The 71,426-nt window shown below is 38.8% G+C and overlaps 2 protein-coding genes, 2 long non-coding RNA genes and 1 pseudogene across 9 annotated transcripts in view; 2 read left to right on the forward strand and 3 right to left on the reverse strand.

Moving 5' to 3' along the window:
- The first annotated feature begins 4,569 nt into the window (after positions 1-4,569).
- Positions 4,570-7,642, forward strand: LOC144987247 (uncharacterized). 2 transcript variants are annotated; one of them, XR_013651120.1, is made up of 5 exons: positions 4,570-5,064; positions 5,437-6,567; positions 6,688-6,820; positions 6,926-7,130; positions 7,242-7,642. It is a non-coding gene; the product is annotated as an uncharacterized LOC144987247 (long non-coding RNA). The 2 variants fall into 2 exon arrangements; XR_013651119.1 differs by having other exon boundaries at positions 4,570-6,567.
- Positions 7,643-19,612: 11,970 nt separating this feature from the next.
- On the reverse strand, positions 19,613-23,378 carry LOC144986981 (uncharacterized). Its single transcript, XR_013650821.1, has 4 exons — positions 22,854-23,378; positions 22,612-22,730; positions 22,393-22,476; positions 19,613-22,296 (listed from the first exon to the last, which is right to left on the reverse strand). It is a non-coding gene; the product is annotated as an uncharacterized LOC144986981 (long non-coding RNA).
- A 564-nt stretch (positions 23,379-23,942) lies between these two features.
- Positions 23,943-33,293, reverse strand: LOC144986979 (uncharacterized). Of its 4 annotated transcripts, none has more exons than XM_078935728.1 (6): positions 33,170-33,285; positions 32,456-32,484; positions 28,160-31,978; positions 27,886-28,093; positions 27,551-27,605; positions 23,943-27,479 (listed from the first exon to the last, which is right to left on the reverse strand). In XM_078935728.1, the coding sequence occupies exons 3-6, from the start codon at positions 31,469-31,471 to the stop codon at positions 24,062-24,064; spliced, it is 6,993 nt and encodes a 2,330-aa protein (XP_078791854.1). In that variant the 5' UTR covers positions 31,472-31,978; positions 32,456-32,484; positions 33,170-33,285; the 3' UTR covers positions 23,943-24,061. The 4 variants fall into 4 exon arrangements, with proteins under 4 accessions (XP_078791854.1, XP_078791852.1, XP_078791856.1 ...); XM_078935729.1 differs by having other exon boundaries at positions 26,456-26,686; positions 26,757-27,479; positions 27,886-31,978; positions 33,170-33,293; XM_078935726.1 differs by having other exon boundaries at positions 27,886-31,978; positions 33,170-33,284.
- Positions 33,294-33,640: 347 nt separating this feature from the next.
- LOC144986980 (uncharacterized) lies at positions 33,641-34,984 on the reverse strand. Its single transcript, XM_078935731.1, has 4 exons — positions 34,486-34,984; positions 34,335-34,403; positions 34,093-34,236; positions 33,641-33,990 (listed from the first exon to the last, which is right to left on the reverse strand). Exons 1-4 carry the CDS (start codon positions 34,948-34,950, stop codon positions 33,766-33,768), a joined length of 903 nt encoding a protein of 300 aa, XP_078791857.1. The 5' UTR covers positions 34,951-34,984; the 3' UTR covers positions 33,641-33,765.
- Positions 34,985-70,265: 35,281 nt separating this feature from the next.
- Positions 70,266-71,426, forward strand: part of LOC144987332 (tripartite motif-containing protein 16-like) — a 2,270-nt pseudogene continuing 1,109 nt past the window's right edge. Inside the window, exon 1 of the transcript XR_013651198.1 lies at positions 70,266-71,426. This exon is cut by the window's right edge and continues 1,109 nt beyond it. The product of XR_013651198.1 is annotated as a tripartite motif-containing protein 16-like (transcript).

Below are 71,426 nucleotides of genomic sequence, written 5' to 3' on the forward strand. Positions count from 1 at the left end.
TGAGCATCTTCCTTTTTTTTATGGTGGTGTTTCCAAACCAGGCTGTTAGTCCGCTGGTGAGGATGCTTCCCACAAGCCCCCTGTAGGCTTGGGTGAGGGTCCGGCGCTTGAGACCAGCCTTCTTCAGCAGCCTGATGAAGTACAACCTCTTCTGGGCTTTCTTCACTGTGGCAACAGTGTTTCTTTCCCAGCTGAGGCTGTTAGTGATCTGCAGACCCAGGAACCGGTGGCAGTCGGTCCGCTCCACCACAGTCTCGTTGATGATGAGCGGCTGATATGGCGGTGCTTTCCTTCTGTTGTCCCAATTACTTCTTTTGTTTTCTCTACGTTGAGAACAAGGTGGTTGTCCTCTCCGTAGATGGTGATCCTATGCACCAGGTCTCTGTATGCAGACTCGTCCCCTACTCTGATGAGGCAGAGGACGGTTGTGTCGTCTGCATACTTAATGATAATGTTGTTGGAGTCGGGGGAGGTGCAGTCATAGGTGTAAAGTGAGAATAGTTTAAGACTGAGGCGGCACCCCTGTGGTGTACCGGTGCTGACTGTCAGCTCAGCAGAAACCTTCTTTCCCATCTTCACCACCTGTGGTCGGTCAGTGAGGAAGTCAAGAATCCAGTTTCTGGTGGGTGTTGGTATTCCCAGTTCTGCGAGTTTTGAAGAGCCAGTGCCACCGCATCTTCTGTTGATCTGTTGGGGCGGAGGCGAACTGGTGGGGCTCTACTGATTCGTCGACCAGGGAGTTTATGTGGGACAGAACCAGCTTTTCCAGGCATTTCATTGCTGCAGGAGTGAGAACCACGGGTCTCAGGTCGTTCAACGTTGCGACGTGGGTTTTCTTCGGGACCGGCACGACTTGAAGATACGGGGCACCGTTTCCTGCAATAGCGAGAGGTTGAAGATGTCTGTGTGCACCTCTGCTAGCTGCTCCGCGCAGGCTTTCAGAACCCTTGGTGAAACGTGGAATCGGTCCCGTCGCCTTGTGTGGCTTCACCTGCTTCAGGACCCTGAGGACCTGTGTGTGAGACACCTGCAGCCTCTTCTGGGGCCCCGGAGGTCTTTTGGGGGACCTCTTTGTTGTTCTGGTCGAACCTTGCATAGAAGCTGGTAAGGCTGTCTGGCGGGATGTTATTCTGGAACTCTGATCTGATGGTGTTTGTCCTGTAGTTGGTGATCGATTGAATCCCCTGCCACAGGCTTCTTGTGCTGGTTTCCCTGTGGCAGCTCTGTGCTGTGACAGCAGGTTTGTTGGGCACAAACAGTGGTTGTGGATTTGAGGCAGGTGGGGACTGTGAACAGCTGTAAGGAGAGGTTGAAAATGTTAGTGAACACGCCAGCCAGCTTGTCAGTTCTTGTCAATAGGCGGCCTGTCACCGCATCCGGTCCAGCTGCTTTTGCAGTGCTGATCCTTTTCAGGGTGGATCTCACCTGGTGCTGTTCAAGCGTGAGTGTTGGCTCCAATGAGTTATATCGCTGGAGGAGACATCACAGGATTCCTCATGGGAGTAGTGCACCGCCATCTTGGTGAGGTCAAGTCACTGCTGCAGTGCATGCATGTGAACACATTTTTTACAAAATGTCACCTCATTGTGCGGGTTTCAACTGCCAAAATCAGAGAAATTAGTCCACGAAGGAGGACGGCATAACATTTCACAGGTAGGTACTATAATTCTTTTCTTTTAATGCTGCAGGGGCTTCATTAATAGTACACGTTTTTACTTTTTTTTTAAATAGTACACACGTTGACATCCATGATGCTGCAGGGCTATTATCAACATGCTGCATGATCTACGTATAATTTGCTGTTGACATAAATGTAAACTTTATTGTTGTCACTCTGATCAGCGGAGTTGGTTGCCTCGTATGGAGTGATATTTCTGCCACCACGTTGCACACAAAACCTTGTTTATGATTTTGAACTGCATTTCTTTAATTTTGGGGACCTCTGGCCATTTTATGAATTTCCAAAGTTGATGTGACAGGTGTCTCAGTTATTTTATATTTCACTTTTCTATTAAAGTCATGGTATAATTTACCTTTAAAGGATTTGTTTAGGTATTTATTATCACATTTTCTCACTAAGTTTTATTCCTCCTATAACTAAATTTGGTAGTTTAATTTGAACATATTGTATTTTTTATTAAATGTATTAAAGCAATTGGAATTTCTCTGCAGGTTTTCTGAAATTCCTTGGTTGATAATTCAATGTCATATTTACTTTTGAAGTCTCTTAACTGAAGAATTTCTCCATTTGAATCAAGAATATCACTTACAAAAATGATCTTGTGGTCAAACCAATTCTGATGAAACATTGTCTTCCTGTTTGTGGTAATTACTCTGTTGTTCCACAGGGGGGCGCACTGAGGGGTGAAATTGTGACTAGATATCATTTTTCAGTGGAAAAGTCCCTGTTTGTGAAATTCTGAAATCTTTATAGGAAGTTTGGAAATTTTAAAGTTACATCTCAGCAACAAATCTAATCCACCAACTTTATTGAAGATGTTTTTGGGAATATGAAACCATATTGAGTCAGGATTAGCCATAAAGTCCTTTAACCATTTTATTCTCCAACCATTGATTCAAAATCAGTCGTCTTTATACCTCACAAATTATATTCCTTAATTAGTTGAGATTTTCTGATGTAATGGGTCTTATTTTGTTTGATGGCGGCTTTGTCACGTCAAACTGGACTTTAACTCGGTAAAATAAAAGATAGGAAAAAAGTGAGATGAAACAAAACGTATGCGAAAACTTCTTTGGCGGTGGCAATGGTGGCAGTTTTATCACGTTAAGTCGAAATCAAAGAAGTCAGCAAAATCAAAGATAGCAAAAAGGCGAGATTTGACACTACGCAGGCGAAAAAATGTGTTTTGCAAATGCAAAAAAGGTTTTGAAACAAAAAAAAATAAAAGTAAAAGAAAAGATAATTGAAAAGCCAATATTTATCATTTTAATTTGCAACTTAGAAAGTTTTGTGTGCAACATGGTGGCAGAAATATCTCTCCATAGCCTCGCTGTGTCCTGGAGCGTGCAGCGCCTCTCACATGAGCGCGCAGCAGCCTGCGTGCGCTCAGCACGGAGGACGATGCACGCGCGCCGTTACCAGCTGAACTCAATGAAGGCAATCAGCGCGTGAGCTGGGAACACTTCAAACAGCGTTTCACCGCCATGTGTAAGATCTGAGCTGGAGGACGGAAGCTTCTCTATCAACTTGGACGCTGAACTCAAACCACTGAGTGAGTGAGACTTGGACTTTAAAGAGCTGCTGGTAAACTCAATGCTGGACTCCTCTTTTAATATGTCACATTGTTGGATTGTTAAAGGAAAGAGAACAATTCATTGTTTTATAATGTCCTGCAAAGGTTTGTATTGATGATGGTACATACTTGTTAGCCTGAAAAAGGATATAATTATTTGTAAAATAATGTACTTAAGATATACATTGTTTTTAAGTTTCCTACAATTTAACTGAGTTGTTGGTTTAATTTTCTTGGTCACAAATTGTTGGTTTAGTTTTCATCTAAATTTCTTCACCTGGTTTACCTCATGTTTGACTTAAATATACTGAACTGTTTTATTCTGTTTTGATTGTTTAAAGGTTTTTCTCCAACTGCCAATATCTGCTGCTACTGTTGCTAATAAAAACTTGGACAGAGTGAAATCCTGGGTCCAGTCCTGTCCCTTTACAAGTGTGGGAGCACGCAGTTCACAAATACACTTGACAATTGTGTTAAACCTATACAGCATACTAGGACTAGGCTGTTATAGTAATATAGATTTATACATTTCTGACTCAGTGACTGAACATTTCTTGCAGGTTTCCAATGGATTCAGACTTAATGAAAAAGTGGGCCTTAGCTATCAACAGAGCTAACCCAGATGGATCACTGTGGTACCAACTAGAAATACAGTCTGGATGTTCAAAACATTTTGTGGAAACACATTTTGATAAGACTGTTTGCTTGAAACCCGAAACCATACAATCTGTGTTACACAAATTGATCACTGACATGAATCAGTAAATCTATCGTTTTTCTTTGTTTTTTCCTTTTTAGGGTAAATCTATTGTTGACTTTAGAACTTATTGTTGACTAAATGTTTTTATTATTATTGATTAATCATTATTTTTATTTATATATTTTTACCCTTTGTGCCCTCACCAGGATTTATGAGTAAGCCTGGCTGCAGCCTGCAGAAGTGCTCAACATCGTGGAATGCTGGAACGCTGTGGAATGTTAACCCCGCCCACGTTGAGCCTGTTAACCCCGCCCACGTTGAGCCTGTGCATTTGATTCCCCTTTGTCAGTGCAGTTGTGATTGCAGGAAAGGGGAAGAATCAGTGGAGCACATTTTGTCGTTGTGTATTGTATGAGGAAGAAAGAGGACAGCTGGAGAATAGAGTACGGTTGATAAAGGGTGAACAGCTGAGTTCGAAGAAGTTCTTGGGAGGGGAGGAAAATTTGAATGGTGCAATGGTTTATTTTATTTATTTTTTATTAGGTAGTCCCCCACTTTGACCCATACTCCAACACAATAGGTGATGGTAATGCACGTCGTGGTTGTTGCCCCCCCCCCCCCCCCCCTGCCATTTTAACTACAAGAAGTCAGTGCAGTTCTTCTGTTTCCACGCGCAGAGACAATTTCAAAATGGAGGAACGCATCGACAAAAAAACGGTAAGTTAATGAAATGAAAACTCTTGTGATTATTGTTCGCTTTTCCACCACAATTATTCCATTACACTGCAGATGAGGCTATTTGAAGTTTTTTTTTTTCCTGCCGTTCTAATTACGTGGTTCAGGTTTTACACGAAGCTAGTTAGTTTTAGGTTGCTGCTCTCCTCTGGAAGTTTCTGTCAAGCTGTTTGTTTCTTCCAACGTCGGTAGAACTTTATTTCACCTGCATTATTTCTGTATTCAGAGACACGATACGGTTTTAGTCGACGGTGACAAGCCAACGCTGAGAAAACAAAACGTTTTCTATTGTCCTTCCTTTTTGCTGTTACAAGAAGGATGCAGAGCATGCAGTGGCCCTCCACATGGAAACCCATTCTTCCGTGAAACACAAAGGTACATCTAGTGTCAGAATTCCCACCCTAATCCCTAAAAACTTTAGTTCGGGACTATCTGTACTGCCCTGGATTTTGAAAATTAAAATCTAATTCTTGAGCGTTTTGCAGGACGTTGAAGTTAGCTCCCGGTAATTGTTATAAAACCACAAGACCTGGAGTGCTCAAACCTGGATTAAATTATAATGTAGATAGTAAATAATACATTAAACGCAGTTTCTGATTCAACTTCAGCGTCGTCCTTAGGCTTATGAATGTGAAGAGTGTAAGACAGAAGTAAATATTTTCCCGTCATTCCTCATTTAGAATTCAGTCATCAAATGTGGCTTAGGATGCCGACGTACATCGCACTTTCACTGTTGCTATTGTCCAGCAACATTGGTCAAGAGGTCACAGTTTTTAAAGCATTTGGGATCAAGAAGAAACGCCTAGATGGAAACCAGAGGCCAGAACAGTGACTCCATCGCAGCACCTTCTGGCACCACCACAGCCCTCAGAGCCCCCATCGCAGCAAAAACAATTAAAGGAAAGATGTAAGATGCAAACTATTACTTGTCCTCATTGCAAATTGGATTTAAAAAAGAAAAACTTCACAATGCATTGCAGGAGGAAACACACAGCATTTTGAGTCAGTTTCCCAAGAAAGATTTTTATCCAATGTGTGGATGTAAAAAATGGTGTTTGCTGTTGAGAAATCATTCTGTGGTCTATCAAAGCCTGTACATGTGAAGAAACCCTGGGGGGTGAGTCATAAAATTGTGTGTGAGGTTGACCAGTGCCAGCTCAATAGGGACTTTGCCCACAGAATGCTATCCTGTGAGTGCCACCATGTCAGATCTTTACAGTACTGCCCACGAGCTGACAACCAACATGTCCCTCTATCTGAGGAGACATTGGAAAGCATGGTAGAGCAGAAGTGGTTTGGGGAAGAGTGGAAGGCCAGTCTGTTGCACTGTAAAAAAAACAAAAAGGCAGATGCTGAGGGTGTGCCCCTTTCGGTGCAGTTGACTGTGGGTGGTCCACCATCAAAAATTCATATCTCTGTCTTTGACCCAAAAATCCCATATTATGGTAGATTGGGGTGATTGTTGCATATGACAAAACAAAACTGGCATTGTTCATGCTCTAAAGCAAGACAGTCCTGAAACCATAAAGCCATTGCAAAAAGGCACCTCTGTCACAAATGGGGGGTTGTTTCAGAAGGTGAAAGTACTGAGGCAGAGTTACCTGACCAATCTCAGGATTCCAGCAAAGATTCAAGCAGCAGCACATTCAGTTATCCACCAAATGACAAGTCCATTTTAAAAATGCTCAACTACCTTTTGACATACAAAAAGCTTCCAGCAGAACTACCCAAGGCTCTCATTGAACAGTCAAGAGATGGGAGAACACAGGACAGCTTTCCAAACTACCTAATCCCAGCAGAAAGTAAATGCGTCGAGTGTGAATACCCAAATCATAACCTCAAAAGCCAGGATCCTGACAAGCACAGGTGTAGTTGAAGGTAAGTACTGTTACAGGTCCATCCATCACATTGTCATCTTGGGTGTGTTTCAGTACATGAGTCTTAATTAATTTGAAATTGCATATAACCAATAACAATAGTGTATTGTTTCTGTTTTAGGTGTATCAACATACAGAAAGTAATGTCTCATGTGTGGTATGATATATCAATACCAGCAGTGGGAGGATGGCACCCACAACTGACCACGTAATCTTGTCTTTACCTGTGCCTCATGATAAGAAATGCTTTACAGGTGAAAATATATTCTGATTATTTGCATGCTTGGAAAAATGTTAATTGAATAAAACTGTTTAATATGAAATAGAATCACATTAGCCCTGTCATGTTACTTTTTCAGACACACACGGCTGTCGGTAAAGTCATAGAAATCATCGAGACCACAGAGAGGGTGTCCTTTCCCAACAAGGAGAGGGTACTTCATGCCTATCTTCACTTTGAGGCACTCACAAAAGATGAATACACGTTCGCGTGCGTATCATGTGGATACAGTCCAGCTGTCGTTGGAATGGATCTTCACAAAAAAGGTGTCTTCAGTTTGCCAGGTGAGTTAATTAAGCTTTTATATTCCCTTATGCATGGTCATTTAAAACATGCTCATCTCTAAGTTAATGATATAATATACTAATATAATAAATAATAATACTGTTTAACAGTGATGGAAATCCAAAGCCACCCGGATGATTATGATGATGGTAATGTTGACATAGTGGACTTTTGGGATGCTGTGGCCAGAGAGATGGTAAGACATAGTTTGATCCCAGGTAAGAAGTTTAAATACACAACAGTGTAAATACACAACAAGTGTCATGTTTTTTGCATTGTTGGTGCTACAAATGGAGAAATAATCACTAATACTCATCCCATTTGATCCCAAAGTTGGTAGGAAGAACCCCTTTCATTCTGCCCCCAAGCTATCATCACTGGTCACCATGGATTGGCCCACACACCAGTCTAGTTCAGTCCTGAATATGAAAAAATTAAAATAGCCAAGGAATGTAACAAAGAGGAATATGACCTGATTAACAAGGAGAGTCTATCTGATGAACTTCTTAACTTAAAGGTAAACTAGAAGGAGCTGCATTTCCAGAAGAAAATGCAGGGTTGAATGCTATAATGCTGAATGAAAGCTGAATTTGCTGAAGAAATGGCTGAACAGAGCTGAAAGAGCTCAACATTTTAAAAGTAAAATGGTTAAAGTAGGTAAAAAACTGTGAAAGAAGTTAAAAAAAAGATTTCCTATGTATTTTAATGAAGCAAAAATCCTGGGAAATCCCGGAATATCTTTAAAAGTTAAAAGATTTAAAAAAAAAATCATAGCAGGAAAAAGTTGAAAAAGTTGAACATTGTAATAGTAGAATGGCTAAAATAGGTCAAAAAATGTAGAAGGAGTTAAGCATGAAAGCTTAAGTTGATACAAAAATGACTGGACTGTTGAAAATTTGAGGATGTTGCTAAAATGGTTAAAAGTGCTAGCATTGGAATCAGCATCATCAACTGACTCAAAAAAACACTTTGTTTGAGAGTATCATATTGTTAAAAGCTACATGTTCTAAGTTGACAGAAAATCCACTTTTTCCAAAATGGCGGCTTTCCTATTGATTTTATCTCCATAGCAACCATTTTATGTTTCGGTCGCCTGGGGATGACGAACAAATCGACGTCAGTTTCAAACAAATCGGAAAAAGTAAACCTTTGGACGTCCTTAGCAACGAAGTTTTTTTGCTAACCACGCCCACATTCCTTATATGTCCAGATCCAGTGAATTTCAATATGTTCAGTTCCAGCCATGGATGAAGTTTATTGCAACATTTGCTTCAGATTTTGTCAAAAAATGCCCACCAAACAGTAGGTTGTGTTGCCATCCCATAATAATTTCAAAACGTATGTTGAAGTCCAAAGCCTTGTGAGCATTTCAATGTTTGAACGGTGCCTCTAGCTGAAAGCTTGTTAAAGTTATAATGCTTGAAAGCAACAAAGGTTTTCAAGGATTCTCCATGTATTTAAATGAAGCAAAAATCTTGGAAAATCCTGGAAAATCTTGGAATATCTTGAAAAGTTCAAAGATTTGAAAGACTAAAAGTCGTAGCTGAAAGGAATAAGCTGAAAGGGTTGAACATTGTAATAGTAGAAGGAATAAAATACGTGAAAGTTTGAAGAAGTTTAAAATTGCCTCACATTTTGGCACAAAATGGCCGCCAAACTGTAGGTGGTGTTGCCATCCCATAATAATTTTGAACCTTATGTTGAAGTCCAAAACCTTGTGAACATTTCAATATTTGAACGGTGTCTCTAGCCAAAAGAATGTTAAAGTTACAATTGTTTAAAGAAGCAAAGGTGTGGCCAATGGAGCAAAAAGATTGGAAAATCTGGGAATAACCGGGACTATCTGGAAAAGTTCAAGGATTTGAAGGACAAAATGTCATAGCTGGAATAAGATGAAAGAGCTGAACATTGTAATAGTTGAATGGTTAAAATAGGTGAAAAATTGTAGAAGGAGTTTAACTGTGAACTTCTGAACGAAAAATTCTCCATGTATTTCAATGGAGCAAAAATTCCCGGAAAACCTGGAATATCTTAAAAAGTAAAAGGATTTGAAAAACCAAAAGTCATAGCAGAAATAAGATGAAAGAGATGAACATTTTAAAAGTAGAATGGTTAAAATAGGTTAAAAATTGTAGAAGTAGTTAAACGCCAAAAAACGGCGGAAGATACTATAATAATAATAACTAGAAGGAGCTGCATTTCCAGAAGAAAATGCAGGGTTGAATGCTGTAGTGCTGAATGAAAGCTGAATTAGCTGAAGAAATGGCTGAACTGTACTGGAAAAACCTTGAAAAGGTAAAGGTACAAAAGTCCTAGCAGGAATAAGCTGAAAAAGTTGAACATTGTAATAGTAGAATGGCTAAAATAGGTCAAAGTTTGTAGAAGAAGTTAAGCATTAAAGCTGAAATTGTTGAAAAAATGGCTAAACTTTTGAAAATGTGAAGATGTTGCTAATATGGCTAAAAGTGCTAGCACTGAAATCAGCATCATCAACTGACTCAAAAAAACACATTGTTTAAGAGTATCATATTGGTAAAACTACATGTTCTACGTTGACAGAAAATCCACTTTTTTCAAAATGGCGGCTTTTCTATTAATTTTATCTCCATAGCAACCATTTTATGTTTGGGTCGCCTGGGGATGACGAACAAATCGACATTTGTTTCAGACAAATTGGAAAAAGTAAACCTTTGGACGTCCTTAGCAACAAAGTTTGTTTGCTAACCACGCCCACATTCCTTATATGTTCAGATCCAGTGAATTTCAATATGTTCAGTTCTAGCCATGGATGAAGTTTATTGCAATATTTGCTTCAGATTTTGTAATAAAATGGCCACCAAACAGTAGGTTGTGTCGACATCCCATAATGATTTATAAACGTATTTTATTGTCCAAAGCCTTGTGATCAATTTAATGTTTGAACAGTGTCTGTAGCTAAAGGCATGTTGAAGTTATGATGGTTGAAAGAACCAAAGGTTTTCAAGGATTCTCAATGTATTTAAATGGAGGAAAAATCTTGGAAAATCCTGGAATATCTTGAAAGGTTCAAGGGTTTGAAAGACCAAAAGTAATAGCTGAAAGGATTAGGCTGAAAGATCTTAACATAGCAACAGTAAAATGGTTAAAATAGGTTTAAAAAACAGTTTAAAATCGCCTCACATTTAGGCACAAAATGGCCGCAAAACCGTAGTTGGTATTGCCATCCCATAATAATTTCAAAATGTATGTTGAAGTCCAAAGCCTTGTGGGCAGTTTAATGTTTGAACGGTGTTTCTAGCTAAATGCATGTCTAAGGTAGGAAAGTTAAAAGCAACAAAGGTTTCAAAATTGAAAACACAAAATGGCTGCCAAACCCTCCTTATCTCTTAATGATTTCAAACCTTGATGTTACAGTCTAATACATTGATCATTTAAAACTAAAGTAGAAACACAGTAATCTCATCCAGTAGGGACCACCATGTAAAATACTGTGCCACATGATTAAATATCCGGACTGTCCATGTGTCATCAATCATAGCACACCCATCCATGATTAATGGAAAGATACATTGATCATCAGCTAGCTAGCTGAATGACATAGCATTATATTGTCATTTGACCACTAATGTATGTGGTGTAACAACATGATAGTCACTTCTCGTAACAGCCACCTAACTCATGGTGTGGGAATCAACACTTCCCATGAGCCTTAGCGGCCGTTGGCGGGGCAAGGATTTTCAATGTATTTCAGTGAAGCAAAAAATCCTGAAATATCCTAAAATATCTAAAAAAGTACAAGGACTTGAAAAGCAAAAAGTCATAGCAGTAATAAGATGAAAGAGCTGAACATTTTAAAAGTTGAACGGTTAAAATAGGTTAAAAATTGTAGAAGGAGTTAAGTGCCGAAAAACGGCGGAAGATAACATAAGAAGAAAACAAATGTAACACTAGAAGGAGCTGCATTTCCAGAAGAAAATGCAGGGTTGAATGCTGTATTGCTGAAAGAAAGCTTAATTTGTAAAAGAAATGGATGAACTGAGCTGAAAGAGCTCAACATTTTCAAAGTAAAATGGTTAAAAAAGTCAAAGGTGAACATTGTAATAGTAGAATGGCTAAAATAGGTCAAAATTTGTAGAAGGAGTTAAGCATTAAAGCTGAAATTGTTAAAAAAAATGGCTGAACTGTCCTGGAAAATTCTTAAAATATTTTGAAAAGTTAAAAGACCACAAGTCAAAGGTGAACATTGTAAAAGTAGAATGACCAAAACAGGTCAAAATTTGTAGACGGAGTTAAGCATGAAAGCTGGAATTGTGGAAAAAATGGATGTACTGTTGAAAATTTGAAGATGATGCTAAAATGGCTAAAAGTGCTAGAATTGGAATCAGCATCACCAACTGACTCAAAAAACACATTATTTGAGAGTATAATATTGGTAAAAGCTACACGTTATAGGTTGACAGAAAATCCACTTTTGTCAAAATGGCGGCTTTTCTATTGATTTTATCTCCATAGCAACCATTTTATGTTTGGGTCGCCTGGAGATGAGGAACAAATCAACCTCGGTTTCAGATGAATCGGAAAAAGTAAACTTTTGGACGTCCTTAGCAACGAACATTGTTTGCTAACCACGCCCACATTCCTTATATGTCCAGATCCAGTGAATTTCAATATGTTCAGTTCCCGCCATGGATGAAGTTTATTGCAACATTTGCTTCAGATTTTGTCAAAAAATGCCCACCAAACAGTAGGTTGTGTTGCCATCCCATAATATTTTCAAAACGTATGTTGAAGTCCAAAGCCTTGTGAGCATTTCAATGTTTGAACGGTGCCTCTAGCTGAAAGCTTGTTAAAGTTATAATGCTTGAAAGCAACAAAGGTTTTCAAGGATTCTCCATGTATTTAAATGAAGCAAAAATCTTGGAAAATCCTGGAAAATCTTGGAATATCTTGAAAAGTTCAAAGATTTGAAAGACTAAAAGTCGTAGCTGAAAGGAATAAGCTGAAAGGGTTGAACATTGTAATAGTAGAAGGATTAAAATACGTGAAAGTTTGAAGAAGTTTAAAATTGCCTCACATTTAGGCACAAAATGGCCGCCAAACTGTAGGTGGTGTTGCCATCCCATAATAATTTTGAACTTTATGTTGAAGTCCAAAACCTTGTGAACATTTCAATATTTGAACGGTGTCTCTAGCCAAAAGAATGTTAAAGTTACAATTGTTTAAAGAAGCAAAGGTGTGGCCAATGGAGCAAAAACATTGGAAAATCTGGGAATATCCGGGAATATCTGGAAGAGTTCAAAGATTTGAAGGACCAAAGGTCATAGCTGAAAGCAATAAGATGAAAGGGTTGAACATTGTAATAGTAGAATGGTAAAAATAGGTGAAAGTTTGAAGTAGTTTAAAATTGCCTCACATTTTGGCACAAAATGGCCGCCAAACTGTAGGTGGTGTTGCCATCCCATAATAATTTTTAAACCTTATGTTGAAGTCCAAAACCTTGTGAACATTTCAATATTTGAACGGTGTCTCTAGCCAAAAGAATGTTAAAGTTACAATTGTTTAAAGAAGCAAAGGTGTGGCCAATGGAGCAAAAAGATTGGAAAATCTGGGAATATCCGGGAATATCTGGAAAAGTTCAAGGATTTGAAGGACCAAAAGTCATAGCTGAAAGGAATAAGCTGAAAAGGTTGAACATTGTAATAGTAGAATGGTAAAAATAGGTGAAAGTTTGAAGTAGTTTAAAATTGCCTCACATTTTGGCACAAAATGGCCGCCAAACTGTAGGTGGTGTTGCCATCCCATAATAATTTTGAACCTTATGTTGAAGTCCAAAACCTTGTGAACATTTCAATATTTGAACGGTGTCTCTAGCCAAAAGAATGTTAAAGTTACAATTGCTTAAAGAAGCAAAGGTGTGGCCAATGGAGAAAAAACATTGGAAAATCTGGGAATATCCGGGAATATCTGGAAAAGTTCAGGGATTTGAAGGACCAAAATGTCATAGCTAGAATAAGATGAAAGAGCTGAACATTTTCATAGTCGAACGGTTAAAATAGGTGAAAAATTGTAGAAGGAGTTTAACTGTGAACTTCTGAACGAAAAATTCTCCATGTATTTCAATGGAGCAAAAATTCCCGGAAAACCTGGAATATCTTAAAAAGTAAAAGGATTTGAAAAACCAAAAGTCATAGCAGAAATAAGATGAAAGAGATGAACATTTTAATAGTAGAATGGTTAAAATAGGTTAAAAATTGTAGAAGTAGTTAAACGCCAAAAAACGGCGGAAGATACTATAAGATACGATAATAACTAGAAGGAGCTGCATTTCCAGAAGAAAATGCAGGGTTGAATGCTGTACTGCTGAATGAAAGCTGAATTAGCTGAAGAAATGGCTTAACTGTACTGGGAAAACCTTGAAAAGTTAAATGTGCAAAAGTCCTAGCAGGAATAAGATGAAAAAGTTGAACATTGTAATAGTAGAATGGCTGAAATAGGTCAAAGTTTGTAGAAGGAGTTAAGCATTAAAGCTGAAATTGTTGAAAAAATGGCTGAAGTGTTGAAAATTTGAAGAAGTTGCTAAAATGGCTAAAAGTACTAGCATTGGAATCAGCATCATCAACTGAATCCAAAAAACACATTGTTTGAGAGTATCATATTGGTAAAACCTACATGTTCTAAGTTGATAGAAAATCCATTTTTTTCAAAATGGCGGCTTTCTATTAATTTTATCTCCATAGCAACCATTTTACGTTTGGGTCGCCTGGAGATGAGGAACAAATCAACGTCGGTTTCAGATGAATCGGAAAAAGTAAACTTTTGGACGTCCTTAGCAACGAGCTTTGTTTGCTAACCACGCCCACATTCCTTATATGTCCAGATCCAGTGAATTTCAATATGTTCAGTTCCAGCCATGGATGAAGTTTATTGCAACATTTGCTTCAGATTTTGTCAAAAAATGCCCACCAAACAGTAGGTTGTGTTGCCATCCCATAATAATTTCAAAACGTATGTTGAAGTCCAAAGCCTTGTGAGCATTTCAATGTTTGAACGGTGCCTCTAGCTGAAAGCTTGTTAAAGTTATAATGCTTGAAAGCAACAAAGGTTTTCAAGGATTCTACATGTATTTAAATGAAGCAAAAATCTTGGAAAATCCTGGAAAATCTTGGAATATTTTGAAAAGTTCAAAGATTTGAAAGACTAAAAGTCGTAGCTGAAAGGAATAAGCTGAAAGGGTTGAACATTGTAATAGTAGAAGGATTAAGATACGTGAAAGTTTGAAGAAGTTTAAAATTGCCTCACATTTTGGCACAAAATGGCCGCCAAACTGTAGGTGGTGTTGCCATCCCATAATAATTTTGAACTTTATGTTGAAGTCCAAAACCTTGTGAACATTTCAATATTTGAACGGTGTCTCTAGCCAAAAGAATGTTAAAGTTACAATTGTTTAAAGAAGCAAAGGTGTGGCCAATGGAGCAAAAACATTGGAAAATCTGGGAATATCCGGGAATATCTGGAAAAGTTCAAGGATTTTAAGGACCAAAAGTCATAGCTGAAAGGAATAAGCTGAAAGGGTTGAACATTGTAATAGTAGAATGGTAAAAATAGGTGAAAGTTTGAAGAAGTTTAAAATTGCCTCACATTTTGGCACAAAATGGCCGCCAAACTGTAGGTGGTGTTGCCATCCCATAATAATTTTGAACCTTATGTTGAAGTCCAAAACCTTGTGAACATTTCAATATTTGAACGGTGTCTCTAGCCAAAAGAATGTTAAAGTTACAATTGTTTAAAGAAGCAAAGGTGTGGCCAATGGAGCAAAAAGATTGGAAAATTCAGGAATATCCGGGAATATCTGGAAAAGTTCAGGGATTTGAAGGACCAAAATGTAATAGCTTGAATAAGATGAAAGAGCTGAACATTTTCATAGTCGAACGGTTAAAATAGGTAAAAAAATTGTAGAAGGAGTTTAACTGTGAACTTCTGAACGAAAAATTCTCCATGTATTTCAATGGAGCAAAAATTCCCGGAAAACCTGGAATATCTTAAAAAGTAAAAGGATTTGAAAAACCAAAAGTCATAGCAGAAATAAGATGAAAGAGATGAACATTTTAAAAGTAGAATGGTTAAAATAGGTTAAAAATTGTAGAAGTAGTTAAGTGTCAAAAAACGGCGGAAGATAGTGTAAATAATAATAAAGAAATAAAGAGAAACAGGAAAACAAAGGGTTGAATGCTTTACAGCATTCAACCAATAAACTAGAAGGAGCTGCATTTCCAGAAGAAAATGCAGGGTTGAATGCTGTACTGCTGAATGAAAGCTGAATTAGCTGAAGAAATGGCTGAACTGTACTGGAAGAACCATGAAAAGTTAAAGGTGCAAAAGTCCTAGCAGGAATAAGCTGAAAAAGTTGAACATTGTAATAGTAGAATGGCTGAAATAGGTCAAAATTTGTAGGACTTAAGCATGAAAGCTGAAATTGTAGAAAAAATGGCTGAATTGTTGAAAATTTGAAGATGTTGCTAAAATGGCTAAAAGTACTAGCATTGGAATCAGCATCATCAACTGACTCCAAAAAACACGTTGTTTGAGAGTATTATATTAATAAAAGCTACATGTTCTAAGTTGATAGAAAATCCACTCATTTCAAAATGGCGGCTTTTCTATTGATTTTATCTCCATAGCAACCATTTAAAGTTTGGGTCGCCTGGAGATGAGGAACAAATCAGCGTCAGTTTCAGATGAATCGGAAAAAGTAAACTTTTGGACGTCCTTAGCAACGAGCTTTGTTTGCTAACCACGCCCACATTCCTTATATGTCCAGATCCAGTGAATTTCAATATGTTCAGTTCCAGCCATGGATGAAGTTTATTGCAACATTTGCTTCAGATTTTGTCAAAAAACGCCCACAGAACAGTAGATTGTGTTGCCATCCCATAATAATTTCAAAACGTATGTTGAAGTCCAAAGCCTTGTGAGCATTTCAATATTTGAATGGTGTCTCTAGCCAAAAGAATGTTAAAGTTACAATTGTTTAAAGAAGCAAAGGTGTGGCCAATGGAGCAAAAACATTGGAAAATCTGTGAATATCCGGGAATATCTGGAAAAGTTCAAAGATTTGAAGGACCAAAAGTCATAGCTGAAATAAGATGAAAGGGTTGAACATTGTAATAGTAGAATGGTAAAAATAGGTGAAAGTTTGAAGAAGTTTAAAATTGCCTCACATTTTGGCACAAAATGGCCGCCAAACTGTAGGTGGTGTTGCCATCCCATAATAATTTTTAAACCTTATGTTGAAGTCCAAAACCTTGTGAACATTTCAATATTTGAACGGTGTCTCTAGCCAAAAGAATGTTAAAGTTACAATTGTTTAAAGAAGCAAAGGTGTGGCCAATGGAGCAAAAAGATTGGAAAATCTGGGAATATCCGGGAATATCTGGAAAAGTTCAAGGATTTGAAGGACCAAAAGTCATAGCTGAAAGGAATAAGCTGAAAGGGTTGAACATTGTAAAAGTTGAATGGTAAAAATAGGTGAAAGTTTGAAGAAGTTTAAAATTGCCTCACATTTTGGCACAAAATGGCCGCCAAACTGTAGGTGGTGTTGCCATCCCATAATAATTTTGAGCCTTATGTTGAAGTCCAAAACCTTGTGAACATTTCAATATTTGAACGGTGTCTCTAGCCAAAAGAATGTTAAAGTTACAATTGTTTAAAGAAGCAAAGGTGTGGCCAATGGAGAAAAAAGATTGGAAAATCCAGGAATATCCGGGAATAAATGGAAAAGTTCAGGGATTTGAAGGACCAAAATGTCATAGCTAGAATAAGATGAAAGAGCTGAACATTTTCATAGTCAAACGGTTAAAATAGGTGAAAAATTGTAGAAGGAGCTTAACTGTGAACTTCTGAACGAAAAATTCTCCATGTATTTCAATGGAGCAAAAATTCCCGGAAAACCTGGAATATCTTAAAAAGTAAAAGGATTTGAAAAACCAAAAGTCATAGCAGGAATGAGCTGAAAGAGCTGAACATTTTAAAAGTTGAATGGTCACAATCGGTTAAAAATTGTAGAAGGAGTTAAGTGCCGAAAAACGGCGGAAGATAGCAGAAGAGGAAAACAAAGGGTTGAATGCTTTACAGCATTCAACCAATAAAGAGAAACAGGAAAACAAAGGGTTGAATGCTTTACAGCATTCAACCAATAACTAGAAGGAGCTGCATTTCCAGAAGAAAATGCAGGGTTGAATGCTGTACTGCTGAATGAAAGCTGAATTAGCTGAAGAAATGGCTGAACTGTACTGGAAGAACCAAGAAAAGTTAAAGGTGCAAAAGTCCTAGCAGGAATAAGCTGAAAAAGTTGAACATTGTAATAGTAGAATGGCTGAAATAGGTCAAAATTTGTAGGACTTAAGCATGTAAGCTGAAATTGTTGAAAAAATGGCTGAATTGTTGAAAATTTGAAGATGTTGCTAAAATGGCTAAAAGTACTAGCATTGGAATCAGCATCATCAACTGACTCCAAAAAAACACGTTGTTTGAGAGTATTATATTGGTAAAAGCTACATGTTCTAAGTTGATAGAAAATCCACTCTTTTCAAAATGGCGGCTTTTCTATTGATTTTATCTCCATAGCAACCATTTTATGTTTGGGTCGCCTGGAGATGAAGAACAAATCAACGTCGGTTTCAGATGAATCGGAAAAAGTAAACTTTTGGACGTCCTTAGCAACGAGCTTTGTTTGCTAACCACGCCCACATTCCTTATATGTCCAGATCCAGTGAATTTCAATATGTTCAGTTCCAGCCATGGATGAAGTTTATTGCAACATTTGCTTCAGATTTTGTCAAAAAATGCCCACAGAACAGTAGATTGTGTTGCCATCCCATAATAATTTCAAAACGTATGTTGAAGTCCAAAGCCTTGTGAGCATTTCAATGTTTGAACAGTGCCTCTAGCTGAAAGCTTGTTAAAGTTATAATGCTTGAAAGCAACAAAGGTTTTCAAGGATTCTCCATGTATTTAAATGAAGCAAAAGTCTTGGAAAATCCTGGAAAATCTTGGAATATCTTGAAAAGTTCAAAGATTTGAAAGACTAAAAGTCGTAGCTGAAAGGAATAAGCTGAAAGGGTTGAACATTGTAATAGTAGAAGGATTAAAATACGTGAAAGTTTGAAGAAGTTTAAAATTGCCTCACATTTTGGCACAAAATGGCCGCCAAACTGTAGGTGGTGTTGCCATCCCATAATAATTTTTAAACCTTATGTTGAAGTCCAAAACCTTGTGAACATTTCAATATTTGAACGGTGTCTCTAGCCAAAAGAATGTTAAAGTTACAATTGTTTAAAGAAGCAAAGGTGTGGCCAATGGAGCAAAAAGATTGGAAAATCCAGGAATATCCGGGAATAAATGGAAAAGTTCAGGGATTTGAAGGACAAAATGTCATAGCTAGAATAAGATGAAAGAGCTGAACATTTTCATAGTCGAACGGTTAAAATAGGTGAAAAATTGTAGAAGGAGTTTAACTGTGAACTTCTGAACGAAAAATTCTCCATGTATTTCAATGGAGCAAAAATTCCCGGAAAACCTGGAATATCTTAAAAAGTAAAAGGATTTGAAAAACCAAAAGTCATAGCAGGAATGAGCTGAAAGAGCTGAACATTTTAAAAGTTGAATGGTTACAATCGGTTAAAAATTGTAGAAGGAGTTAAGTGCCGAAAAACGGCGGAAGATAGCAGAAGAGGAAAACAAAGGGTTGAATGCTTTACAGCATTCAACCAATAATGCTTTACAGCATTCAACCAATAATAAATAAAGAGAAACAGGAAAACAAAGGGTTGAATGCTTTACAGCATTCAACCAATAAACTAGAAAGAGCTGCATTTCCAGAAGAAAATGCAGGGTTGAATGCTGTATTGCTGAATGAAAGCTGAATTTGCTGAAGAAATGGCTGAACAGAGCTGAAAGAGCTCAACATTTTAAAAGTAAAACGGTTAAAATAGGTTAAAAATTGTAAAAGGAGTTAAACATGAAAGCTGAAATTGTTGAAGAAATGGCTGAACTGTTGAAAATTTGAAGATGTTGCAAAGTTAAATAATGTAACATGCGGAAATAGTTCACATTTTTTAAAAAGGTATAAAAGTAGCTAAGTTTCTTAGTTTTTTTCTTTAGAAAACTGATCTTAATGTGCCTTGAACACAAAAAGTACAATGTTTAAAAATGTGTTTTCAATGTATTTCAATGAAGCAAAAATCTTGAAATATCCTGGAATATCTTGAAAGCTTCAAGGATTTGAAGGACCAAAAGTTATAGCTGAAAGGATTAAGTTTATAGAGTTGAACATTTTAATAGTGGAATGGTTATTGGAAGTGTTGGAAATGTAATACTATATTTAAAATAGTTTCACGACTGCAAAGTTCAGAATTTTATGAAAAGTAAATATACTTTAAATGTTTCACTTGCAGAAATAGAATCTTAACAGTTAATAGTGAAAGGGTTAATGAAGCATCAGACAGAAAGTTTAAAAGAAACTTTATTTTTAAACACACTTAAATGCATGTTTCAGACACATTATTTCATTATTTACAAAACAAATTGACAGTAGAAATTATGAATGAGTTAGAACAATGCAAACAATAATAAACAGTAGCACTTTTTACAAATAATAATGTTAAAATAAAAAATTGAATAATTAAATGTGTTATGGTATATATGCAAAACAACTTCCAAATGAAGAAACAAAAGAAAAATAAGCATTTTTTTATTGTGTGTGTGTGTGTAATGAGCAATTATACACAGAAATAGAATCATGTTTTACTGAAAATTATTCAGACTTCATTTTCTAATGCCAAGAATAAAACATCAATCAGGTTGTTTTGTCTCTTGTTTCAGCAGAACTTTAACAATTTACTGAAAAACAAAACATAAACCTAAGTAGAAAAATAGAAAAAGGTTATAGACAAAGTTATAGATATTTAACTCCATGACCGCAAGTTTATCATTCTTAATGCATTCATTTCAAAGACCTTACAACATCCCAATAAAAAAGACTTTAGTAAAAAGTGAAATGAGTGAATGAAATATGAAATTGTTAACACAAACATTACAAGTACCTTTGACCTTAGTAAAGTAAAAAAAACCTAAATAACAATTCTAAATACATGTATCTAAATAAATAAATAAATAAACAAGCAAACCAACCAAAAATATCAAAGAGCTTTTTCAGCGACCTGAACATAAATGACATGACAATAAAGTGAAAGATATCAAAAATAAAAGTGTAAACAACAATTTCTAAGACCTTACAACATCCCAATAAAAATTTTTTTTGTAAAAAGTGAAGAACATGAATGAAACTTGAAATTGTTAACACAAACATTACAAGTACCTTTGACCTTATTCTAATACATACTGACAATCTAAAGATAAAAAAAATCATAAATAACAATTCTAAACACAAACCAACCCAAAAAACATTAAAGTGCTTTTTCAGTGACCTGAACATAAATGACATGACAATGAAATTGAAAGATACCCAAAAAAAGTCCATTTCTAGCCCTTTGTAATGATTTGAGGATAACTCCATTCAATTTAGGTTCATTTATATATTAATATTTAAAAACCTCAGTTATCTAAAGTGCTGTTCAGACAAAACAAAGACAATAGAATAGCATCATAAAAGCACTAAAGAAACATATATATATAAAATAAATAATCCATGACTTACTGGTTCTTTGGTTATCAGACGTGATGTGTTGAAATATTATTCTACAATGTAAATATATATCTGTCTATATAATTATCACTTTCAGTGAATACTTTGATAGTTTTATCGCGTGAAAAACACGACTGTTTAAAATCCTGTCCAAAGAACAGATTTGTGGAACACAAATACTGAGGACAGAAAACGTCTGATAGAATATTCACAAGAATGGAGAATGGCAGACTTTTGATCTAATGTTCATACATACTAAACACTTTAAAGTAAAAAAATGACTTTATCCTAAAACACAATTTTAAATACTTTTGTATCTAAATAAATAAACAAGTGAACCAAGCAAAAAAATATTAAAGTGCTTTTTCAGTGACCTAAACATAAATGACACGGAAAATAAGAAAAAATGTACCAAAAAATAACAATTTCTAACCCTTTGCAATGAATTAAGGATGAATCAATTCAGTTCAGGTTCATTTCTATAATAATATTTAAAAACCTCAGTTATCTAAAGTGCTGTGCAGCATAAAACAAGAGAAATTCACATCTGACTAAAAGAAACAAGAAAATCTATCTCAGTTAGAATGAAAATAAACATTTAAACTACAGCAAAGAGTCATAACTAAAAGAACAAACAAAACAAAGACAGTAGAATAGCATCTAATAAGAACTAAAGAAACAAATATATATAAAATAAAATAAATAATCCATGACTTACTGGTTCTTTGGTTATCAGACGTGATATGTTGAAATATTATTCTACAATGTAAATATGTATCTGTCTATATGATTAGTACTTTCAGTGATTACTTTGATAGTTGTATCGCGTGAAAAACACGACTGTTTCCTGTCCAAAGAACAGATTTGTGGAACACAAATACTGAGGACAGAAAACGTCTGATAGAATATTCACACGAATGGAGAATGGCAGATATATACACATAATGACTGAAAGTAACTGAGTTGTGTTTCCCATAGTACCCAGACTAACTAACTCTGCAGTTGAATCTGTGACTAACGTCTCTACTGGCTTTAGACGGTCCAGCATTAGAGCACAAATGTAAACCTGTGATCTCTAGGTACCAGCTGACAGCCACAGTCAGGCAGGATTCCTGTGCTTCACTCTAGAGTCTGAGACACATTCAGACTTTGTCTTTCCAATTCCCTTTTGGATGTCTGACTTTGCAGACTTTTGAATGGTGCACAGTTGTTTAAAACTTTTCTAAAAGTAGGAGAGTGATATTGAGAAGTTCCCAAACATCCACAATGTGATCAAGTATGATCACAAACATGTGATTCCAGCTTCTACAATTTCCAACAGTCTTCAGTGCAAAAACCTCTGAAATATCCATAATTGTTCAGTTTTCTGTTCATGATTTTGTCTGTAGAGGCTCCAATCAAAGATCCAAAGTATGTTCACCATGTGACCATTTCCACTTTCAGATGATGAGCTGATGCCTCCTTGAGCTTGTTTGAATGAAGATCTACAAATAAAAGATCAAGAGTGTTGAGAAACTGCTTCAGTGTGTTGGTCATTGAAGGTAGATGTTTATGAAGGAATTGAAATAGTCAAAGTTTACCTTTCAGCCTTGTTTGGAGGTTCTGATCCAGAACAGAGACGACTAGAACAGTGTGAAGACGATGGTTTCCCTGCAGCACCATGTCTGAAATCAGAGCAGACCACTTAGTCTCTACCAGGGTGGACAGATGGGATGTCCAGGAACAAATGTGGAGCTGCTCCTCACAAAACTACACAAACTCCGGAAGGAGGAAGGTCATGTGATGAAGACCATGAATACCTTCAACAGTGCTGCAGGACACATCTGCTGTCCAGAGAATCTTCACTCCCATTTGGTTAGGAAGACTTGAGAAGAGGTTCCAGGTCAGGACTGAAGGTCTCAGCGGTGCTGTGAAGAACCTGAAGAAAGATCACATGGATGATGCTTTAGTCCTCCAACATGTGATCTAGGAGATGCTCCAGCTGAAATGAAAGCAGACTAGAGGAGAACGACATTCTCTGAAAGTGAAACTAGTTCAGAACCTTCTGACTCTGTTGGAGGAGCTCATGTGGTCCAGCAGTGATGTTCTTCTCTGTTCTTGTTAGGCTGTGTTGTGTCTCTGCTCCCAGGTGAAGGCTGGAGGGTTCCAGCTCATCTTCTGCTTTGAAGGAGGACTGAGAGGGCAGGACCTAGAGCGTTTCTCTGTGGTCCAACAACTGTGGTCTAGTTTGGATCTGATCTTGATCAAGATGGTGGAAAGTGTGCAGTCGCTGCTGCAGCTGCACTTAGTGAAGCTAGACGTTCTCACAGGAGAACATGTCAACAACCCAGATATTTCAGATAGTTGAAAAAAAAAGAAAGAAAAAAAACATCCAAAGAAATACATCTATATAGTATGCCCCCCACCCCCCTCCTGGATAACCCCCTCCTGCTCTTCCCTAGTGGGTGCTGCTGTCAGCTGGTCTGTGTTGGTGGGACATCAGAAGTCTGGAGAGCACATGGACCCCAGACTTCTGATGTTGTCCTGCTGCAGTAAATGTCATCTAGCTTGTCTTCAACCGTTGGTTCTGTGCATTTATCCTCCCTGACCCACCCGGATAAATGCACAGAACCAACGAGCCCACAGTTCTGTATCAACATGATTATCTGGAAAAGATGTTCACCTGATTGTTTTGATTCTCTATTAAAACATTATTAGAATTAAAGAGATTTGATTGAAGTCTAATATTAAAATCAAGTAAGTTGAATGTAATCTGTTTAATGAAACATAATGTTTGATTATCTAATAAAACATAATTATCAGTAAAAAATATTAATCTGAGTATGTGAGTCTATTAAAAATACATATTGAGTTGGCTTCAATTCATAATTATCCTTATATTATTACTTCTTATGTTTTGTCATTACGAATAACATAAATATAATTTAAAAAATTATACAGAATGTTGGATTATCTAATAAAACAATGATCTGCAATAAATATTAATCAGAATAAATTTGATACTATAAAAAACATAATCTGTAAAATGTGTCCTATTAAATTGACTTGTAAAAATATATTTATGACTGAGCAGAATAAATCTTTTGTTCCCTTTCAGTCTTTTGTTAAAGTATTTTACAAACATGATACCAGAAGTTCAAACAAGTTCAGCGTTTAGATCCCAAATACTCACATTTACGGTCTTCCTTCCTGCAGCACAAACACAGTTTGGTCTCACATTTCAGCACATTTAAAGCTCACCTGACTTGTTCACGTCTGGTTGAAGGACAGGACACAGAAGACAGGGTTGTGGTAGCTGTGGTAGGTCCTCAGGACACCAGAACTGAGACATGGCTGCGGCTGAGAAATGAAAATGAGGTCGAGCAGCGTGTTCTTCTCTGTGGTGGCAGAAGTGATCAGTTGTTTGTACCCTCTAGACTGAAACATCTCCACAATGGGCTTTCGTACCGTGAGCAGCTGATTCTCATTGAAGTCACCTGACACAATGATTGGATGACAGTCCATCACCTCCAGAGAGTTCAGAAGACTTACCAGGTTCTGCAGGAATACTGAGACACTGTGGTCTGGAGGTCTGTAGACAGCTGCTATCAGAGCCTGGAACGGAGCCTGAAGCTTCAAAACCACAAACTCTAGATCAGTCACGTTGTGTAAATACTGCTTGTGTTGGACCTGGATGTGGTTTCTGACATAAACAGCAACTCCACCTCCACCTCTGCTAGCCATGTGAGGAAGGTTAGTGTAGGACACGTGTCTGTTACGTCTGAACATGGCGTAGCCGTCCAGCTGGAGACTTTCTGCAACAAAGGAGCCCTGCAGGTGGGTTTCAGTGAGACACAAAACATCTGCTAGACACATTTCATGATGACTCCTGATGTCGCTGATGTGAGATGGAAGTCCCTCTGTGTTGTGGTGGACAATAGTCAGAGTGTGGGGTCTGCTCACTGCTTCTCTCACCTGCAGAAGAGGCATTGTGTGGTCTACCTGTGCTGGTCTCATGGTGTGCAGAGCTGCAGTGATCTCTGGGTTGGCATAGATCTTCCTCTCGTCCATGTCCAGTAGATACAGTCCACTGAGAGCCGTCACCCTGCTGAGAGCTACATAAGCCATACCTGGTTCAAAGATGTTCTTCAGTGACACCACAGCAGCACTGGTCGTGAGGCCCTGAGTCTTGTGCACGGTGCAGGCAAAGGCTAGTCTCACAGGAAACTGTCTTCGGACCACCCTCCTCTGTTTCAGGTTCTCCTCTGCTCTCTCGATGTAGACCAGGTCATCTGCAGCTCCAGTCTGGTTGTTTCTCACCTGGTTGTCCATTCTCAGACCAAGTTTGATGATGTGTTGGTCGTTTCCAGAACTTACCACTCTCAGCAGCTTACCAAATGCACCATTGACCAGGCCGTTCTGGATGTCGATATTTCTGGTGAGCATGACTCGAACTCCCTCAGCGACCTTCAGAGTGTCTGCCAACTCGTTTCTGCCTCCTTTACCTGGTTTGTCCTGTCGGGTCATTCTGCCTGTTTGTGGGTCTTTCCGGAAGTCGTCTGCGTCAATGCTGATCACGTCTGGGTGGAGCAGAGAGAGTGTTGCAGAGTTGTGTTCATCGACCTGCTTGTTGGTGGCAAAAATGTGCAGAACATCAGTGGGACAACGAGAAGCATCAGTGATGGTCTGAGACAACAAATCTCTGTCTTCCTGAGACAACTCCTCCGTCTTTTCCTTCACCCGCAGTCTGTTCAGCAGCTCTGCAAAGGCAACGTCGTCTTTCTGCCGCATGATGTCCGTCAGAGTGACCACCTGGAAATGTTGCCACCACAGGTCAATGTCTGACGGCTGAAACACACACAGGGGTTTAGACTGTCTCACTGGTGGCAGCTGATAAAAATCTCCAACGGCTAAAACTGACATTCCTCCAAAGGGTTTCTGACTGCCTTTGATCTGTTTCAGCCTTGCATCTACATAAGCAAACAGAGGCCTGGACACCATTGAAATCTCATCAATAATCATGATTTCAGCGTTGAAAAGCTCAGCTCTGACCTCATCCAGCTGGTTACCAAGTCCACAGATCGGAGGTTTGAGGCTTCTAGGCAGCTTCAGGAGAGAGTGGAGGGTTGTTCCACAGATGTTGAAGGCAGCGGTACCAGTAAAAGCAGTGAGCAAGACAGTTGGGTTTGAGATGTCGGCCTCCTCTGCACGTGCTGGTAGTTTCCTCAGGATCTTAGAGGCTTCTGAGTAAATGCATTTGATCAGATGAGATTTACCTGTTCCTGCACCACCGTTAACAAAAAGGAAGAACGGCTCTGGATCCAGTTGACACACACGTTTGATGCACCAGTCTCTGACTGCATAGAACACACAGGCCTGCTTCTGGTTCAGGGTCTGATACATACCACGTAGAACTGCTGGGTCCATGGATGGAGGCTCTCTGAAGGCTCTGACTTCTGTTCCAGCGTTAGACTGAGGGTTGTAGTCTGGGACGTTTTCCTGTTCGTTGTCGGCCTCATCTGCCTGCAAGTCATCATCACACTGCACCCTCACAACATCAGATTCAGGAGCAAGATTACACCACTCATCAACCGCCTGGTCTCCGTTGTCTTCAAACTCCTGCAGAGCGCTCTCGATCTCCTCACTGTTCTTCTCATACCTCTTTCTGTTTCGTTTGACGATGTCAATCACAAACTCATAGTCTTCGGATCCCGGCAGATACGACACGCCAGACTGGTAGAAGGACTGGTAGGTTGGGAAGTGCTCTGACTTCAGCTCTGAGTCTGAGCGATGAGGAATGTACAGTTTCAGAAGTCTACCGTAAAACTGCTCTGGGTGCTTCTCCTGTGAACAGTGGTAATATCTGATGACAGCTGCTTTGTCCTTTCGCCGTCTCTGCACAAACCCTAAGTCATTGAGGAGCGGTAAAACATTCTTACTCTTTGACTTGCTGGCACTGACAAACCTGCATGTTGAAGCAAAATCAGCCAAACACATGCCCTCGTACTCCGCTGTCTCCGGTCTGGCCTTGTATTTGTCACTCAGACTGGTCATCCAGATGTTGCAGCAGTCGTCTGTGGTGTTCTCCAGGAACGAGAGAGGTCGACTCATGCGGACTGGGTTGTCATCTGTAGGTACAAACACAACTGCACGAGAACCTTTTTTCATGTGTAAACCACAAGCACGCGTGACACACTCCTGAGAACTGATCTCTCTCTTTTTGGAATAAGCCTGCATGACTGCTCTCATCTCATCACACTCGTTCACCCGGTCCATGTGAGCATTATCCATCACCGTTTTCAGATAGTCAGACAGGCCGCTCTCCTTCTTAGTGATGTACTTGGTCAGATACTCGATGCAGGAGTAAGCGTTGAGGATGTAGGACACGTCGATGTTGCTGTCCCAGGCTTCAAGCAGATGTGGATTGTAATTGTTTATCCACGAGTCTTTGGGCTGGCGTTTCAGAACCAGGGCCGTTTTTCTGGTCATGCTGTGGAGGTAGCCTTCATACTCTGCCATCGTCAGGTTGCATTGAGCCAGGAGCTGGTCCAAGGTCAAAGAAGCAGTTTGAGGGTCGATCAGGAGCTGGTACAGAGGTCTGAGTTTCTCCTTGGCAGCACTGGTGTGGTCATCTTCATCAGGTCTTGTTATCATGGTTCGTCTACACGGTGGTTTAGGAAAACCAAACCTGCACCCAGAGTTCACGCTCTTGAAACAAGTTCTAGTGTGGTTCCTGCTGTGTTTCTGCACCTCTGTCACCTTCTTGTACAGTTCTGGTTGTGTGTTTGGGTCAGGAAGTTGGGCTGAGATGTACCTGTCAACAAAATCACACACAGTCAGATCACTGTTTACTTCCACCTGTGGGGCCTGATCAATCCAGAGCATCATGTGTATATGGGGACTCCCTCTGTGCTGGAACTCTACTCTGTAAAAGAAGTCAATGACCTTTCCTAAAGGCTGAGCATCTGAACACAACAAGTCCCTGAAAAGACATTCAACCCGTTTGTCAAAAAGCCTCATCACACACACTGGATTAGATCTGAGGATCTCACACTTTTCTGACCAGTCTAGAGCTTCAAAGTCGACCTGCTCACCCTGTTGTCTCTTAACAGCTGTAATGACTTCAGGCCACCTCATCTCTGCCGCTGAAAATGTACAGAAGAACGTTGGCGTTCCTAACTGGCGAATCATGGCATACAGGTCTCTGGTGGTTTTGTGCCAGTAGGCTGGAGTTCCTCTCAGGGGCTGCATGAACCTGATGGCATCTTTATTCCTCACAAGTCTCTCCACCTCTTGTTTGTCCTGCAACATAGCTGAGGTTATCCTACGTCCATCTCTAGTCAGAGTTTTACCTTTTCTCAGCTGTACCATCATGCTGGAGTTGGCTAGGTGGATCTCAGTCACAAACTGGGCAAAAAACAGATATGTTGGGTCTCTAGCAAAGCGATCATCTGTGTTAAACAGTCTAGCCTTGAAATAACCACTGGGTGTGACTTTGATACGTCTGTGTTCGTCCAGCGTGTTCTGACCAGTAGGAAACTGCACCGGGAACGCCATGGCCTCCAGTTTAGGGGTTCTGAAGAAGCTGACAGGACTGTTTCTTTCTGCAGGAGCAACACAGTAGGTGTTATCAGAGAAACACATTATCTCTTCTGAAATGTCTGGCACCTGCAAACAGGATTCTAAAGCAAAGCCTCCGTTTGGCAGCTCATTCTCTTCTTCATCATCATTTCTCTGCTGCTGTGCTGGTTCATCATCATCATCACTTAACCTCTCAACTTCACGTTCAGACTCACACAGTGCACTTTTCTCACACATGTCTATCTCCATTAAATCTGCTTCATCATAATCACCATCATCCATCCTATCATTCTCCTCCTCATCATCATCATCATCATCATCATCAGGAAGTGTGGGGTCACAGAGTTCAGCTTCATCTCTGATAGTTATGTCCTGGTATTGTGGGTGAATACGTTTTAGTTTGAGCAGCGCTTGAACAAGTTTATACCAGGTTACCGTCTGGAACAGCTGATGACCTTTGTAACACAAGCGTCTCTTCAGTTTCACTCTCATCACCTGAGACTCGTTTCTTAGTCTGGGTAAAGCTTCCACTGTTTCCTGGACCTGTGAGGGAACACACACTACATTGCCACGAATCAGTCTTTGTCTGCCTTTAGGAAGAGGAATTATTTTAGCAAAAGGAATACACTTAGAGATCAGATGTCTCTCCAGGATGTTCAGGTCTTTCAGTTCATCAGGAATCTCTGTCAGTTCTAGGTTGTTGACAGCAGCTAGAGCTGGTACAGCACCTTTTTTGACATAACTGTGACACGTGTGACAAATCCACTCCTTACGTCTCTCACGAGGAACTAAACATGGTTGGTCTCTGCAGGAACCTTCACACACGTGGACATATTTACCTGTCAGGCACGGTTCAATGACTGCTGGGTTGGTTACATAACTGGACCTTCTGCAGACTAGGACCTGGTTTGGAAAGGAGGCTTTATGACACACAGTGCAAACATAAGAGGGTCCGGCTTGAATGTTGGACCTGAAGACAGATATGGCATTTTTAATCAAACTGTTGTCCGTCTCTGTTTCTACAGTCTGTGTAGGTCTCTTCATCTGTCTGTACTTTCTTCTTATTATCATGGCACATCTGAGGTTGTGCATCCGTCTAAATGCACAGTTACTTCTATATCTGTCTCTCATCATCTGTTTCATAAACTGTCTGTGTCTCAAACGGAAAACTCTGTCATTTTCATAACGTTGATGACATCTCTGCTTCATGTAAAGTCTCCGTCTTTGTCTGAAGTCTTCATTTAGCCTGTATTGTTGTTGAGATTTCAACTTCATGTAAGATCTTTGTTTCTGTCTGAACTCCTCATTTAGCCTGTAACGGTTTCTTAAATACATTTTCTGTCTCTGTCTGAACTCTTCATTTAGCCTGTAACTGTTTCTTAAATACATTTTCTGTCTCTGTCTGAACCCTTCATTTAGCCTGTAACGGTTTGTAAGATACGCTTTGCGTTTCTGTCTGAATTGTTCGTTTTGCCTGTAACGATCTCTGATGTACTGTCTTCTTTTTTGTTGAAAGTCTATGTTTTTAATAGTACAGTTCTTAATATATGTCTTCATATTCAGTTTCTTTCTTTCTCGACGTTGTTCATTCTCAGAATAATTCTTTTGACTCTGTAGAGTTTTCTTTTCTCTGAAAGTAGGATTATTTTTATATTTTTGTTTTTCTTTACTATTTTTATTCCCCTGTTTCTGGCCTTTTTTCTGTGAGTTTATTAATCTTCTCCTCATTTTTCGTCTTTCTGACTTATTAAGCCTTGAAAAATTAATGGAGGTTTCTGTAAGTCCAGGATCAGGAAGATCTCCAGCAGTGGTTTGGATGACATCAGTGTGAAGATTTTTGTCAGTGACGGAAACATCATGTGATGAAGTAGATTCACCTGTAGGTTCATGTTCAGTTCTGGTCTCAGACATCACGAGTCCTACCTGCTGCACAGTTGAGGTGACATTACCAGCAGATGCTTCTTCCATGAGGACATCAGATGTGGACATGTGTGGAGAGATGTTCAGAGGCTGGTCAGCAGCTGGATGTGAGGTTGACCCATCAACAGCTCCGTGTGACTCAGCAACAGTTGGTCTGCAGTCCGACACGTTTCTCCTGCCATCTGTGTTCACACTGGAAAACTCCACAGGCTTCAGCTCATACAGGGTGGAAGGTTGGGTGTCAAACTTGGTGTGGCAGAGTTTGATTCTGTCAATCATGTCAGTCAGGTCTGTAAATTTCAACATTACAGCAGTACCAAGAGCAGATGGTAAACCTTCAGTAGTGCGGGAATGAGGATCAAAGAAGCCGTAGTCGTAGCCATCCTGTGATTTACATCGGAAAACAGCAACAGTCAAACCTGACATGATCAGCAGAGCGTACTGGACATTAGAAGACAGGTGGCTGAGTCCTTCTTCAAGGCTGGGAAGGTTGTTTCCTCCTAGAAATGATCCATAAATGGCAGGTAGAGTCATGTTCACATAGTATGTGGAAGTACGTGCAGGTACTACCTCTGGTAACTCATCAGTGGCCAGATAAACACTGGTTGGAAACCTTAGTCTGACCTGTCTGTACACCGCATCACCTTTATCTAAAACATGGTCAAGATCCGCTCTGGTAATGTTCTCATTCTCATACAGAAATGCCAAAAACACCTGACTGTTAGCTGTACACTGTGTATTCCTAAATGTACCATATTTAAGAGAACTTTGACTGTGAGATGCAGAAACATGTTTGACAGATGGTTGCAGTTTCAGCTTCATCTTGTCCACATGAGATGGTCCAGCACTCGGTTCTTCTGGTTCAGTCTGGTGTACCTGCTGTCTCTGAGCAAATGGAGGTTTATCAGTAGCATCATGGTGAACTACAGCTGAGAAAGTATCTCCATCAGAAATGTGTTCTACTTCACTCAAACTATCAGGGTGACGTCCTCTCTTCACAGCATCAGCATACGAACCTTTCTGTGTTTGTTGACCACCATGTAGGACCTCTGGACTCTCAGCAGACACATTTACCAGGTTCACGATCTGAGGAGCTTCTTTTTCACCAGCAGCTGCACCTTCTCTCACGTTCTGCCATCGGGCCTTCTGGGACTGGGAACGCTGGTTCTTCCTAGGCATTCTTCAGACTTTAGATTTATACACAATACAAAATCTGGTATCTTTGGAATCAATCAAGATTGTTGGCACTTATTTGCCTCAGGCACTTGTAACCTGACAGAAGTTTGATCAAACAATCACTTGGGTCTTATATATTTGAAGTCTGGTATTTTTCACAGGTCTTATAGTTGGGTTTCGTATATCGTTTTCCGAACAAAAGACCAGGCACTTTTCACCTGCAGCACTTATTCGCTGAGAAATAGGCACTTTTCACCCGAAAGGAGGTATAGGAGAAAATCAGAGTGGAGACGAAGCAGAAAGAAAAAAAAAAAAACAAAAAAAAAAACAAAGACAAAAAAAAAAAAAAAGATGTGACAAAAAAATTAGAGGATTACAGATTGAGGATATGCAGAATAGTTACAGAATAGTGATAGTGTATTTAAAAGACTTTATATAGATAAAAGGCAAAGTCTAGAAAAAGCCAAGATAACAAGTAGCAGAGAGCAGAGAGCGTGGACACAGGATCTCCTGGAAGACACACACAAAATGATGTCAGAAATGTGTAAAACTGTCCAGCCAGCAGGATGTCATACTCAAAACAGATGCCACTAGTTTCTTTAGTAATGCAGTTTATAAGCAGTTAGACAGATCCACATAAAAATAAAACATTCTGAATAATACTACAAAGTTTGATATATACATTAAATTTTTTAGTTGTTAGAAGGATAAAGTTTAGTCTCCTACTGCATTTTTTGTTACAAGCAGACCAACATAACACTACAGAGCTCTTCATGTAACAAAGTGTAGTCATTTGACGTCAGAACAAATCAGACTTCAAGGGTGGTGTGGATCAGAAAGTGTAAGAAATGAGGGACTTTAGTGAGCAAGAACACAGTACCACATTAAAAAATACAATATCTGAGCTCAGGGTAGACCACATTTATTTAAAATAAAAAAGCAGTCCATTATAAAGTAGAGAAAAAGATGGTAAAGATGTGCACTTACCAGCCGAAACACAGTGAAGTTCACTCAGTCTAGGAGAAAAAAAAAACATGTTATTTATCCAGTTAATTTCTGACACTTTAAGATCGCCAAAAATCTGGATTTATTCTTATTTTATTACATTACATAAAGGTAGTGATTTAAACTTTGATACTTTATTTATGCAAGTGCTTTAAAACAGAACAATTATAGTAGTTAAACATGTACTTTAGTAATAATATATCTATACTTATCATACTGAAATAATACATTAGGTTACAACTGTGAAAAATGTTGTATTTGGACTTTTATATATTTTTACTTTGTAATTAATACCACTAACGGTTTGACGTATGGAGACAAGTTTGAAGTTACAACTGTGAACATGTATTTATACTTTAATTGTATTTTTTGTTTTATAAAGTACTGAAACTCTCTGACGTTGTGGTGACCTTTAACAATTCAGTTAGTCTGAAAAACCTTGAACTGCCAGACTTAAGTTAAATTTATTTAACCGTTTAGTAACTCCGTTAACTAGCATGTCGCGTTAGCACTAACATGAACAAGCTAACGTCCAAACGATTCTTTCCTCAACAAACACCCCTGCATTTTCCCGCGGCTGGGTAATTATAAAAAAGTTACACTTATAAATGTATAATAATTTTTTGGTACAAAGCAGAGCACAATTAGTTCGAAATTAGACTATTCTGAACCTGACTGGACCTGCAACGAACTTACCTCAACAGAGTCGGGAGCGAACTACAGAGACGGAGATTGTGACGCAGCTGCAATAAGATGAGGCGTTCAATGTAACTCGGAATATGCGAACTAACCAATCGCATGTCAGATGTCCTCTGTTGCCAGGCAAAGTGGTGGTATTGAGCAAAATCAATGTCTGTCGTTCATTTCCTTCAACCAATCAAATTTTGAGTTGGTGTCACCGGGAGTTTCAACGTTCAGACCTTCTGATTGGACAGAAGTTTTTGCAAGCAGCCTCGTCCAGATTGACAGAGTCACAGAGCAGTTTTTGATCCCCTTCAGTAAAAACACAGCTGACTATAATCTAATCCATGGATGATTTTGAAGGAATATCTCCCACTGATCTCCTAGACTTTCCTCATAAGACAATTTTAAATAACCTTAATTTGGGACTGAAAGTTCATGGCTGCTTCTCAATGTATGAATGCAAAATAAAGACACGATTAAATAAACCCTTAAATAATCAAAAGTTTAATCTGAAACAGACTTTAACATTGAATAAAAAACATTAATTTCATGAAAATACTTAGAAAACATAACATAACTTAATGCAACAGCATATTTCATTTATTTCATCACATTTCATTCAGGACAGTAATTTTAGACACCCTCTTGCCCGTTCTCTCAGCCCGAATCCTCAGAGGGCCGTCTTCAAATGAATGCCCCAGAGAGTCCCAGAGCTCTGCTTCCACCTCCAGGGTTTCAAAGTTCTCCAGGAGCAGCTCCAGGTCCCCCTTCTCCCTCCCCTCCCTGACAGCTATGATATTTAGCTCCACCTCCTCAGCAGCTTGGATGATCACCTACCAAAACAATTTTTTATTAATTACTCCCCAACTTTACTCTTAAGTATATATCATTTTACAGTGTTATTTCATTACCATTTTTACTGTTGTAGTCCATACCTCTATTTTGGTGTAATTTGTTGACTGGAAGTGGCCCCCCACCGAAGATCCCCGCTTCATGTGGGTGAGCCTCACATGGCCACCCGCCTCTAATGGGAAAATGGCCGCCTCCCGCCACAGACATATGCTCACCTCTGCCCTGTCCTGTACAGAGAGAGAAGGTATTGTTATGCACACGCACACACACACACACACACACACACACACACACACACAGTATTCAAACGTTCATAAGTACATACTTGCTGTAAACGAATCTGTTTCATTGGTACGTCGTACCTCCCAGTCTTCACCCTCCTAATAGCGAACACCTAATAAAGACAATTAACGTGAAAAAATGACATGATCTGTTAAGGTGGACTGTATGCATTTACATGACTTGTACATCCTTACCTCCAAAACCTTTCCTTCGAAAGTGAGGAGGGATTGACCTGTCACCTGGTCCACGCTCATCAGGGGTGTTAAAGTGGATGGTGGATCCAGGAGTCGCTCTGCCTCCTGTTCCAGTGACTCTGTCACTGAAACAGGTGAAGTCCAGTAGAAGGCCGTGTGGGGGGTGGGGAGGATTGCATAGGGGGGATATGTTCCCTGCAGTTTGTACCCCTTCATAATGTAATTCCTCCCCACGCAGACTTTAGAGGATAGTTCCTCAAATAATGTCACTTTGGCAACCGACTGACCATCGGTGATGATAACCACCTTGTTTTTTTTTAATATTTTTGGAACAACTGAACTTTTGGAAAAGTCCCAAAAAATTACTTGAGACTTTTCTTTTTCTCTCAAAATATGAATATGCAGCGGTGGGGGGGCTGCGTATGGGCCACTCTTTCTACTGTTTAAAACTTGGCTGAGTGCCATTCTGAGATGAGAGAAAAAAAAGAGAAAAAGTTACCTAACATTGTCCTTCAGTTATTACTCCATGATTTAATATAAGTTGTTACTACTTAATTTAAAATAAGCTGCTTCACATACCCATACACATTAAAATACATCTATTAATATTAGCTATATAAAAAAAGACATTAGTTTTGTGAAAATCCCAGAAACAGTCAAGCCTTATATTATAAAAAAAATCCCTTCAGACACACGGAAAAACTGCTGGAAAACTAAATTTAACTTTCAGAAATAATATTAATAGACATTAAGTGTGAAATATATGAAATTAAGAAGTTTTAAACAAATTCCTCCTTTTTTTTCTTTCTTTGAAGTGACTTACCTCCAGCTTCTTGTCAGCTCAGCTTCGAAGTGCCAATTTTCCCGCCCCTGCACTTAAACACTTCTTACGCATCCCTCACGTGCCGGACACACTGTTGCTGGGCAAGGTTTTCACATTGGAGAATTTAACCAATTGCATTTCAGCTGTCCTCTGTTGCCAGGCAGGGTGATGGTATTGACCGAAATCAGAGTCTGTCATTCATTTCTATCAACCAATCAAATTTTGAGTTGGTGTCACCGGGGTTTTCTAGCAGGTTTAGGCAACGACGAGCATTCAGACCTTCTGATTGGACAGAAGTTTACACACGCAGCCTTGTCCAGTTTGACAGAGATAAACGGAGAAAAGTGGTTAAATATACTGTATGGGGGGAGCATTTGCAAAAAATAATGAAGAAAAGAAATAAAGAAATGATTAAAGCTTAATATAAATAAAGTTAAAACAGCAGTACAACAAAAAGATGTTTGTAAAAAAATAAAAATAAAATCATCTCTCTCTCTCTCTCCCTCTATATATACATATATATATATATATATATATATATATATATATATATATATATATATATATATATATATATATATATATATATATATATACATATAGCAGAAATAAGCTGAACATTGTAATAGTAGAATGGCTAAAATAGGTCAAAAACAATATCTGTATTGTGTACATGTTGACATGTGGACATTTCTGCAGCTAACAGGTGTGTTTATAACATCTGAATGTGTGTGTGGACGGGCCCCGCCCCTTTGAGATTTGTATTACACTTGAACCTCACCGTAATGATAAACATCCAGTAAAATTGTTGCTTTAGGCTGCTTCATGGTTTTATCCCCCCCCCCCCCTATTATCACCCTCCTATCCCCCCTCCTCTCTAACATCCCTCTCTCTTCTTCCCTCCTTTCCTTTTTTCGTCCAGTCCAACACCAAAGATTTTCAAATATGATGGAATTTAATAAAGTTTGGCCTTAATTACCAAAGGGGTCTATTCAGACATTCCTCCTCTCACCGTGGGTGCTGTTGCCATCCCATAATAACTTTAAACACTATGTTGAAGTCCAAAGCCTTGTGAGCATTTCAATGTTTGAACGGTGCCTCTAGCTGAAAGCTTGTTAAAGTTATAATGCTTGAAAGCAACAAAGGTTTTCAAGGATTCTCCATGTATTTAAATGAAGCAAAAATCTTGGAAAATCCTGGAAAATCTTGGAATATCTTGAAAAGTTCAAAGATTTGAAAGACTAAAAGTCGTAGCTGAAAGGAATAAGCTGAAAGGGTTGAACATTGTAATAGTAGAAGGATTAAGATACGTGAAAGTTTGAAGAAGTTTAAAATTGCCTCACATTTTGGCACAAAATGGCCGCCAAACTGTAGGTGGTGTTGCCATCCCATAATAATTTTGAACTTTATGTTGAAGTCCAAAACCTTGTGAACATTTCAATATTTGAACGGTGTCTCTAGCCAAAAGAATGTTAAAGTTACAATTGTTTAAAGAAGCAAAGGTGTGGCCAATGGAGCAAAAACATTGGAAAATCTGGGAATATCCGGGAATATCTGGAAAAGTTCAAGGATTTGAAGGACCAAAAGTCATAGCTGAAAGGAATAAGCTGAAAGGGTTGAACATTGTAATAGTAGAATGGTAAAAATAGGTGAAAGTTTGAAGAAGTTTAAAATTGCCTCACATTTTGGCACAAAATGGCCGCCAAACTGTAGGTGGTGTTGCCATCCCATAATAATTTTGAACCTTATGTTGAAGTCCAAAACCTTGTGAACATTTCAATATTTGAACGGTGTCTCTAGCCAAAAGAATGTTAAAGTTACAATTGTTTAAAGAAGCAAAGGTGTGGCCAATGGAGCAAAAAGATTGGAAAATTCAGGAATATCCGGGAATATCTGGAAAAGTTCAGGGATTTGAAGGACCAAAATGTCATAGCTTGAATAAGATGAAAGAGCTGAACATTTTCATAGTCGAACGGTTAAAATAGGTAAAAAAATTGTAGAAGGAGTTTAACTGTGAACTTCTGAACGAAAAATTCTCCATGTATTTCAATGGAGCAAAAATTCCCGGAAAACCTGGAATATCTTAAAAAGTAAAAGGATTTGAAAAACCAAAAGTCATAGCAGAAATAAGATGAAAGAGATGAACATTTTAAAAGTAGAATGGTTAAAATAGGTTAAAAATTGTAGAAGTAGTTAAGTGTCAAAAAACGGCGGAAGATAGTGTAAATAATAATAAAGAAATAAAGAGAAACAGGAAAACAAAGGGTTGAATGCTTTACAGCATTCAACCAACTAGAAGGAGCTGCATTTCCAGAAGAAAATGCAGGGTTGAATGCTGTATTGCTGAATGAAAGCAGAAATATGATGAAAAAGCTGAACATTGTAAAAGTAGAATGTCTAAAATAGGTCAAACATTGTAGGAGTTAAGCATGAAAGCTAAAAAATTGTTGAAAAAAAGGCTGAAATGTCCTGGAAAATCCTGGAATATTTTGAAAAATTAAAGGACCAAAAGTCAAAGGTGAACATTGTAAAAGTAGAATGACCAAAACAGGTCAAAATTTGTAGACGGAGTTAAGCATGAAAGCTGAAATTGTTGAAAAAATGGATGTACTGTTGAAAATTTGAAGATGATGCTAAAATGGCTAAAAGTGCTAGCATCAGCATCATCAACTGACTCAAAAAACCACATTGTTTAAGAGTATCATATTGGTAAAAGCTACATGTTCTAAGTTGACAGAAAATCCACTTTTTTTCAAAATGGCGGCTTTTCTATTAATTTTATCTCCATAGCAACCATTTTACGTTTGGGTCGGCATGGGATGACGAACAAATCGACGTCAGTTTCAGACAAATCGGTAAAAGTAAACCTTTGGACGTCCTTAGCAACGAAGTTTGTTGGCTAACCACGCCCACATTCCTTATATGTCCAGATCCAGTGAATTTCAATCTGTTCAGTTCCAGCCATGGATTAAGTTTATTGCAATATTTGCTTCAGATTTTGTCATAAAAAGGCCACCAACAGTAGGTTGTGTCGACATCCCATAATGATTTCTAAACGTATTTAATAGTCCAAAGCCTTGTGATCATTTTAATGTTTGAATGGTGTCTCTAGCTACAAGTATGTTGAAGTTATATTTGTTTAAAGAAACAAAGGCTTCAGATTTGAAAAACACAAAATGGCTACCAAACAGTCTCCATCCCATAATGACTTCAAACCTTGATGTTTTAATCCAAAGCACCAATCATTTGACAATAAAAATGGAGTCACATCATGCAGCAAGAGATATTCTGGCAAATGCAGAGCCTCAATATCAATTCTCTCAACTATGCACGTGCCATTAGTCTTTGCACACTCATCCATGTATAATGGAGAGTTATAATGATCATCAGCTAGCTAGCTAGTTGAATGATACAGCAATATATTTTCATTGAACCACTAACTTGTGTGGTGCAAAAACATGATAGTCACTTCTCGTAACAGCCACCTAACTCATGGTTTGGGAATAAACACTTTCCCATGAGCCTTCACTTTTGAAAAGTCGAAAGATTTGAAGGACCAAAAGTGGTGGTAAAAAAAATTTTGGAGGTAAAAAAATTGTAAAATGAGTTAAACAAGGCCTGAAATTATTGAAAAAATGGCTGAATTAATGAAAATTTGAAGATTTGAAGGAAAGGAATGAGCTGAACTGTTTCATACAATGGTTAAAGTAAGTAAAAACCTGTAAAAGAAGTTAAGCACAAGGATTCTCTATGTATTTTAATGGAGCAAAAAATCCTGGAAAATCCTAGAATATCTTAAAAAGTTTAATGATTTGAATGACCAAAAGTAATAACTGTAATAAGTTGAAAGAGCTCAACATTTTAAAAGTGAAATGGTAAAAAAAATGTAAGTGTCCGAACCTGGTGTCGAACCCGGAACCTCATGTACCATAACTTCCCAATGCATTTTAATAGGGCAAAAATTCCCGGAAAAACTGGAATATCTTAAAAAGTAAAAGGATTTGAAAAACCAAAAGTCATAGCAATAATAAGCTGAAAGAGCTGAACATTTTAAAAGTTGAATGGTTAAAATCGGTTAAAAATTGTAGAAGTAGTTAAGTGTCAAAAAACGGCGGAAGATAGTATAAATAATAATAAATAAAGAGAAACAGGAAAACAAAGGGTTGAATGCTTTATAGCATTCAACCAATAATAAACTAGAAGGAGCTGCATTTCCAGAAGAAAATGCAGGGTTGAATGCTGTACTGCTGAATGAAAGCTGAATTAGCTGAAGAAATGGCTCAACTGTACTGGAAGAACCATGAAAAGTTAAAGGTGCAAAAGTCCTAGCAGGAATAAGCTGAAAAAGTTGAACATTGTAATAGTAGAATGGCTGAAATAGGTCAAAATTTGTAGGACTTAAGCATGAAAGCTGAAATTGTTGAAAAAATGGCTGAATTGTTGAAAATTTGAAGATGTTGCTAAAATGGCTAAAAGTACTAGCACTGGAATCAGCATCATCAACTGACTCCAAAAAACACATTGTTTGAGAGTATCATATTAGTAAAAGCTACATGTTCTAAGTTGATAGAAAATCCACTCTTTTCAAAATGGCGGCTTTTCTATTGATTTTATCTCCATAGCAACCATTTTATGTTTGGGTCGCCTGGAGATGAGGAACAAATCAATGTCGGTTTCAGATGAATCGGAAAAAGTAAATTTTTGGACGTCCTTAGCAACGAGCTTTGTTTGCTAACCACGCCCACATTCCTTATATGTCCAGTTCCAGTGAATTTCAATATGTTCAGTTCCAGCCATGGATGAAGTTTATTGCAACATTTGCTTCAGATTTTGTCAAAAAATGCCCACCAAACAGTAGGTTGTGTTGCCATCCCATAATAATTTCAAAACGTATGTTGAAGTCCAAAGCCTTGTGAGCATTTCAATGTTTGAACGGTGCCTCTAGCTGAAAGCATGTTAAAGTTATAATGCTTGAAAGCAACAAAGGTTTTCAAGGATTCATCATGTATTTAAATGAAGCAAAAATCTTGGAAAATCCTGGAAAATCTTGGAATATCTTGAAAAGTTCAAAGATTTGAAAGACTAAAAGTCGTAGCTGAAAGGAATAAGATGAAAGGGTTGAACATTGTAATAGTAGAAGGATTAAAATACGTGAAAGTTTGAAGAAGTTTAAAATTGCCTCACATTTTGGCACAAAATGGCCGCCAAACTGTAGGTGGTGTTGCCATCCCATAATACTTTTGAACCTTATGTTGAAGTCCAAAACCTTGTGAACATTTCAATATTTGAACGGTGTCTCTAGCCAAAAGAATGTTAAAGTTACAATTGTTTAAAGAAGCAAAGGTGTGGCCAATGGAGCAAAAAGATTGGAAAATCTGGGAATATCCGGGAATATCTGGAAAAGTTCAAAGATTTGAAGGACCAAAAGTCATAGCTGAAAGGAATAAGCTGAAAGGGTTGAACATTGTAATAGTAGAATGGTAAAAATAGGTGAAAGTTTGAAGAAGTTTAAAATTGCCTCACATTTTGGCACAAAATGGCCGCCAAACTGTAGGTGGTGTTGCCATCCCATAATAATTTTGAGCCTTATGTTGAAGTCCAAAACCTTGTGAACATTTCAATATTTGAACGGTGTCTCTAGCCAAAAGAATGTTAAAGTTACAATTGTTTAAAGAAGCAAAGGTGTGGCCAATGGAGCAAAAAGATTGGAAAATCTGGGAATATCCGGGAATATCTGGAAAAGTTCAAAGATTTGAAGGACCAAAAGTCATAGCTGAAAGGAATAAGATGAAAGGGTTGAACATTGTAATAGTAGAATGGTAAAAATAGGTGAAAGTTTGAAGAAGTTTAAAATTGCCTCACATTTTGGCACAAAATGGCCGCCAAACTGTAGGTGGTGTTGCCATCCCATAATAATTTTGAACCTTATGTTGAAGTCCAAAACCTTGTGAACATTTCAATATTTGAACGGTGTCTCTAGCCAAAAGAATGTTAAAGTTACAATTGTTTAAAAAAGCAAAGGTGTGGCCAATGGAGCAAAAACATTGGAAAATCTGGGAATATCCGGGAATATCTGGAAAAGTTCTAAGATTTGAAGGACCAAAAGTCATAGCTGAAAGGAATAAGATGAAAGGGTTGAACATTGTAATAGTAGAATGGTAAAAATAGGTGAAAGTTTGAAGAAGTTTAAAATTGCCTCACATTTTGGCACAAAATGGCCGCCAAACTGTAGGTGGTGTTGCCATCCCATAATAATTTTTAAACCTCATGTTGAAGTCCAAAACCTTGTGAACATTTCAATATTTGAACGGTGTCTCTAGCCAAAAGAATGTTAAAGTTACAATTGTTTAAAGAAGCAAAGGTGTGGCCAATGGAGCAAAAACATTGGAAAATCTGGGAATATCCGGGAATATCTGGAAGAGTTCAAAGATTTGAAGGACCAAAGGTCATAGCTGAAAGCAATAAGATGAAAGGGTTGAACATTGTAATAGTAGAATGGTAAAAATAGGTGAAAGTTTGAAGTAGTTTAAAATTGCCTCACATTTTGGCACAAAATGGCCGCCAAACTGTAGGTGGTGTTGCCATCCCATAATAATTTTTAAACCTTATGTTGAAGTCCAAAACCTTGTGAACATTTCAATATTTGAACGGTGTCTCTAGCCAAAAGAATGTTAAAGTTACAATTGTTTAAAGAAGCAAAGGTGTGGCCAATGGAGCAAAAAGATTGGAAAATCTGGGAATATCCGGGAATATCTGGAAAAGTTCAAGGATTTGAAGGACCAAAAGTCATAGCTGAAAGGAATAAGCTGAAAAGGTTGAACATTGTAATAGTAGAATGGTAAAAATAGGTGAAAGTTTGAAGTAGTTTAAAATTGCCTCACATTTTGGCACAAAATGGCCGCCAAACTGTAGGTGGTGTTGCCATCCCATAATAATTTTGAACCTTATGTTGAAGTCCAAAACCTTGTGAACATTTCAATATTTGAACGGTGTCTCTAGCCAAAAGAATGTTAAAGTTACAATTGCTTAAAGAAGCAAAGGTGTGGCCAATGGAGAAAAAACATTGGAAAATCTGGGAATATCCGGGAATATCTGGAAAAGTTCAGGGATTTGAAGGACCAAAATGTCATAGCTAGAATAAGATGAAAGAGCTGAACATTTTCATAGTCGAACGGTTAAAATAGGTGAAAAATTGTAGAAGGAGTTTAACTGTGAACTTCTGAACGAAAAATTCTCCATGTATTTCAATGGAGCAAAAATTCCCGGAAAACCTGGAATATCTTAAAAAGTAAAAGGATTTGAAAAACCAAAAGTCATAGCAGAAATAAGATGAAAGAGATGAACATTTTAATAGTAGAATGGTTAAAATAGGTTAAAAATTGTAGAAGTAGTTAAACGCCAAAAAACGGCGGAAGATACTATAAGATACGATAATAATAAATAAAGAGAAACAGGAAAACAAAGGGTTGAATGCTTTACAGCATTCAACCAATAAACTAGAAGGAGCTGCATTTCCAGAAGAAAATGCAGGGTTGAATGCTGTACTGCTGAATGAAAGCTGAATTAGCTGAAGAAATGGCTGAACTGTACTGGAAGAACCATGAAAAGTTAAAGGTGCAAAAGTCCTAGCAGGAATAAGCTGAAAAAGTTGAACATTGTAATAGTAGAATGGCTGAAATAGGTCAAAATTTGTAGGACTTAAGCATGAAAGCTGAAATTGTTGAAAAAATGGCTGAATTGTTGAAAATTTGAAGATGTTGCTAAAATGGCTAAAAGTACTAGCATTGGAATCAGCATCATCAACTGACTCCAAAAAACACGTTGTTTGAGAGTATTATATTGGTAAAAGCTACATGTTCTAAGTTGATAGAAAATCCACTCTTTTCAAAATGGCGGCTTTTCTATTGATTTTATCTCCATAGCAACCATTTTATGTTTGGGTCGCCTGGAGATGAGGAACAAATCAACGTCGGTTTCAGATGAATCGGAAAAAGTAAACTTTTGGACGTCCTTAGCAACGAGCTTTGTTTGCTAACCACGCCCACATTCCTTATATGTCCAGATCCAGTGAATTTCAATATGTTCAGTTCCAGCCATGGATGAAGTTTATTGCAACATTTGCTTCAGATTTTGTCAAAAAATGCCCACCAAACAGTAGGTTGTGTTGCCATCCCATAATAATTTCAAAACGTATGTTGAAGTCCAAAGCCTTGTGAGCATTTCAATGTTTGAACGGTGTCTCTAGCTGAAAGCTTGTTAAAGTTATAATGCTTGAAAGCAACAAAGGTTTTCAAGGATTCTCCATGTATTTAAATGAAGCAAAAATCTTGGAAAATCCTGGAAAATCTTGGAATATCTTGAAAAGTTCAAAGATTTGAAAGACTAAAAGTCGTAGCTGAAATGAATAAGCTGAAAGGGTTGAACATTGTAATAGTAGAAGGATTAAAATACGTGAAAGTTTGAAGAAGTTTAAAATTGCCTCACATTTTGGCACAAAATGGCTGCCAAACTGTAGGTGGTGTTGCCATCCCATAATAATTTTGAACTTTATGTTGAAGTCCAAAACCTTGTGAACATTTCAATATTTGAACGGTGTCTCTAGCCAAAAGAATGTTAAAGTTACAATTGTTTAAAGAAGCAAAGGTGTGGCCAATGGAGCAAAAACATTGGAAAATCTGGGAATATCCGGGACTATCTGGAAAAGTTCAAAGATTTGAAGGACCAAAAGTCATAGCTGAAAGGAATAAGATGAAAGGGTTGAACATTGTAATAGTAGAATGGTAAAAATAGGTGAAAGTTTGAAGAAGTTTAAAATTGCCTCACATTTTGGCACAAAATGGCCGCCAAACTGTAGGTGGTGTTGCCATCCCATAATAATTTTGAGCCTTATGTTGAAGTCCAAAACCTTGTGAACATTTCAATATTTGAACGGTGTCTCTAGCCAAAAGAATGTTAAAGTTACAATTGTTTAAAGAAGAAAAGGTGTGGCCAAAGGAGCAAAAACATTGGAAAATCTGGGAATATCCAGGAATATCTGGAAAAGTTCAGAGATTTGAAGGACCAAAATGTCATAGCTAGAATAAGATGAAAGAGCTGAACATTTTCATAGTCGAACGGTTAAAATAGGTGAAAAATTGTAGAAGGAGTTTAACTGTGAACTTCTGAACGAAAAATTCTCCATGTATTTCAATGGAGCAAAAATTCCCGGAAAACCTGGAATATCTTAAAAAGTAAAAGGATTTGAAAAACCAAAAGTCATAGCAGAAATAAGATGAAAGAGATGAACATTTTAATAGTAGAATGGTTAAAATAGGTTAAAAATTGTAGAAGTAGTTAAACGCCAAAAAACGGCGGAAGATACTATAAGATACGATAATAATAAACTAGAAGGAGCTGCATTTCCAGAAGAAAATGCAGGGTTGAATGCTGTACTGCTGAATGAAAGCTGAATTTGCTGAAGAAATGGCTCAACTTTGATTGAAAATCTTGAAAAACTAAAGGATCAAAAGTCATAGAAAGAATAAGCTGAAAAAGTTAAACATTGTAATAGTAGAATGGCTAAAATAGGTCAAAAATGTAGAAGGAGTTAAGCATGAAAGCTTAAGTTTATGAAAAAATGGCTAAACTTTTGAAAATGTGAAGATGTTGCTAATAAGGCTAAAAGTGCTAGCACTGAAATCAGCATCATCAACTGACTCAAAAAAACACATTGTTTGAGAGTATCATATTGGTAAAAGCTACATGTCTAAGTTGACAGAAAATCCACTTTTTTCAAAATGGCGGCTTTTCTATTAATTCTATCTCCATAGCAACCATTTTATGTTTGGGTCGGCATGGGATGACGAACTAATCGACGTCAGTTTCAGACAAATCGGAAAAAGTAAACCTTTGGACGTCCTTAGCAACGAAGTTTGTTTGCTAACCACGCCCACATTCCATATATGTCCAGATCCAGTGAATTTCTATATGTTCAGTTCCAGCCATGGATGAAGTTTATTGCAATATTTGCTTCAGATTTTGTCATAAAATGGCCACCAAACAGTAGTTTGTGTCGACATCCCATAATGATTTCTAAACGTATTTTATAGTCCAAAGCCTTGTGATCATCTTAATGTTTGAACGGTGTCTCTAGCTACAAGTATGTTGAAGTTATAACGGTTGAAAGAAACAAAGGTTTGCAAGGATTTTTTTTCAATGTATTTCAATGAAGCAAAAAATCCTGAAATATCCTAAAATATCTTAAAAAGTACAAGGATTTGAAAAACCAAAAGTCATAGCAGTAATAAGATGAAAGAGCTGAACATTTTAAAAGTTGAATGGTTCAAATAGGTTAAAAATTGTAGGAGGAGTTAAGTGCCGAAAAACGGCGGAAGATAGCATAAGAAGAAAACAAATGTAACACTAGAAGGAGCTGCATTTCCAGAAGAAAATGCAGGGTTGAATGCTGTATTGCTGAAAGAAAGCTTAATTTGTAAAAGAAATGGCTGAATTGAGCTGAAAGAGCTCAACATTTTAAAAGTAAAATGGTTAATATAGGTGAAAACCTGTAAAAGAGGTTAAGCACAAGAATTCCCTATGTAATTTAATGGAGCAAAATTCCTGGTAAATCCTGGAATATCTTAAAAAGTTCAATGATTTGAATGACCAAAAGTAATAACTGTAATAAGTTGAAAGAGTTGAACATTTTAAAAGTTGGTTGGAAGAAAATTTTGAAGCGTCCGAACCGGGTGTCGAACCTGGAACCTCATGCACCGTAACTTCCCAATGTATTTTAATAGGGCAAAAATTCCCGGAAAAACTGGAATATCTTAAAAAGTAAAAGGATTTGAAAAACCAAAAGTCATAGCAGGAATAAGCTGAAAGAGCTGAACATTTTAAAAGTTGAATGGTTAAAATGGGTTAAAAATTGTAGAAGGAGTTAAGCGCCAAAAAACGGCGGAAGATACTATAAGATACGATAATAATAAATAAAGAGAAACAGGAAAACAAAGGGTTGAATGCTTTACAGCATTCAACCAATAAAGAGAAACAGGAAAACAAAGGGTTGAATGCTTTACAGCATTCAACCAATAAAGAGAAACAGGAAAACAAAGGGTTGAATGCTTTACAGCATTCAACCAATAAAGAGAAACAGGAAAACAAAGGGTTGAATGCTTTACAGCATTCAACCAATAAAGAGAAACAGGAAAACAAAGGGTTGAATGCTTTACAGCATTCAACCAATTACTGTCTTTTCAACACAGGTGCAGGAAGTGAGGGCACTTTGCAAACATTTTAGTGTAGACAGCAAAGGCTCCAAAATGGATTTTGTCCTTAAACTGTGGGAGAAGATGTCTAATAGGTCCAACTACAACAAGGTGTTTGAGAAGGTTTGGGGTGCCTCTGGTATGTTGAAAAAAGCTTATTTGATCTTCAAATTTTCCTTTACTACTTTCAGTTATGATGGTAATAAGTTTCTCTACATAGTAGGAATGCCATTTTTTTTTTTTTACCTGTTCCTTTGGACAACTGATGTAAACATTATATATTTGGTCTGTTGTCTTATAGGTGGATGGGCTGTGATCACTTGTCCGTGTGGAGTTGTGTACTCAGTTAAGTTTAACCTTTGAGCGGAGAGTCCACGTGACTTTGTTGATATGTTGCTGTCATGGAAGCACTTCCCTAATGTTTTAGTCTATGACTATGAAGCGCGGGGACTGGCATTGCATGCTAACCGCAGGCAGCCAGGAATTTTTGGACCTTTCCATGGAAGGTTGCTGGATCCAACTCCACAGAACATCCAGCAGGTCTCAGAGGGCAAGGTTTTTGTAAACACGCCGTGGCTGAGATGTTCACAGATGCCAGCTGACAAGGATGGACACCCTCTCACCGGATCCTCACAGCATTTTGCTTTAGATGTTTTCCATCAAGGCAACAGCAAAGACGAAACAGACGCTCTAAGGAAACTTGAGCTTGTGCCTGAGCTTGCTGGACTGCCGGAGTGTCAGTAATTGCTATTTACATATTGAACAGACAAATTGAAATTTAATAACTAATTTCCATTTCATTGATATTTTTAGTAAACACCATAAATGAGCAGAAGGATGTCACCAGTATCCATGGCTTGTTACCTGACATTGCATACTGGGGTAAGAAACTTGTTGAGGAACAGGAACAAATGTTAGTTTACCTGCGGTTAACATCCACACACGCCTCCAACACGTTGGCAAGCTTTCCAACAAATAGCCACGTACTAATGGAGGCTTTTTATTGTAACCCCGTCCTGAGTGTGTTACAGACTTCACTTTAATCATTTGTGATTATTCTTTTTATTTTTATTTTGTCTGTTTATGTGAGAAAATATGGCGAGTTTTGCAGTGCCCTTGAAAATTTTCTTGAAATTCTGTGATGAATTAGAAATTTTTAAATGTGCTTAAAAGTTCTATTCTGGTTATAACTTACACAGGTTATAGCTTTTAAAGAGTTCTTTTTTTCCTCCACTAGTTGAACCAGGTCCTGGAAAAGCGCAAGAGTCCACGAGACCACATTGCAATGGTGGACAACATGATTTTGATTGTTCTAAGTTTTGGAGTTTGGGTTTAGAACGGGATGTTGATGGGATGGTAGGCATAGAGAATACGCTGTGATAATTATTCATAAAAAATATTAGTGTTTTAATGTACAACCCTTGTGTTATGTACTCTATTAGATCCTCAACAGTTGTCTCAAGGTCATTGAGATGGTAATTAAGCTCTTTCAAGGAATTCAAGTTAAGTGACAATCACACTTTGTCCATTACAGAGAGTGGAGCATGTTTTTGCTGCTAACAGTCATGTCACTGCCACTTGTTGGTTCCCACCAATATCAGCAAACCCGATGGAGCACTTTCCGGTAATTTGCCACTTATGTATTTGTAAGACAATACTGAATTGGATATTTTAACAATGTTTTGTTATTGTTGTTTTTATACAGGACAATGCAGCCAGTCTGCAGTGGATAATTATCCCTGTCTCTGTTCCTGGGCACTGGATCCTCTGTGTAAGCACATTTGTAATTTCTTTACATATTGATCAAAACAACATAGAAGAAATTGGTATGCTTTTTAAACATTTAACAGCTACTGAGGCCACAGGCAAGAGATTTTTTTTTATGTAGACCCCCTAAGTGGCAGTGGATGGAGAGATGACAGTAGAACACATCCAATGGTAGGTTGTTGGTGGTGGTGGTGGTGGTGGTGGTGGTGGTGGTGGTCACAGGCTGATGCTTCACTAAAAAGATGCACTCTGAATCCATCTCAGAAGGTACTATTGAAGCTAGAGCTGTTGGACACATACAGTTTTTCTATGCATGCCTTCAGCGTCTAATAGATTATTTGGGTGACCTGAGATGCCCCTTCAAATATAGTATAATATTGTATTTACCATAATTATAAAAGTTTAGGAGATGGGATGTCCAGGATCTCTTATTAGTGTATTTTCTATCTTTTCATTCTATTGTCTTTGTAGGGGAAGGTGACATGACAACTTGCAGTGGGACAGGAAGGAATGTATGGATCCTTCTGAACTCAACATTTGTTGCCATCTCCAGTATCTACTCTAAGAATGACCTTTTTCTTTGCAGGAAGAATATGCTTTACTACACGGCACCATTGAAACAGCCAAATGGTGCAAGTTGCAGTCCTTTAAAGGAAGATGTTCCCTGCCAGATGTTTTAATGGTGAGGGAGCTTTTCACTTTTTCTAGCATTACATTCCTTCATCTTCTATTCAGTTTCATTCTTTTGGGGTCATGGGGGTTCTGGAGCTTATCCCTGCCACTTGTGGGTGAAGGCAGGGAACATCCTGGACAGTTCGCCAGCCTGTTGCAGGACCCAAATCATACACCCATACACTCTCACATCACACTTATGGACACTTTAGAGTGACCAGTTTACCTATTAAGCATGTTTTTGGACGGTGGCAGGAAGGCCCGGAGAAAACTCACATGTCTAGCATGGGGTCAGGGGTTTTACTTTCCATGTTCAACCCACCTGAGACTATACACTCCTTGAGTTGTGTGAGAATGAGCATAAATGCAAAACGGTTATTACACAATGTCTGTGCAACCTAGGTGTGAAATTATATATTTTACATTGTTATATAATTTTCAATAGAACAAACCTTTGATCAATAAATGACAGGTACAGTTAAACTTTATTTCCAAGAGACTGTAGAATAAAACTGTTAGTCAGCAGCTTTGCTCAGTCTGCCCTTTTCTCCTGTAGCCATAAATAAAAGGGAGCTTTTTCCTAAAGAAAATTCTGGTACATATCCTAAAGGCGGTTAATTGCATTTATTTACGTACATTCAAACACACAAACTGGTGGAAATTCACATTGGTCGCTCGTAATGCATGCAGAAACAATGCACATCGCTCCACTGCTCGCACGCATTTTAAGTGCGTCCAAGGATAAGTCGGACACACATACTTTATCCGGGTCTGTGAGGCCATATAAAAGGTATTAACTCCCTAATACATGCACATGGAAACTTGTAAAAGGCACAAGAAGACGGCAATCAGGGTATAAATTCCCTAATTCAATAATTGTTTTTTTTATTTAGCGCAAATTCAAACTACAGACGTCTCAATGGGCTTTGGACCGGTAATTGTAAAGTAAACATACAATCAAAAAGGGATCATGAATACATAGAAGGCATTAGAATAATACTAAACTTGAACAAAACAAACTAAACTGGCATTCCTGCCTCCCATTACAAACATGGCTGAGCAATATCCCGTCATGCATCACACATACCCAAGATGCATTTTGGCCAATTACCGTGTCCCTGTAATTGAGGTGTAACAAGACTAATGACTGGCTGATTGAAATGCATCTTGGGTATGCGTGATGCATCTTGGGATATTGCTCACATCCATCTTGGGCTGCAGCTATCGATTCTTTTTTTAAATCGATTAATCTAGCACTTAATTGATCGATAAATCGGATAAAACGATTTGTGTTTTTGAACAACCAAAACAAATAATGCATAACAAAATGATGTGGCTGTAAAATGAACAAGCATTTGGCTTTTATTTCTCAACAGAGGTATTTATTTCCAAGTCCAAAAGTTTGGCTCCAAAAGTTAAGTGCCAAGTTGGCATTGCCAACAATTATAGAACAATGTACAGTTAAGTGAACTTACTGTAACATGTACTGTAAAACTAATATGAATATAAACTTAGTTTTTGCCTTCTTAATACACATTACAAAAAAGGATTGCACCTTCTGCAAATTTAGTTTAGTTAACTTGAGAACAAAACATGAATATAAAATCAAGCCAAACAGGTACACAATGTATAAAAAATATGTAAAAACAATTATAAACAATTATAAATAAGCTGTAATCTCAAAACAAACATCAAAATGTACGTGTGTGAGAGAGAAAGATTTCAGATTGATTCGACAACAGCTTTTAGTTGCAATGGAGAAACGTCAACATATCCACATGCTCAGCACTCAGGCTTGCCCTGCGTTTTGAGGCAATGTTCCCAGCAGCAGAGAACAGGCGCTCTGAGGGTGTTGATGTTGCTGGGATCCCCAAGAAAGACTTTGCCAGCTGTGCCAAGGTTGGATATCTTGCCTCATTTATTCTCCACCATGGCAGTGGATTCTCCTTCTTGGAAATAGGCTGTTCACCAAAATACTCCAAGACCTGCCTCTGCACCGCTCTGCTCATCTGCTCGTCCTCATCATGATCCTCTCTTTCATCCTCATCCATTGATGATCCCAGGATACTTTTCTGATGTGATCTACCTTTAGTGTGTGTAGCTGATGTGGTGGCAGTGGCTTTCTCTACCGTTACATGTGTTTGTTTTGAGTCCTTTCTGGCAGCTAGTGCCATTGATTGAATACTAGTTTGAACCTTTAACACCTCTTCAGCAGGCAAGAACTTCAGTTTTCTAAACCTGGGGTCCAAAGCAGCAGCCAGAAGGACAGGGTTGGGAGCACCAGATTCAGGTAGAAATTGATACAGCCCTTCCCACCTCTCCATAATCTGCTCTACAGCAGAAGCCTGAAATGCCTTCACTGGTGCAGTTTCAGGTTCTGCAGTCAGTGTGGACTTTTTAAGGTTTTTGACCAGCTGTGGAAGGACAGAGAGGGTGACATACTTTTCTCCACTAAAAAATTCTGGAGCTCCTTCAAATGGCCCAAGGACCTGTGTCAGCTCCTCACTGATGTGCCACTGCTCTGGCTTTAGATCCAGGTAGTGGTGTTTACCTCTTGGATTGACTGCTGGATCGGAGAGAACTGCAGTCACAGGCCATCGCTGTTCCAGGAGTCTTGATAACATGTGATACGTACTGTTCCACCGGGTACTGACATCCTGTATCAACATGTGTGGTGGCTTTCCCATCTGCTGTTTTTCTTTGAGCTTAGTGCAGGCCAGTTCACTCTTTTTGAAGTGTGCCATTAGGCACCTAGCAGAACCCACACAACTAGCAATTGCTCTGCACAACTAAATTTAAAGTATGCCCTGCACATCTCACAGAAGCCCACGCATGCCTCTCTAAGAATTCTTGCTGCTGCCACCACATTGGCCCCATTGTCATGGACAACTGCCTTTACCTTTTCAAGTGGAATCTCAAATTGGGCAGTTGTCTCCTCTAGCCAGTCTGCAATGTTGGCTGCAGTGTGTCTCTCTTATAGGGGCATTGTGGTTAGGGAGAGGGACTTCATCTCCCAATCTTCCCCCAAGAAGTGGCATGTCACCCCCAGGTAGGCCTCTGTTGCCACCCTGGTCCAAATGTCAGTTGTCAGGGAAACACACTCTGTTTGCTTTAGGACAGCTTTCAATTTATCTGTAATGTCTCTATGTTTCTTCTCCATCAGTTGTGTGAAATATGTTCTTGATGGCAGGCTGTATTTAGAATTGAAAGTTGAGATCATGTCTCTAAATCCCTTGTCCTCCACCATGGACAGTGGCCTCATATCGGTCACAAGCATTTTCAAAATGCTCTCTGTAAAAATGGCGGCCTCTTGAACAGTGCATGACTGAGCTGGGCGAGCAAAGCTGTCCATACTCCGTTGTGAAGACCTGAGAGGGAGAAAAAGAGGAAAAGCCATTTAATTTATGAATATGCACAACAGCTTTCATGCTGTATTTTAACCCCGATATCAAAGTAAATATCTGTTTTATGTAGATTTCTACACCTGCAGCATTTACCATTAGGCTGATTATAATGTCCTCCACAAAAGTACGATTCGATTTGGAGAAGCAGGCCGTGTTGGAAAAATACACTTAACAGAATAGTTATATTAAACTTGTGTCTATAAGTTATACATATTACATATACTATAGGTTATAGTATGCAAGTGAGTTATAAAGCCATCTCATACATGAATTTCTCCTTTAATATGTTATAATATAACCACTAGGTGGAGCTCTAAGCATAATCTATTCTGGTAGTTTAACGCTGAAGAAGAGCTGCAACGTGACTTGCTGTTGAACACGCAGTAAATGCTGACGCACTTTTTGTTCCGTGCGTCTTAACTGAAAAATGAGTACTCCGAGTCTTTATTAAAAACCAACAGGCTGGGGAGTTACATTTTTTGTTGTTGTCTGTAACTATTTGGCAGACGTGACATACAAACAAGGTCTCGCAAAGACTGCAATACAATATTTGTTCCTCCATCACGTCCCGGTGTATACAGTGAATGCATGCTGAAATTATTGTTGCGTGGCTACATAAAAGTTTAAGCATATGTGATGCATTGCTGCAATTGGTATGACGTGTGTGTGCGTGCGTGTGTTTGTTTGTGTGTGTGTGAAGGGGTTCTTTTTTTAGGCTACTCTCTTGCAATTGAACGTGAGTAAAGTTTACTACTTTAAAACGTCAAAGTTAAACATCATATCTAGTCAAATCGCATCACAACTAGAGCTGTGACGGTGTCGAATTTTTGAACCACCAGGGGGCGCGGTGTCGCGGTTAACCGCAACGCCCCCCCCCCCCCCAAAAAAAAAAAAAAAACCCACAAAATCCCCCGGCGGCCACATCGGAAATAAATACAAATACAATGTACTATTCTTTTTTAACAAATAACAAAAACAACTAACAACTACATATCTAACTGGTGAACTATCTATAGGTGTTGCAGATTGACTGTGCGTGTGAGCGCAGAGTGTCTTGTGTAGGTATAGGAGGAAGGTGCGCGCACGTGTGTTGGGGGTGTGTGTTGATTCATCTGCAGCGGACCGCTCTGGAGCTGCATGCAAGTTTCACCTGTGCTCTCTGGTACAGACATCTTCTCAAAATATTATGTATTGCCCAGTAATAAGCAGACTGCAGACACCTCGTCACCTTTCCGGTAGCCGTGAAGCCTGACACCCATGAAGAACGCGGAGCAAGAGGCTCCGCCTTTGTTTATACAGACAGGTAACGTTACGCTGCAAAAAATAGTTCCCAAACAAAACATGTAGAGATTTTCATGGAAATCTAACAGCGCGCGTTCATGTTTGGTGTCACTAATGCCAGTAGAGCTTGTTGTGCCCCCAACGCAAAATCCTCCAGCGGGCGGCCCTGTCGCGCACTTAAGAACGCACGCAGCTTTTAATGGAAATGAATACAATTGAAATCAATAATAAGAAAGCAGTAAATTTGTCGTATTTCCTTGTGAGATGGAAACTTCTCTTGTAGAATGTGTGTGTGTGCTTCTGAAAGCGCGTGCCTGTTTGTGTGTAAAGGGAGCCGCGTGTCACATGCAGCGCAGAGGCTGACAGTGAGAGCGAGCGCCTAAGAGTGACAGGCGCGGTCGGAGAAAAGGAGACAACAGTCTGAAAGAAAGAAGGAAAGTCTGAACACAGGACTAGCAGAAAAAGGAAATTATCAGCAAAGATGAATGTGTTTAATGTGTTTATTATAGTTCCAATCACGCACAATATGCAGAACGTAAAAATAGTGCGTTAAAAAAAGTGCAGTGATGCGGTTATCGTCACAGCCCTAATCACAACATTGCTACAAATGCAGTATGGGATTAAAATCAGCCAACATCAATAGGCTTAGACTACGTTAACTTACCTTGTTTCAGCGATGCTTGGTGAAACAGCATAGAGTGGATGTCTTCTGTTCAGATGCTGAAGCATGGAAGATGAGCTGTTGTGGTATGCCAGCTCTATTTTGCCCTAGAGACACTGCACCTTGTTCTCGTCTTTGAGTGTGTAATGATCCCACACTTTAGACAATTTCTGCTGTTTATTTTTAGACCTTTTCTCCGCCATCGCGCCAATTAAATTCAAAAGGTCCGTGTGAATAAACGGTCCGTGTGACCTATAGTGACTTATAGTGCGCGTCATAGGAATTTAACAAGGCTTCGAGGCAGAGTTTTTGCCTCGAGTACTTTTTGTAATCGAGTAACTCGAGGAATCGTTTCAGCCCTACATCCATCCCTGTGTCCGAATTAGTTCATAAAGAATTACATTATTAGCATGAGCTGAGTCATTTAAAGGCATGCAATCATCCTGGTGTTGCGTAATCCAGGCAGTGCTCCGCGTGCCCCGTTCCACCTGACAGACTGAGCCCACACCACCCCTCCCTTTGCAGCCGCGTGTGACACGAGACGGGAGCGCACGGCTGCAGGGACGGCAGTTCACAGGTTTCAGGCTGTAAACTGTGATAGAACAGATAATGGGAAATCAATATTGGCACAGAGTTTTTTCCAAGTGGAGAAATTTGCGCTATGGACAATTGCCCGTATTACCTGTGCTTAAAACCGCCACTACTGCGCGCCCCCCCCTGGCATCGCATCGGCGCGCCCCACTATTTGAGAAGCACTGCTGTTGGGTGTCAGCAGCGTGATGGGATGAGCAATGCAGGGATACCCACCATCACCCACCATGTATCCTTCAGGTGGGTATGTTTTAATTTGTGTAAATTGGGCTGTTGTGCAGAACCGAATCATGGACTGATCCAGGATATCCTACAAAAATGTCTAAAAATTTGGCATTTGAGTCACAAAAAGCCTGCATCTGAATGGAATAAAAAAACTTCCTGTTAAAGTAAGAAGCTGCATTTTCTTTTGGGGCCTTGATTTTTTTTTTTGTGGCAGCCATCAATGCTCCCCATGAGCTTTTGGAAGGCAGCAGACCCAGCGAGCTGCTAAAAACCAGAGGCGACTAACGGCAGTTCATTACTACTGGGAAGCATGATGACCCTGTGCATCAGCTGGAGGATGCGGTCTGCCATCCTGTGGACAACGTGTGAGGAGTGTGAGGAACCCGAAGCTGCTCCACCAGATGCTCGATGGTCCTGCGGGTCAACCGAAAATCCGGTATTGTGTCAGACTGACTGTCAGCATAGAGGGGCCACGACGTGGAAGACCCTGTAAAATAGAACATTATTTCAACTTGGAAATTAAATCTCACTTTTTGAATGTTTCTATTTATTTTGATGTCTTACATTTTAGTTTATAAAGTATTTTTCAATGGTGGAAAATCTCATGTTGTTTTGGCTGGGTTTTTAGGTTTTCATATTAATTTTTAATAATGAAAGTATTTTTGGATAAAACAAGTGTGCTGTAAATCTTTTTTCTAAATAAACTGCTATAGAATACTCTGTGTTGAAGGCTGATATGGTTTGACTCTGAAGAAAAAATACATAACTTTCTCTGAACTCACAAGAGTGTTACATGGATTTAGACTATACAACTCGTACTTCAATGTTAAAAAAGAATGTTAAATTCTTGCCCAGTAGATGGCGTACCCCCCAAATGCTAAAGTTTAACTCAAGTTGTTCATGTCTGGCTAAGGCAGCCAGAGGAAATCTTCTGAATATGAGACGTCTGCTTGTCCTTGCTGCTGTGAGACGCCTGGTTCTCCTCCTTGCGGCCCTGTGCAGCATATCAACTTGTTTTTGGACTGATCTCACAAAAAACAATCGAATTATTGCCAACAGAAGAACGGCCAGATTAATATTCAGATTATATATATATAATATGCGCGAAAATAACTATAAACATTGCCATGATGGACTAGTAACTTGCCACTTTATTTCTGAACAAATACATTAAATCCACACCAATGTGTTTGTAATTTTATTATTTATAAATCAGTCACATTTTCCATCATCAGAACGCAGATTCATAAATGGTCTTCGTAAAATGTTTATATAGGTATTTTTTTTACTTTGGAGAATTGGTTTCGTCCTAATCTGTATTAGAATCCGGTGGCTATTCCCTGTGGACACAGCTACTGCATGAAGTGTCTTCAAGGATTGTGAGATGCAGAGGAGAAAGTACAAGTAGTTCACCTCCAGACGGTGGCGGTAATGCGCCAGTTTGTTTTCTTGTCAAGCGCCAAATGAACAAGACCTGAAAGAGAAAAGTAGTGAGCATGGGTGTCCGAATTGCTTATAAAATCCAGAGAACTTTATAGTGCTGCACTATATAGGGTTTTAGTAGTTAGGGATTAGGGTAGGAATTCGGACACAGCCCATGTTTGTGATGCTATGAGTTAAGGCCGGTAGGCGAAGCAGCCAGCCTAATCTTATGATATTTTTCTCATTTTCATCGATGCAATAATAGATCGATCCTTCTTGCTTTTTATTTGTACCCCTATTGAATGCTCACAGAGACACGGAAGTAGCGGCTTTTGCAGCAAGATGGACGGAGAGCGTACCAGGATGTGAATGTGAATGAACGTGATTACAGATGCTTTGTGCTATTAAAATAAATAAGTCTGATCTCTAAACATCCTCGGTGTCTTCAATGCAATGTAATGAGACACACACACAGAAATGTGAATGTTTCTGCTGTAAATCTATGACGTAAATAACAGGATAAATGATCGGCTAGTTAGTTAGCATGTAGCCTGCTAGCCTTCGAATGTAAAGCGACTGCTAAAGAGTATGTTAATGAAAGACAAGTCCTGAATATTATTATTCCTATATTCGACCCTAACTTCAATATCAGTTGGCTGTCTGTCTACCGACCAGCCAGTTGCCCGAATGCCAGCAGGACAAGCAAAGATCTCTGCAGCTAAGCTAGTAATAGCTCTGTGTCCGATGAATCATATGGCAAAGCAGCAAGCTTAGGAATCATAAATCTTATATTTGTCTTATATTCATTGAGACAATAATAAATTGATCATTCTTGTTGTTCGATTTCCTTTCTTGAACAAATCTGGGTCACAGAGACAATTGGTTAATGTTGTTGGATCCACAGCAGAGTTGTGTAAAGTGAAATAGTTCCTGAAAGAAGTGAAATGTTTGTTTTCAGTGATTTCTCTGCTTTGGATCATTTAGAACTAAACGTTTGAACTGTTCAGATTCTGTGGAGAAATGTTTGTAGTCAGAAATAGAGAGAAATGAAAATCTCTAGAATGTGGATTGGAGACATTTTGGAACATGAATGTCAAACTTTTGGGAGTCAAATCTGTTTTCTTTTGGTTTCTTTGAATTCAAATTTCACACACATGTTTTTGTGTTGTTGTCATGGGAACTGAAGGAAGCTGCAGCACAAATGGAATCAGTGAGGTCACAATCCCAGACTTTCTCTGGTTTGTTCTCCACAGAAACGACAAGAGAAGAAGCTGAAGGAGAAGATTGTGTTTGTGGAAAGAAGAACATTTACAACTCTGTTTTCTTTCTGCTTTATTTGACAACTTTGATTGAAGATTTGTGTTTTCATGTCTGTTCTTCAGAGAAAAGTGGTTTCTGATCATGTGACAATAAAAACCTCCTGATTCTTTTGTCTTCATTCCAGAGTTTGAGTGAAATGTGATGAAGAAAAGTGGGAATAATATGAGGGAAGAACTGAGGCAGTTTTCCTGGAACTCCAGAAATGACAGAGTTCATGTTTAGAGCAGAAACATCTGTCAGTCAGTCTGAGTCCTTTTAGTTTCATTATTGGTAGGATTATTATCTGCTCATGAGTTTCTAAACATGTTGGCCAGAGCTTTATTCCTGGTTGAACAGACCCAGAAGAAGGGTTAGGATTAGGCTAATCCGTGCCAACAACAACATTTAGCTTCTGTCTATGAAGACTCTCATTCATCCAGGTTGATTCCATCATAGTAGTAGGTTTAGGGGCTGTCATCTCAACAAGTAGCTGTCTTTGTGGCGAGTGGTTTTGGTTCGCATTGTCCTAAAGCGCCGTCCTGACGGGAGGAGGCTGAAAAGGCAGTGTCCAGGATGAGAGGGGTCTTTTACGATCCTGCCAGCCCGCTTCCTGGCTCTGGATAGGTACAGATCCTGAATGGGGGGAAGGCTGGAACCAATAATCCTCTCAGCAGATCTGATGATTCTCTGTAGTCTGTTCCTGTCGTGTCTGGTATCTGATCCAAACCAGACCGTGATGGATGTGGTCAGGACAGACTGGATTATTGCCGTGTAGAAGATGGTCAGCAGCTCCTGAGGCAGGTTGAACATCCTGAGTTGTCGCAGGAAGTACAACCTCTGCTGAGCCTTTTTCCGGACCAAGTCAAGCGAGCGGTCCACTTAATGTCCCGTGAGATGGTGGACCCCAGGAACCTGTGTGAGTCTGTTGAGGGGACAGTGCTGTTGAGAATTGTGAGTGGGGGGGGGGGTGGTGGTGGTGTTCCTCCTGAAGTCCACTGTCATCTCCACTGTTTTAAGTGGGTTCAGCTCCAGGTGGTTCTGGCTTCTCCAGAGGACTGATCAACATGATCTTTGACTGACAGTAAAACCAATAAATGTTACTGAGTTGCAGTAAATCTTCTGGGAAATCCCAGACTGACAAATGTGACAAAGTGTGACAAAGCCGCCATCAAACAGCTGCTGATTGGTCCAGATTCTAACCAATCAAATCTCTGTATTTATCTAACATGGTGTCTTCTACCGAAGCTCAGAAACCAAACCAGCACTTTTTACCCTCAATTATGTCTTTTTGGATGAAGACGTTTCATTAATAAAAAAATCATTTTAACTATAATTCATACTTTCTTTTTTTTAGCATTGGTTAATTTTTATTAAGTCAGATTTGTGAATTTATGGCTGAGGATCTCCTGAAACTGTAAAGTTTATCTGCTGATTCTACAGGCCTGTGTGTGATCTGGGAATCTTCTGGAGCAAAATATTCGTAAAAAGTTTGATTTTCTTTAAGATCTGTTTGTTAAAACAAAACAATAAAAGATTTTAAGCACATATTATTTTATGCTGTAAGTGTTTGATATCAGATGAACAGCAGTAATAAGCAAAAGAATGACGGCTCACCAAAGGAGACTCAGTTTATTTAACAGAAGAAACATTTTTAACTTTTATGTTAATTTTCACAGTGTCTTGTGTTTTAGAACTTGTCAGCAATTGTGCAAATTAAAAAAAGTATTCATGAAACTTTTTTTTTTTTTTTTTTTTTAAACTTTATTTTCAGAAATTTTATGATACAAACTTAAACACACAAACCTGCACAGTAACCCTCCCACCCCACCCCAAAACATAATAATAATAATAATGAGTAACTTTAGAACAAAAAAAAAAAGAAAAAAGAAAAAAAATTAAAAAGAAAAAGGAAAGAAAAGTGTACATCCATGACAGAAATTTTCAAATGTTTTTCTCTATTCTCTCTGCAGAAACACAAGTACCCATGCATATTTAAACACTTATAGACCCACCCAGATACACACAAATGTACGCATACCTCTATATCTTCACGTTTAGGTTATTAGGCTAAAACATGCAAAGAGGCTTCAGCTTAGACTCACGTTTTTAACATAATTTGTAAAGGGTGTCCAAATTTCCATAAACTTTTCACAGCTGTTCTCCCTGCTGTATCTCAATTTTTCCAGTTGCAACACAGAGAGCATTTCTCTAATCCAGCCATTAAACGAAGGAGGTTTATCTGATTTCCACTGGAAGAGGAGAGTCCTACGGGCTATTGTTGTTGCAAAGGCAACTGCCCTCCCTTTGAATTTCGAGACTTTGACTTCAGGGGGCAAAACCCCAAAAACAGCAGTGAGTGGGGAGGATGGAACCTTTGTCTCACAAATCAGTGAAAGGACCTCAAAAATATTTGTCCAGAAACTCCTCAGTGAGATACAGTTCCAGAACATATGTCCTAGAGAGGCTGGACTTTGTTTACATCTTAGACATGAAGGACTGACATCAGGGTAGATCCTAGAAAGTCTTTCATTTGAATAATGAAGACGATGTAACACTCTAAATTGAATAAGACGGTGTCTGATACAAATAGAACAGGTGTGAATCCGTTCCAAGCAGAGTTGCCAGGATGTTTCTGAAAATGCAACCTCAAGATCTTTTTCCCATGCCAGCCTGGTCTTGTTCAATGAAAGTGGTTTAATACCCTGGATCTTGTTGTAAATTTTAGATATGTTGCCCTTTGTATGAGGGTTTAAAGCGAGGAAGTCGTCCATGGTGTCAATGTGGCAGGCTTCTGAGGGATCAAAATATTTATTAACAAAACTTCTGAGTTGGAGGAATCTGAAAAAGTGGGATCTGGGAATATTGTATTTTTCATGTAGTAATTCAAAGGGCATTAGATTTCTTTTGGAAAAAAGGTCCTTTAAAAATACCAGCCCATTTTTGTGCCACATCTGGAATGCACCATCGATATGGGACGGTGGGAAAAGGGGATTATTAACTATGGGAGAAAAAGAGGAAAGACGAGTAAAGCTAAAGTGCTTTCTAAACTGAAACCAGATTTTTAGGGAATGTTTTAAAACTGGATTAAGAACCTGGGGATGTGAAATTATAGGGATTGGGGAACTCACAATTGAAACCAGACCAACTGTTGACATGCTATTTACCTCCATTTTAGCCCAGGCTGGACCCTGGCTACTACCCCATGTGGAAATCCAATGTGGTATTTTACTAATGTTTGCCGCCCAGTAGTAAGCTATAAAATTAGGTAAGCCTAGACCTCCAGCAGATGTTGGCATTTCCAGAAACATCTTTTTCATTCTTGGAACTTTTCTGCACCATATGAAAGATGAGATCATATTGTCTATTTCCCTAAACATTGTCTTTGGTATAAAGAAAGGGATCATTTGGAAGAAATATAAAAAACGGGGGAGGACAGACATTTTAATTATATTTACTCTCCCGGCTAAAGACATGGGCAATGAAGACCATCTTTTCAGATCTTCCTTGATTTGTTCTGACAAAATCTTTAAGTTGAAATGGTAGAGGTCTTTGTAATTGTGTGTAATTTTAACACCAAGATAAGTAAAGTCCTCAACTCTTTTAAAAGGAAAGGGGGTATAATCTATTGCTGCTGCCAATTCATTGATTGGAAAGAGGTTACTTTTGGAGAAATTTATTGTGTAACCAGATATTTTACTATACGAGTTTAGTATGTTAAAAAATGCTGGGATTGATTGCTTGGGGTTAGATAAATATACTAAAAGATCATCTGCATACAAGGAGACTTTATGAACTTCATTATGTCTGAGGACTCCACTGATCCTGTCATCCATTCGTAGGGCAATGGCCAGAGGTTCTATGACCAAATTAAAAAGAAATGGTGATAAACAGCAGCCCTGTCTTGTTCCACGATACAGCTGGAAATAGTCAGACAATGTAGAATTAGTAAATACTGATGCCATGGGTGTAGAATAAATTGTTTTTATCCAGGAAATTACATTTTGACCAAATCCAAACTTTTCTAGAGTGGCGAATAAAAATTCCCATTCTACTCGATCAAATGCTTTATCTGCATCTAGCGAGATGACAACTTCTGGCTGGTGCACGGAATGGGAAGCGTGCAGCACATTCAGCAGGCGGCGCATATTATAGAATGACTGTCTACCAGGTATAAAGCCTGATTGATCTGGATTTATTATTTTAGGGATTACCGATTCAAAGCGACGAGCTAATACTTTCGTGAAAATTTTATAATCGCAGCACAGTAGACTGATGGGCCGGTACGAGCTGCACTCACATGGATCCTTTCCTTTTTTGGGAAGAACAGTGATAATTGCCTGGTTCATAGTTTGTGGCAATTTTTTAACCGTGTGGATTTCCTCAAAGAGTTTACATAAAAAAGGGGACAATTTAGAGGAAAATGTTTTGTAAAACTCTGCTGGTAGCCCATCTGGGCCAGGTGTCTTACCGTTTTGCATAGATTGTATCGCCTGGGCAATCTCTTCAACTGAAAATTTAGAGTCCAATCTGGCTCTGTCCTCAGGGCTAATCTGTGGGATTATAAGAGGGTCAAAAAAAGTCTGGATCTCGGACGGGCAAGCAGAAACTTGGGAAGTATAAAGGCTTGAATAGAATTTTTTAAACTGGTTATTTATGATCATGGGCTGATTGGACCTTTGTCCCTGTCCCGTATTGATCTCATTTATAGTGCGGCTTGCAGAGGATTGTCTAAGTTGATGGGATAGTAGTCGGCCAACCTTCTCACTATGCTCATAATAGGTTTGTTTTGTTTTAAGTAGTAACCTCTCAGTTTGTTCAACAGAAATATTATTAAACTCTGCCTGTAGTAGTAGTCTATCTTTATATAAACAGGGACTTGGCGAATTGGCGTACTTCTGGTCTACTACTTTAATTTGTTGGGACAAATCTGCAAGGCGGCGACCATTCTCTTTTTTCTTATGAGCTGCAAAAGAGATAATTTGTCCCCTGAGATAAGCTTTCAGTGCCTCCCAGATAGTAGTAACAGACATTCCAGGTGTGGTATTAATTTGAAGGAAAAAGTCAATTTGGTCTGACATGTATCTTTGGAAGGGTTTATGAGACAATAACATTGGATCCAAACGCCATGTGCGTCGAGGTACTATGTTTTCTGGGAAGGTTAGGTCAAACTGAACAGGGGAGTGATCAGAGATCACTATACTATGATATTGACTATCAGTTATTAAAGAAAGGAACCTTTGGTCAATTAGAAAGAAGTCTATTCTAGAATATGACTGGTGGACAGGCGAAAAGAATGAATATTGTCGGGAAGTTTTATTGTTTTGTCTCCAGGGATCAAATAGTTTGTAGGAATCCATAAAAGATATGATTGAGTTTGCAGATTTGGATAATTTAGGTGGGAACTTTGGACTTGATCTGTCAACCTCTGGCTTCAAAACAAGATTAAAATCTCCACCTAATATTAAATGGTGTGTGGTTGTCACAGGGAGGTTAGTGAAAAAATTTATAAAAAATTGTGGATCATCCCAATTTGGGCCATAAACGTTAGCTAGGATCACCTCCATCCCAAACAATTTCCCCTCAACTATGACATATCTACCTTTGGTGTCAGATACAGTTTTTGTCTGTGTAAACGGCACACCTTTTCTGATTAGTATGGCTGTACCTCTAGAACGATTTTCATATTTAGAATGGTAGGTTTGACCTATCCAGCCTTGTTTTAATTTTGAATGTTCGTTTAAGTGTAAATGGGTTTCCTGCAGAAAAATGATTTCTGGTTTGAAAGTTTTCAGGTGGGAAAAGACTCTTCTGCGTTTAATAGGATGCTGTAAACCCTTTACATTCCAGCTAATAAAACGAGTTGGATCCGAGGAACCTAATTTAGGTTTACTCATAAAGCAATAAACAAGGAGAGAGATGTGTCTGACATGGAGTACAAAGTAAAAAAATAAAAAAATAAGATAAAAAAGAAGCAATAAAAGTGTAAAGTAAAAAACAGTAATGTAAGATCCCCAAATGAGTGCCGATCTCCCCAGAACAAAAAGAACAAAGTAGTGGAGATCGCATCCACATTCCCACTACACGGAAAGTTTGCACTAAAGTGCTCAGGGTGCACTAGCTCACCTGCTAAGCGGAGCAGAACAATAAAATTCCACCCAAATAAACAAAAATTTAAGTGGATAGAAAAAAGGCACGCATAAAGACACAACCAAAGCCTGCAAAAAAAAAATTTGGAACCTTTTTACCTGATGAAGCCTCTAAACCAAAATAAATATATAGGTGTGCATATAAACACAGACATGAACACAATTCCCTTTTCAAACTCACATAATGACAAAGAACGTAGTGTAAAGCTATAGGGAAAAGAGTATATGCTCGAACATTTGAACCAAGTTGAACTTGTTTTAAATAACTTGAACTTAGTTCAATGCTGTACAGTATAATACTCTTCAAATGCGAATGTTGCGTTCTTTATCACCTGCTCAGCGTTGTTTGATATTTTGAGTGATGTATTTTTGGGCTTCTTCTGGTGAGGAGAAGGTTTTTTCCTCGCCTTTGTAGGTGATTCTGAGCCGGGCTGGGAAGAGGATCCCAAACCGCACGCCCTCCACCCCACGAAGCTGCCTCCTCACGTCGTTGAACGCCGCGCGGTCTTTTGCGGTTTTTGCAGTGTAGTCTGGAAAAACTGAAATAGTCATACCATCCATTTTGATCTGATGTTTTTCCCGTGCGAGGCGAAGGATGTTTGCACAATCCTGGAAGTAATGACAGCGGGCCACGATGACGCGCGGCGGCTTCCCCCGCCCCGGAGCCGGGAAGAGAGCGCGGTGCGCCCGGTCCAGCCGTGGCGCCTCTTTCAAACTGAAAGCCTGTTGAAGCAGCGCTGCAATGGAAGCTGTAGAGCAGATCTTGTCCTCCGGTACGCCCACCAGTCGGATGTTGTTTCTCCGTGATCTTGCCTCTAGATCCTCACATTTGTTTTGGAGATTTTCAACTATGGCGTTAAGGCGGTGCACGTCGTTCTGCAGCAGTGTAACATCGTCTGTGCAGGTGGAGAGGCTTTCCTCCATCCCTCTCACTGTGGCGGTGAGCGACGTCAGCTCCGATGTGACGGATTCTCTGTACTCCCGTATTTCAGATCTGACCGCGTTTATGTCCGCTCTCACAGATGCCAACTCGCTTCCCAAAACATTCCGGACTTCGGTTTTAAGAGTATCCACCAGGTCTTTCCGAAGGGATGACAGAATATCCTGCTTAATAACTTCGGTGTGGGCCGCTAAGCTAGCCGCAGCTAGCTCCTCCTCACCTGCGGAGTCTTTGCTAGTGGGGGCTGCAGGCTGGGTCGGTGTGGCGGGCCTCACCTGTAAAAGAGTTGTCTGCTTTCCTCTCGATGGTTTTCCAGACATTTTAAGTATTTATTTCGTGTCACCGCAACTTTAAACAAAGTCCAAGCTAGAATTTACTCCTCAATCGTGCCAAGAACTATACTTTAAGGCAATTATTCCGCTCCGCTCCGCAAAACACGTCTCACTCCATGCTCTGTCAAACCACGCCCCCATGAAACATTTTTTTCTTCATATTTCAACATTTATTGATAAAATTAAACAATAGTGAATATGAATAATAATGAATAATGAATTATGAATATGATATTTTACCCAAATCAGGAGGATGTTCTCTCATTTTGTTGTCTCTTTTGGCAACTTACTGTTATAAAACAAAAAGTATTTTTCTGTGAATTGTATGTTGTTCATTTTTTGGACTAAGCCACTTATGAAAATCTTGCCTGAATCTTTGGATCACTGGACATGAAAAAACAGCTGTCTGGTTGTTTCTGGGGCTACATGACAGAAATCATACGGATCAACCTCAAAGCCAAATCTACTTCTCAATGTCTCTGTTGATGGGTAATTACTGTTTATAATTTTGAACTGCATTTCTTTAATTTTGGGGACCACTGGCCATTTGATGAATTTCCATAATTGATGTGACAGGTGTGTCAGTTATTTTATATTTCACTTTTCTATTAAAGTCATGGTATAATTTATCTTTAAAGGATTTGTTTAGGTATTTATTAACACATTTTTTTCACTAAGTTTTATTCCTCCGATTACTAAATTTGGTAGTTTAAGTTGAACATAGGAAGACAATATTGTATTTTTTACTAAATGTATTAAAGCAACTGGAATTTCTCTGCAGGTTTTCTGAAATTCCTTGGTTGATCATTCAATATCATATTTACTTGCCGAGTCTCTTAACTGAAGAATTTCTCCATTTGAATCAAGAATATCACTTACAAAAATGATCTTGTGGTCAAACCAATTCTGATGAAACATTGTCTTCCTGTTTGTGGTAGTTACTCTATTGTTCCACAGGGGGGCGCACTGAGGGTGAAATTGTGACTAAATATCATTTTCCAGTGGAAAAGTACTTGTTTGTGAAATTCTGAAATCTTTATAGGAAGTTTGGAAATTTTAAAGTTACATCTCAGCAACAAATCTAATCCACCAACTTTATTGAAGATGTTTTTTGGGAAAATGAAACCATATTGAGTCAGAATTAGCCATAAAGTCCTTTAACCATTTTATTCTAAAGGTTCCAACCATTGATTCAAAATCAGTCGTCTTTATACCTCACATATTATATTCCTTAATAAGTTGAGATTTTCTGATGTAATGGGTCTTATTTTTTATATGGCGGCTTTGTCACGTCAAACTGAAACTTAATTTAGCGAAATCAAAGATAGAAAAAAAGGGAGATTAAACACAACGCATGCGAAAACATGTTTTGCAAACGAAAAAAAGAGTTTTTGAAAGCAAAAAAAAGAATCGAAAGCAAACTAAAAAATAATTGAAAAGCCAATATTTATCATTTTAATTTGCAACTTAGAAAGTTTTGTGTGCAACATGGTGGCAGAAATATCTCTCCATAGCCTCGCTGTGTCCTGGAGCGTGCAGCGCCTCTCACATGAGCGCGCAGCAGCCTGCGTGCGCTCAGCACGGAGGACGATGCACGCGCGCCGTTACCAGCTGAACTCAATGAAGGCAATCAGCGCGTGAGCTGGGAACACTTCAAACGGCATTTCACCGCCATGTGTAAGATCTGAGCTGGAGGACGGCAGCTTCTCTATCAACTTGGACGTTGAACTCAAACCACTGAGTGAGTGAGACTTGGACTTTAAAGAGCTGCTGGTAAACTCAATGCTGGACTGCTTTTTGAATATGTCACATTGTTGGGTTGGGTTAAAAGATGCAGGGCCGGCCCCTGGTCATCCGGGGGCCCTAAGCGAAATATAATTTGTGGACCCTCTAACTTATCAGCAGCACCAACATAATATAACTGAGATTTCTCTATTAATACATTTTGTGAATGTATTATTGTTGCTGCTGAAGAATTGAACACAGTATATTGACTGCATGTTGGATGCACATTTAGTGGTGGAAAACCAATTTTAAAAGTGAAAAGAAAAAAACATGAATGACAAATGTAAATGGATATATATTTTAATGTTACATTAGGCACTCAACAAATGAAATTCACAAAACTCCAACTTATTAAAACTTAATAGAAAATCAAATATTAATAGAACAATTCAAAATAAAGAACACAACAGCTCAATGAGGGGGAGTTTGGAAAGTCAGAGTCTTTATCCGTCTGAGAAGGACCTCTTTGCACCAAATCCATTCTTACTGGATCAGAGAGTGTGGTTGGTCATTCAGCTGGACCAATTGGATTTGAGGTTGGAGGAATTTTGGATCCAGTTGGTTCCTCTTCCAGACACGCCTCTCTTGGAGCCTCTGGAACATCAGAAACAGAACTTCAACAGCAAACAGGGAAAAGTCAAACAGTCCAATCAAATCTACAGAACAGTTGCTGTGATGCTGGAAGCAGAATGTTGGAAAGGTGTGTGTGTGTGTGTGTGTGTGTGTGTGTGTGTGTGTGTGTGTGTGTGTGTGTGTGTGTGTGTGTGTGTGTGTGTGTGTGTGTGTGTGTGTGTGTGTGTGTGTGTGGTAATAATGAAACAATAAGTTTGATTTGGTTTCCATATTGGGTAGATTTGAACTTGAAAACAAGAATTATAATTATACAACAATCACTGATAAAGCTAATACCATAACTATGGCAGAATACTAATAATATAGTGGCTCATTTAAAATCTGTGTGCAGGTTTTTCACAATTTCGTAATTTTTTTATATATTTGAGAGATTTATTGGTTGATTGTATATTTGCCCAAGGTCATATTTATTTATTTATTTATTTATATGAACAGTTTGGGACTCCATTCTCTTCAGCTGCTGTTTATAAAAAGGGGGTAATGCAGACACTGTTTTTTTTTTTTTTTATAAACTACAAGCCATTAAAATGACCTGAAATCACATCTTCAGTGATGTGAGGAACATCTTGGGATGTGGACGCTGCACCACCTCCAGCACTTTTTGATACTTTTTGAGAGCAGAAGAAACTGTGGAAAAACATCATCATTATGTAAAACCAAAACTGCTAAATACAAATAAATGTACTCATTTATAAATAATAAATGTGAACACTAATTTGAGTATAAATGGAAATATAAGCATTTATACACTTCTCTATTATTTTGTATGTTCATAATTTTAAAACTAATACATTTATCTTTTTTGTCATTTATTAATGAAAAGCTTAATTTCCTTTTTGTATTTGGCAGTTTTCATTTTCCATATTTCATGCCAATACAAGATTTTAAGACACATTCATTGCTGAAAAAGTCAGACTACCTGACCTGCTGTACAGAGTAACAGCAGTTTTTTTACTGACATAAACCGGAAAATTCAGAACGCACTAATATGTGTTGGCATAACAAAACCATAATGTGAGTTCAAACATTTATCAGCCATCATACCATCATCATCATTATTTACTTTTCTCTGCTCTCCGCCGTTTTTGGAGGTCATGTCTGACCTCATCTTAGATACTTGGGTATCAGAATTATTTTTGAATTTTCCATTGGAAATTAATTACGACAAACTTGGTCGTTTATGTGCAAACTTTACCTCAAATCGATTAGTATTTTACGTAAATTGCACAGCTGCACCGAAATACTGGATAATGTAAAAATAACTTACCTTGTGATTGGTGTTGAAGTTCTTCTTTTTCCAGCTCCTGATGGATAAAGTCTCTGTGGCATAAATTTCTCTTGTCGCTTTGATCAGTGTGACAAAATGCGCTTGTTTTTTTTTCTCCCCAACTTTATTGTAAATGCACAGTGTCAGGATCAGACCCAATGATGTTGACAAATTGTTGCTAAGGGTGGTGTAACGTCATTATTTGGATTGCCAGATTGGTTCAGGTGTGTTGAAGGGGGGGGGGGGGTCATTTAAGTGCAGGCAACATTCTTTTGCACCACATTTTGAGCGCACGTTGGTACGGAAGTGCTATGGAATGGGTTGCCAGATTTGGGTCTTTTTTTTTTTTTTCTCTTTTTTTTTCGCCACTTCGGCGCCCTGGTGGTGACGGGTATGGAGTCCTATACTGTTCATAATTAAATAAATAAATATTTCATTAAATAAATAAATATGACCTAATGCAAATACACAACCAATAAATCTCTCATAGATATATAAAAAGATCATGAAATGGTGAAAAACCTGCACACTGATTAGCCATTTGCACAATTAGCCATTTTATTATTCAATATATTTCATTTTGCTTTAGAAACATCTTCATTATTTTAAAACAGCATTTTAAAATAATCATTTTAATCATGTGGAACATTATAATAATTCTGCATCTTTTTTCAGAACCTTGGATTTCAAAATCAATATTTTCCAAAGTAGCTTTGTTTTTATTTCATGTTGCTGTCTTTCAAAATGACTGATTTATTTCATGAGGAGCTTTGGAGAATGTCTCTGTCTGTCAATCAGTGAAAGGGGGCGGGATCTAAACGCTCATTTGCTCATCCATCGAAATGACTAATATTCCTCGATACCCGCTCAGCCGTGTTCCACAACAACACAATAGGGCCGCTCTGACTTTCAGACTTTCACCTTATGGTTGTGAAAGAAAATATGATTAAAGGCCGAGAGCTTGCAGCTCAAGGGCTGCCTGTTAGACCCCCCCCCCCCCCCCCCCCCCCCCGCTCTGAAAAATGAAAGTCCCGCTCCTCTGCCTCGCCGATAAGACATGCAAATTTCGGCCAATCAGAAAGGTTCATGCCTCCAAGTGACTGTGTGGTGGTTCTGTTGGAGTCAGTCAGAGTCCTGATTGCTCTCCACATGCTGGGGGGGTCGTTGTTCCTAAAGACTCCCTCTATCTGTTCTCTATAGTTTTTCTCTCTCTGAAAGGGTTAACAGATCAGGACTCCTCTACCTCATCTGCAGCTCCTCCTCTGTCATGATGGGCGTCACCAACAGGAAGTGAAGAAAGAAGCTGATTGGCTGAACTCACAGTGAAACCATCTGGTGGGAGGATCAGAGTCAAACCGGTTTCTGAGGAAGTGAAACTCTCACAGTCTGTGTGTCTGAGAGGAGAAATGGCGCAGAAAGGAGTGGATCTGGATGAAGAAAGCTTCAGCTGTTCCATCTGTCTGGATCTGCTGAAGGATCCGGTGACTATTCCCTGTGGACACAGCTACTGCATGAAGTGTCTTCAAGGATTGTGGGATGCAGAGGAGAAAGTCCACAGCTGTCCTCAGTGCAGGAAGACCTTCACACCGAGGCCTGTTCTGGGGAAAAATGTCATGTTAGCAGCTTTAGTGGAGCAGCTGAAGAAGACCGGACTCCAAGCTGCTCCTGCTGGTCTCTGCTATGCTGGACCTGAAGATGTGGTCTGTGACGTCTGCATTGGAAGAAAACTGAAAGCCATCAAGTCCTGCTTGAGCTGTCCGGCCTCTTACTGTGAGGAACACCTTCAGCCTCATTTGAAAGCAGCTGCATTGAAGAAACACAAGCTGGTGGAACCCTCCAAGAACCTGCAGGAGAACATCTGCTCCCGTCATGATGAGGTGATGAAGATGTTCTGTCGCACTGATCAGAAGAGCATCTGTTATCTCTGCTCTGTGGATGAACATAGAGGCCACGACACAGTCTCAGCTGCAGCAGAAAGGACTGAGAAGCAGAGAGAGCTGGAGGAGAGTCAGCAACAAATCCAGCAGAGAATCCAGGACAGAGAGAAAGAGGTGAAGCTGCTTCAACAGGAGGTGGAGGCCATCAATCACTCTGCTGATCAAAGCGTGGAGGACAGTGAGAAGATCTTCACTGAGATGATCCGTCTCCTCCAGAAAAGAAGCCGTGATGTGGAGCAGCAGATCAGATCCCAGCAGCAAACTGAAGTGAGGCGAGTCAAAGGTCTTCAGGAGGAGCTGGAGCAGGACATGGCTGAGCTGAAGAGGAGAGACGCTGAGCTGAAGCAGCTCTGCCTCACAGAGGATCACAGCCACTTTCTGCTCAACTACCCCTCACTGCCACCACTCAGTGAGTCCACCCCCTCAGCCAGCATCCATGTCCGTCCTCTGACATACTTTGAGGATGTGACAGCAGCTGTGTCAGAGCTCAGAGACAAACTGCAGGACATT

This window comes from Oryzias latipes, chromosome 18 (genome assembly GCF_053564925.1).
Source record: "Oryzias latipes strain Hd-rR chromosome 18, Olatipes_Hd-rR_3.1".
Taxonomy (NCBI): domain Eukaryota; kingdom Metazoa; phylum Chordata; class Actinopteri; order Beloniformes; family Adrianichthyidae; genus Oryzias; species Oryzias latipes.

What these genes read in the sequence shown, in the direction of transcription:
- LOC144986979 (XM_078935726.1), bottom strand. Translation starts at nt 31,471, where the DNA reads ATGCCTAGGAAGAACCAGCGTTCCCAGTCCCAGAAGGCCCGATGGCAG. An exon ending in AGCTGTTAAGAGACAACAGG is followed by an intron (nt 27,606 to 27,885) that starts GTGAGCAGGTCG and finishes TTTTGTTGACAG; the next exon opens with GTACATCTCAGCCCAACTTC. An exon ending in AACCAGAACTGTACAAGAAG is followed by an intron (nt 27,480 to 27,550) that starts GTGACAGAGGTG and finishes CTCTGGGTGCAG; the next exon opens with GTTTGGTTTTCCTAAACCAC.
- LOC144986980 (XM_078935731.1), bottom strand. Translation starts at nt 34,950, where the DNA reads ATGGCACTCAGCCAAGTTTTAAACAGTAGAAAGAGTGGCCCATACGCA. An exon ending in TCGAAGGAAAGGTTTTGGAG is followed by an intron (nt 34,404 to 34,485) that starts GTAAGGATGTAC and finishes TGTCTTTATTAG; the next exon opens with GTGTTCGCTATTAGGAGGGT. An exon ending in AACAGATTCGTTTACAGCAA is followed by an intron (nt 34,237 to 34,334) that starts GTATGTACTTAT and finishes CTCTCTGTACAG; the next exon opens with GACAGGGCAGAGGTGAGCAT.